The sequence below is a fragment of the Nannobrachium achirus genome (assembly GCF_963921795.1).
Source record: "Nannobrachium achirus genome assembly, chromosome: 15".
In the NCBI taxonomy this organism is placed as follows: Eukaryota; Metazoa; Chordata; class Actinopteri; order Myctophiformes; family Myctophidae; genus Nannobrachium; species Nannobrachium achirus.
This window is the reverse complement of record NC_137822.1, coordinates 53,098,398-53,161,774: the sequence shown is the minus strand read 5'-3', so window position 1 is coordinate 53,161,774 and position 63,377 is coordinate 53,098,398. Positions and strand designations below refer to the sequence as shown.

The 63,377-nt window shown below is 41.0% G+C and overlaps 3 protein-coding genes across 4 annotated transcripts; 2 read left to right on the top strand and 1 right to left on the bottom strand.

Moving 5' to 3' along the window:
* The first annotated feature begins 9,668 nt into the window (after positions 1 to 9,668).
* Positions 9,669 to 14,648, top strand: LOC308299332 (phospholipase A and acyltransferase 3-like). Of its 2 annotated transcripts, none has more exons than XM_080743093.1 (4): positions 9,669 to 9,707; positions 10,642 to 10,747; positions 12,158 to 12,435; positions 14,251 to 14,648. In XM_080743093.1, exons 1-4 carry the CDS (start codon positions 9,693 to 9,695, stop codon positions 14,353 to 14,355), a joined length of 504 nt encoding a protein of 167 aa, XP_080599219.1. In that variant the 5' UTR covers positions 9,669 to 9,692; the 3' UTR covers positions 14,356 to 14,648. The 2 variants fall into 2 exon arrangements, with proteins under 2 accessions (XP_080599219.1, XP_080599218.1); XM_080743092.1 differs by having other exon boundaries at positions 12,149 to 12,435.
* An 8,813-nt stretch (positions 14,649 to 23,461) lies between these two features.
* Positions 23,462 to 26,795, top strand: ufc1 (ubiquitin-fold modifier conjugating enzyme 1). The gene is made up of 3 exons (XM_080743850.1): positions 23,462 to 23,663; positions 24,967 to 25,120; positions 26,218 to 26,795. Exons 1-3 carry the CDS (start codon positions 23,588 to 23,590, stop codon positions 26,483 to 26,485), a joined length of 498 nt encoding a protein of 165 aa, XP_080599976.1. The 5' UTR covers positions 23,462 to 23,587; the 3' UTR covers positions 26,486 to 26,795.
* A 3,142-nt stretch (positions 26,796 to 29,937) lies between these two features.
* On the bottom strand, positions 29,938 to 54,978 carry fktn (fukutin). Its single transcript, XM_080743785.1, has 10 exons — positions 54,779 to 54,978; positions 53,830 to 53,886; positions 52,057 to 52,257; positions 48,923 to 49,069; positions 48,188 to 48,318; positions 47,460 to 47,592; positions 45,773 to 45,902; positions 44,181 to 44,314; positions 31,106 to 31,230; positions 29,938 to 30,521 (listed from the first exon to the last, which is right to left on the bottom strand). Exons 1-10 carry the CDS (start codon positions 54,878 to 54,880, stop codon positions 30,308 to 30,310), a joined length of 1,374 nt encoding a protein of 457 aa, XP_080599911.1. The 5' UTR covers positions 54,881 to 54,978; the 3' UTR covers positions 29,938 to 30,307.
* Between the last annotated feature and the right edge of the window lie 8,399 nt (positions 54,979 to 63,377).

The window sequence follows — 63,377 nt, the reverse complement described above, 5'->3', positions numbered from 1 at the left end:
CCAATAGACCGTTTGTCAGCCTTCTGATTGGTCCCTGAGACTCCCTGACTGGCCAACCAGAAAAAAACATTCACTTTTTGCTATCGGGGGTGGAGTTTGTGCAGTGGAGAATGTTGCTTCAGCCTTTCAAAAACTGTCCGCAGTGCGCGACACGGAGATCGGCCGGTACGGTGATAGCGACGGCAAGCGTCAAGCGATCTCGCTCATCATAACGAATAAGCTTCAGCAAACTAGTTCACATGTACCTTATCAATGGTCTAAGAGTCACGATTGGGTACATATAATTTAAATGGGCAGAATTACGAAAAGCCAGCCTATTATGTGAGGAGAAACATTCTCTCTGTCCTCTTCCTAGTACCCAAGATGCAATGCGCTTCTCTTTCTATCTCTGATCCAGAGGATTAAACTAATTAAAACATTTATTTTTCGGGGGAAAACTACTGTTTTGCTATGTAATTACTGTACCTTTTTCTTCCCTTTTTATTAATATCACGTAGATGTGTTTTTTGTGGTACTTTATATAGCTGTAATGAGGCTATGAAGGGAAAAAAAATCGCATCCACTACCACTATAAAAGAATCTGCAAAGAGGATTCTGTCCCACTGGGATTAAACAAATTAAAACATATATTTTCGGGTAAATCCCCTGTTTTGCAATGTAACTACTGTACCTTTGTCTTCCCTTTTTATTAATATCACCTAGGTGTTTTTCCTTTGGTACTTTATATAGCTGTAATGAGGCTTTGAAGGGAAAAAGAAATCCCATCCACCTCCACTATAAAAACAATCTGCCCAGGGTTAATGTCCCATCATAGTAACAGGGCAGAATGGGGCGGGATTTGCAAAAGGGTTTATTCCTATTACACTTATTGTGCTATTACACTATTACACTTATTGCACCATTACACTATTACACTTTTAGACCTATTATTACACTATTACACGTATTGCCCTATTACACTTATTGCGCTAACACAGTATTACACTTTTACCTATTTTACCTTTTACCTATTACACTATTAGACTATTACACTTATTACACTTATTACACTATTACACATTTACCCCTATTACACAATAACACCAGGGGGCCAGTTGTCTGGATTTAAAATGAAGCAAACATGGAACTAAAAGTTCCTATGATTGGCTGCTAGTTGCGCTGTTCTGGTACCATAGGATTCCATTCATTTCCCTTGAACTTTTACATTAATATACATTGTCATAAATACTTAATGGTTCTTGTTGCTAGTTAAAAAGCCTTGTTTCAATCATCATGGTATGCGTTTGGTGAAAATACGGTCAAATTTATATTATCATTGATGATAAAGCAGGGTATGCTGTAGGAGGGGCTTGTGATCATACAGTAGGCTTGTGATGATTCTTCTTCGGGTGCTTTATTTTCGGCAGGCTCAACACATTTACCCAAGTATCCCTGCGGTTGCACGTGACCATTGGCAGCCAATAGCATTTAATTGTACCCACATTAAAACAATGATGGCAACACCCATACAAGGTTAAAAAAAGCGTCATTTTCGCAGCATAGAAACCAATGGGTAAAATGAGAATATACATTAGCAGAATATCTGAGCACAGTAAACGACCCAAAACTTAGGAAAGCCTTGACTAGGTAACCTGACACCGCCAGATGGTGGCAGCAGTGCGTATACCATCATGAACTCATTCATTAAAAGGGTTAACAGACTCCTCTCTATTACATTATTGCCAATCTGGCAAGCTGTCGTCAAAGAAAGGATGACACCCACTCGGTCTGTCTGGCGTAGCCAACATGACTCTTGTCTCGAGAGAATGCATTATTGCCCACACACAGGCACACAGCCTCTCTCACGTAGCATGGCGTTGCTCATACTAATTCCTCACTGCGTGCACTACCAACAGGGGGTGGTGTTGTGCAGTCTGGTTTATTTACCAGGCTATCTCTCACGCTCTGCCTCTGGGTGAGAGTTCTACCATTTAGCAAGGGATGAGTTCATATAGTCCCTCTAGACCACTACTGTACCTTCCTGGCCACAAATACCTGAGTGTTTGTTTTTCTATGGTACTGGGCCATGATTACTGAAATCTTTATACCTGGGGCTGTTTGAACATGTTGTGTGATGAACATACTGTGTAGCTACATTCCTCTCCACATCACATGACCCAGCCTGGTTGTTTGTTTGTGTTTTATCAGTATTACATGTAAGTTATGAACATTAATTTCGGAATATGTCCTATATCATATGAAGAATATGAAAAAGGAAGCTCCTGAATGCAGAAACAAATCATTGCTATAAAGCAGTGCACAGTTCGACAAGCACAAAATAATACTATGTAGTCTATATACAGTGATGGAAAAAGTACTCAAATGTCACTGGAGTGAACCTGGAATTCAGTGGTGTCATCAATGTGGAAAACACAAACACAACACAGGCCCTGACAGGCCAGGACAAGGTGTTGTGAGAACAGGTTGCAAAGACCGTTGGTGTTAATTTGCGATAGAGTCAAACGTGAGCCAAACAGGACAACTTCAAACTTGCCTTCATTCAGCTGTATAAAGTGTTTGTGCATTCCATAACATGATGAGGCCCTCAAGATGTTTCATGAGCCTGACTGCTCGACACACAGAACAGTTTGTTTGATTTCAGGGTTCATCGTCTAATCGCTCATCGGGTGTCTGTTTTGATTATTGTTATGTTTTTATTGTTCCATTTCCACATGCTGACATAACTTGATCTCATCCTGTCCTCAAGTAACACTGTTACTCTGCAAGGCCAGCAATAGATACTTATGGCAGATGAATACATTTTCTGTTTGAAACAAACTTGCGTAGGTTGAATGTTATGTGAAGCATTGATCAGTTTGAATAAAATGACCTTTCCGCTGACATGGAACTTGCTCACACATGATTCTTTGTATTTGGAACATATTCCGAACCTTTTAAGAACAAAATAAAAGATAACTAGAAGCAGTGCTCTTCCGAGCACAGGTCTCCACCAGGCCAGGCGTCCTGGTGGTGCTACTGTATAATAGGCCAATGTAAAAAGGGTGGCATATGTTCTTCACCTTAGACCTTTCATGGCAATCGGACGCTGCATGCATGATTTGAGGCATTGTGTTCCAAAAATGTGTTTTGCTAAAGTCTACCTTCTGGTGGCGCTATAACAGGCCAATGTGAAAAGGGTAGCATTTGTTCCTTGACATAGTGGGAATATGTGTGGCAAATTTCACAGTAATCGCAAGCTGCGTTGATGATTTGAGGCATTTTGTTCAAAAACGGAGCAATCCTGCAAACTTTGGAAGCTAATATTAGCCAATCAGGATGGAATATGAAATATCAGACTGATCAGACTTGATCACATGACTATAGAGATACTGTGTACTGATTTGTGTTATTTTTTGAGAAAATCTGAAGGAGTAATATCCAAAAGTGTGTTTTACATAAGTCGGCCCAAAGGTGGTGCTATAAAAGGCTGATGTGAAAAATGCAGGGAAAGAGTTTTTCCTTGGCCTCTAGGGAGTGCGCTTACAAAGTTTGAAACTGATCGGTGGAGTTATAGGTAAAACCACAAATTGGCCTGTTATAGCGCCACCATGAGGCTGATTTCAAATATGTGAAGTGGCATTTCTTCCTCGACCTAGTGGGAACGTGTGTGCGCTATTTCATGATCATTTTTCATGATAAAGTTTGGAAGCAAATGTTAGCCAATCAGGATGGAATATGCAAAATTGGACAGATCCGTGTCGATCACATACGCACGCACATGGACACGCATGCACTCATGCACACACACACACACACACACACACACACACACACACACACACACACACACACACACACACACACACACACACACACACACATAAATATAATTTTTTTCTTCTTCTTTTGAAATGTTTTCTTTCATATCAGGACATTGTAATGATCATTAGCAACAATCTTATCTCCCAGACTCCCTCCCCAGTCGGAGTTCAGAGTTCGCAAATTACATCCTGAGCGTTCATTCTTCATTCATTCACTCACACACACACACAGATATCATGTGAGGGGACGTAATTTAATTGGCTATTTTATTTTTTATGTCAACCATCCTCTCTCACACTTATGCCATTGTGCCAGTCATCACTGTGCCTAAGGTCCCCACCTATATCTGTGGTATGCGCCTTAACCACTTATGCCAGCAATGCCCTACTCGGAGGCAAATATTGTACTTTTTTTTTAACAATTATTTTAAAACTAGTCACTTTGTAGATTTTGATTATTACAAAACACATATTAACCAACCACTAAAGGTGTGTGTACTTTGGCTATTTGCGGTTTGACACATTTTGAAGCATTTTTAAAAACAAAAGTTGCGAAATGGGCCATTGTTAATGATTCCTTTTACTGTTATATACAGGGCTTTTACCTAGAGTAGTCTATTTTATCTTGTGGTATTACTACTTTTTCTTAGGTAAAAAAAAAAACTTCTCCACTATTTCTCCAGTTTCCATATTAAAGGAGAATTCCATGCAGCCTAGAAGGTAATCCTACCTTTAGAAGCTTATTCTCTCCCCAAAAAGTGATCCAGGTGTTTTTTTAACAGACAATAACAGACAATCTTGTCCATTCTCCCTACCCGACCACGGCTCCAAACAGGTATGATGGGGCCGGGGGTTGCTTATTTCTCTTGTTCGGTACATGTCTGCCATATACTGATGGCATCCCATTTACACTCTAATATTAACAGGGAGCAGCCATTGTTATTGTTAAAAAGCAGATCTTTGAACTCAAGATTGAAATCTTGTCTTGCAAGAAGTCTGAATCTGATTGGAGTCATGGGGCATGATGCTTGCACCCATCTGTACAGCTTCTCTTGTAAACAAATAATGTCAATAATGGTGGCACCCAGTGTGAGACAAGACTCATTCAAGAGTCATTGTGTATGGCAGGCATGTAGCCTATACCGAAGAAAATTGATTTTCAAGCGAGAGAGATAAGCAGATTAACAATATAACCAATCGCTCCGGTTTGGAGTCTGGTCGGGTAGGGCGAAATGCTGTGAAAGATTGCCAGTGAAAATAAAATAAAACATCTGGACTACTTTTTGGGGGAGAGAAGAAAACAGAATAAAGGTAAAATAACATAGGCCAAAATTCTCCAAGAAAGCCTTCATTTTCAAAGATCCTTGCGTGGAACAAAATATTTCATCCTTGTCCCATTTTAATCTATTCAAAAACTTCCTGTGTTTAGAGATTAGGGCTACATGTAGATGTTTATACTTGTTGCACCATTATTGATGATTAAGTAGGCCTATAACTTGCTGTATCTCTTATCATCACTTACACTGACAGTGGTATCTCTGATTATGAATGAATTAACCATTTTGTGCCTGGCTTATGCTTGTATGTGCCTCTGATTTTCTGTGTGTTTGTCTTTTCTGTTATTGTCTGGTTGTTATTGTCAACATTTTTTGTTTGTTAAAGTTACAAGTTCTATAATGTGATTAGTATCCCGACCTGAGAATGCATTTGCTGTTTATTAAAGAGCTGGAGAGACCGGACAGGGAGGTAACAGGAAAACTCACTCTAGAACAATCTCACCCTCAGTCACGGAAAACTCACCTTGGAAATCTCACCCTCCAGCCTAGGAAATCTCTCCCTCGAAATGTGGAAATCTCACCCCCAGTCGTGGAAATCTCACCCTCGAAATTTGGAAATCTCACCCCTCCCCCCTTCAACCCCCCTCACCTCACCCTCACCCCCTCCCCTCCAAACCCCCCCAACAGTACTGCATGTTAGTACAAACAACTCTGTCTGCTGTGTTGTAGCGAACATCCTGAGAGGAGAGGATGTGGTCACAAGAAGGCTGATGATGCACTGGGAGATGAAAAGATGTGAAACCTTCAACCTAACCGTCTATATGCCTTGCAAACACCCCCGGCCTCTCTGCAACCACCACCTCTGCAGGCATGGATGCCAATTTATGTTTTACCCTGTGGGTACTCAACAACTCACACGCACATCAACCAAGTTCTGACCCCTTAAAGGGCAAGACCACTTTGGTAGAGGTTTGGGATGTGTAGTTATCTTGCCATGTTTTAACTCCAAAGTTGGGCAAGAAATAAAAACATATTTCTCCATTGACTAGAGATTGATCATTTAAAATATGCTCCTCATTGACCTCATTGACATTGTAGCTTCAGGAGGCCCTGGAGAGGATCGTTTAGCCTGCAAACAAACACAAACAAAGCTGATGCAGACTACTGTATAGAACATGACCAAACCCACAACCCAGTACTGTTTTATTTATTATTATATAAAAATGTCTACTTCCTAATTGATTTTACTATTTGAAGATCCGGATCCAGTCTGGGGTTTCTTCCTAATAAAAATAGCTAAATCTATCCACCTGTTTCTGCAGGAATTTACTGTATAATTGTCTCCACCAGCCGAAAGGCATGGGAGAGACTATGTTTTCGCCTCCGTCCGTCCGTCCGTCCGTGCGTCCGTCCGTGCGTGCGTCCGTGCGTCCATTTGTCCGTCTGTTAACAGCTAATCTCCGGCGCCATTGGCCTGGTCGCTGCCAAACTGTGCAAACACACTCCCTGGATACCAATTCAGAACCTCTGCCCCAAATTTTTCACATGGGCCAGTTATAGCGCCACCAGGAGGCCGATTTTTGCTAAACTAACTTTTGCCAGTACCCCTACAGATTTTGTCCAAAAATCACACAAATCGGTAGACAGTATCTCTACAGTCATGTGATCGATATGGATCTGTCCGATTTTCCGTATTCCATCCTGATTGTCTAAAACTGGCTTCCAAAGTTTGCAGGATTGGTCCATTTTGAATAAAATGCCTGAAATCATGAACGCAGTGTGCGATTTTGGTGAAATTGTGCATGCAAATTCCCAATAGGCAGAGGAATACATGGCACTGAAACAATTTCAAATCAGCCTCATGGTGGCGCTATAACAGGCAGATTCGTGTTTTTACCTAACTCAACTGATCAGTGTACAACTTTGTATGTGCACTCCCTAGAGGCCAAGGAAAAACCTTTGCCCTGCATTTTTCATATGTGCCATTTATAGCGCCACCAGGAGGCTGACTTAAGTAAAACAAAATTTCTTCCTATTATTCCTTGAGATTTTATCCAAAAATCAAGCAAATCAGTACACAGTATCTCTATAGTCAAGTGATCAAGACGGATCATATTCCATCCTAATTGGCTAACATTGGCTTCCAAAGTTTGCAGGATTGGTCCTTTTTGAACAAAGAAATCTTGAACGCAGCTTGTGATTCTTTAGATATTGTCATTATTAGTGTGGTTGCCCTAACAGGGCAACGCACTATAGTTATGGGGAGACTTTATTTATTCTTCTAGATAAGACTTTTTTCGCCGCGTTTCACTGCCCACAGTTTTTGCGCTACACACTCGTGCCATATGTCAAATCGACCAGCTTCATCGGGAATTGTGTGCTTGTATTTTGCTAAGAGAAAAGTTGTATAGTTTAATTGATATTAATTTATTAGTGAATACATTTTCCCCATTGACTTATAATGGGAATCACAAAAACTCACATTCAATAATTTTTCTCTCGCAAACCATAGGGGCTACAGTTTCAAAACTTGGAGAGGAGATTCATAATGATTTCAAGGATTAAATGTCAGTCGGCCTCATGGTGGCGCTATAACAGCCCACTTTACATTTCGGCCTGTAACTATTGAACCGTAGGTCGGAAAATTATTTTTTCCCTGGATTCCTTGGGTCATAACAGAAATTGGTACACAAGGTCTCTGCACCCACGCGATAAACATATTCAAGCGTTATTTTGATATTCCATACCGTTCGCCCGTAACAGGCTTCCAAAGTTAGCGGGAGGGGCCGTTTCGCAAAAAATAGCCATAAATCAAAAAAGAAACATCCAGTCAACACCAAATTTTAACCCCAAGTCGCGGGTGGTATAATCAACGAATACCACTTCCACTTTGACCCATAGGGGGCGCCACAAACGCACAAAACGTAACCGTTTCCTGCCAAAACTTGTTTTTCAGGAGGAACTACCCTCTCAAAACAAAACACAAACATCTCGGGAGCGACGTGACAACGTAAAATCGCCATGCTAAATTTGTGTGAGGAGCCTATTTCTTAAAAACGAGAAACCATATCCTTACATCAAGAACGCAGGATCCCAACGGCACCTTTTCCGATATCGGACTCTCTTACTGAGCTTCTTACCGTGGCCTGGGAAGCGATGGGTTCCGCTAGATGTGTTTTTAGCCAGCTGGACGATGCAATGTCTCTGTCATCCGAGAGAGTTCCGTGGAGTTCTTGTAGTGGGTTAAATCTGTTCCACAGCTCCACAGACAGCGTTTGGGGGGTCTGGACTGCATTTCTCTTTTTTGCAGCATTTTTCCCATTAACAGTTGACCAGCCATTTAGGGGGGTCGAAGAACCGTTGTTTCGGCATAGTGCTGGCCAGTCATTCACATCTAAGATAGGGCTCTGGGTCCTCCCGCTTATTCGGGCTTTCATCTCCTTTTGCTTTTCAATGAGAGTGTTCCAAGCGGGTGGCTTATCAAATCTCCGGCTCTGTTTTAATTGGAATAGTTCAGTTTCCATTACTGCTATCTTCTGAAGCAGTTTTTGATAGTCCTCTGTGGAAATAACAGGGGGCATCTTGGTGCTAGTTAGCTTTAGCTAAATGCCACACGTAACCAGTCACTGGAAACACAAAATACAAAAATAGTATTTTGAAACGGCAGAGCAGTCAGAGAAGTATAGCGATCCACTTGTAGTTTCCCAGAATGAAAAAATAAAATAAAACATGGATATCAGCAGAAGAAATGTAAGCATAGGCATGCATAAGCTGGAGCAAGCAAGGACACGTCCGCACACGACCAAAGCAGCAGAGACTTTTTTCTGCTGAAATTAAATGATTTGTAAGCCGGAGCTTAAGTGACTTCAATGTATCTTACCATGTGCACCAATACGCACAATCATCAACTTTACCCTGTCAAAACAAGATGGTGGTGTTTGTTCCCACAGTCCAAGAAAAGCCAATGTAGAATTGTTGTTGTCTCTGACTATGTTTTCGATTCGATGGTGGTTGCAGAGAAGCAGGTGTTCTTTGCAAGGCATAGGGATTGTGGTTAGGTTGAAGGTTTCACATCTGTCATTTCTCAGTGCTAAACTTCCTGTCAATGTACTGTATTCCTCTGACAAGAACTGTAGCCTGCTTTATTTGCACAGCACTGACTGTTAACCTCATCCTCTCCTCTAGTGCTATTCTCTACAACACACCAGATAGAGCCGTTTGCTGCATTTTCATATTTACCACCATCATCAACTTTCATCAACACCAAAAGTGTCAGCTGGTTTCTAACACAATGCATATAATACTGCCAATTAAAACAATGCAAACATAGAATAAGTCAATAATTTAGTTAAAAGAAAACTAACAAAATGTGTCAGGCCGTGTGTGTGTGTGTGTGTGTGTGTGTGTGTGTGTGTGTGTGTGTGTGTGTGTGTGTGTGTGCGTGCGTGCGTGTGTGTGCGTGCGTGCGTGCGTGTGTGTGCGCACATGCGTGCGTGCATGCCTGTAAAACTGGATGGGTGTGGACTTCAAATCGAAAGTATGAAGGACTATAAAAGAAGAGCTGAGAGTGAATCATCTTAAAGACACATCATTTGTCTGAAAGAAGAGAGCAACCATGGCTACGAGAAAGGTTAGTGAACTGATGCTCTGGAATTTGTCCATTTGCGGTAACACTTTACAATAATGACCTGTTATAAATCATTTATAAACATTTATAAGCAGTTTGTAGATGAGTAATAAACATGAACAAACTGTTTATTGACATTTGTAAATGTTTACCTAAACATTTATAACTGTTTTAAACATCATTTACATGTTATTAGTAAGGTATTAGTAAGTAGTAAACTAATCATGAATAAACCATTTATATACATTTGTAAATGTTTACTAAATCATTTATAACCAATGCTAAAAATCACCAATCATCATGTGTAGGAATGCATTTACGAATGTCTGTTAAGGTGACCTCCACGTTTGTTCATGTTTAGCAGTTTGGCAAGTTTGGCATGGATAGGGGAAACGGTGCCGGAGATAAGAGTAGGGCCAAAAGTGTGACGTGACGTGACGTGACGTGACGTGACATGACATGACATGACATGACATGACATGACATGACATGACGGACAGACTGGCGGAGGGACTGACAGACAGCCGGTTGAGGTTTTCATAGAAACTTGCGACCGTGAGTCTTCACTTTACATTAGGGCTCTTGATAACATCTACAAAGTGTATATTAAACATGAACAAACATGGAGGTCACCTCACCATTCCTACACATATATGTGATTTTTAGCATTGGTTATAAATCATTTAATAAACATTTACAAATGTATATAAATGGTTTATTCATGATTAGTTTACTACTTACTAATACCTTACTAATAACATGTAAATGATGTTTAAAACAGTTATAAATGTTTAGGTAAACATTTACAAATGTCAATAAACAGTTTGTTCATGTTTATTACTCATCTACAAACTGCTTATAAATGTTTATAAATGATTTATAACAGGTCATTATTGTAAAGTGCTACCATATTGTTCTGCTTCTGTTTTCCAACCAGCAGCGAGATCCAAAGGAGGGAGACATGATTGAGTTCTTCAGAGGAAACTACCAGCACTGGGCTGTTTACGTTGGGAATGGTGAAGTTGTCCATCTCGCCAACCCCCGTGAGTCCATTATGTACATCCATCAATTAATCAATCCATGGGTCATCACCATGCCAGCTTGTGATAGACATTTTGACATTATGTTAAATTTGTCATGATATACAAAATAACTGGTTAATAATTTTTACCAGAAACCCAAATGACTATCCCAAAATGTAAATGGATTCATAATGTGCCATTGTGTCTATCTATGCCAAATGTGCTACACATTTCAAAACTATTAGATGGTATTTCTGCATAACTAATGCCATGAAAAGAAAAACGATCTACAAGCTCACAACAAAACACATTTGCGACGTACTTTAGGGCTTATTGTTTGTTCATATACATTTTGTGTGTGGTTTTGATGCCAGCCTTGATGCCTGTCATAATATACGGGTACCAACACAACAGATCTCAAGCTACATTTTAATGAGCATGTCATCCAGACAGGCACCAAAATCAAAAAATTATTTAAAAAAAGTTATTAAATAATATCTTTTGTCCTGAATATTTAGGATACACATGATAAATGATAAATGAAATACAAAATTTGCCACAGACATGGACAAGTCTTGCCACAGACACGTTTTTGATGGTTAGGGGCCTTGTTGTTCTGCAGGAATATATATTGAATAAATATTAATGTTTATAGCCGGGGACCCAGTCACCAAAATGGGAGGGGACATGTGATTTTCTGCCGTACTTTTTATTTCTGTTTTATCTATTAGTTTGGTCATTAAGGTCCTCAGAATGAGAGGCCTGCTCTGCTGGAAACATCGCGAAAAAAAGTTATGGCCATTTGTATATTCACTGTCCCATTGACTCCACTAGAAATATTAAAAAAAGGAAAAAAAGTCTGCTTTAATTAGCATGTGAGGGATAAAACTGGGGGTTTTCATGATCCTGAATCCATTGCAAGCATTTGTTTTGCATGAAAAACAATCCTTGGGCTAGATTTCGGCCCCCCAAATACTGTGAAAAGTGACGAGTCGTCACCTTTTTTCCACTTTTCACAGTTTTGGGCTGCTGAAAGTTAACCCAAGGAATGTTTTTCATGCAAAACAAATGCTTGAAATGGATTCAGAATCATGAAGAACCCCTAGTTTGACCCCTCACATGCTACTTAAAGCACATGTATTTTATTTTTTAAATATTTCTAGTGGAGTCAATGGGACAGTGAATATACAAATGGCCATAACTTTTTTCGCGATGTTTCCGGCAGAGCAGGCCTCTCATTCTGTGGACCTTAATGACCAAACTAATAGATAAAACAGAAATAAAAAGTACGGCAGAAAATCACATGTCCTACCCTATTCCTTGAGCTTTTGGGCTTGTGGGTCCCCGGCTATTATTTTATTTTATTTTATTTTTTGAGGACACAAACGTCTTTGTATAACCCCTCGTTTCCTTATCTGTTAGCTGATGCAGGACCAGTTTTTGGCAACGTAATCTCATGTGTCACCAACAAAGCTGTGGTGTTGAGAGAGACACTGGAGGAAGTGGCTACAAGCGTGCCTGGGAAGAGGAGCAAGTGGCGAATCAGCAATTATCTGGACGATACCACTGATGCACGACCAGCAGATGAAATCGTCAAAGATGCCCTTGAACGGGTGAACATGCAGGTTGATTACAGCATCGCAAACTATAATTGTGAACACTTTGCCACTGAGCTGCGCTATGGCAAAGAAAAGAAAAACTGTGGACAGGTAGATGGCATTTCATTTTCTTACATAAAATCTCAGTGAACTTTGCATTAGACCTACATTACAGTATTATATGCATACTACTAGCCTGCACTGGTGTTCACACAATAGGCTACAAACAAGAATTCAGAATATACTGAATATACAGTAGGCATATGCATGCTTCATTATTGTACTAACAGGGAGAAATACTGCACACTATATGGAGCTCAGCTGTTCCATGATTTTGTTTATGTTGTTGATATCAAGACCTCTTTCACACCCTACACTCTTAAAAATGTTGGGTCAAATGTTCAACCCTTTTGCTGGGTTGACACTGTTGGGTCAAAGGTTGGGTCAGTTTGACCAAACATTGGATTAAAAATACTTAAAATTAGTAAACCATCTGTTGGGCTATGGATGGCCCGCCCACATCATCAGATAAAATGCATTGAGTTCATAACCCAAGTGTTGGTATAGGCTTTTGAATTCGAGTTTACCCAACACATGGTTCACTGCATTGCACCAACTTGGGTTAAAATAGACCCGCCCTCTCTGTCTATCAACACATTGGTTTGTGAATTGCACCACTATTGGGTTAAACTAAGTGGGTGGGCAGTTACCCAGCATGCAACTGTGCTCCCATACAGATATCTTTTACAAACTTTTCCATTATTTTATGGTTTTAGATAGAAAACAACATTGTATTGTAGATGATTGCTGGGCTACATCCACGATGTAGCCCAGTCATAATCCCTAATTAAAAAATATATAAAAAAACATAGTTGCTTACAGAAACAGAAACCATGACTAAGATGGTCCAGACTGACACATACAAACAGGTTTGCTGTTCTTTTAATGTGAAGCACCACATAATCTGTTGTGTTCAAAATTGTGATATATTGCCACGACTAAATGCATAATTTACTCCGCATGCATTCTTCCTTGAGTAGATTAAGCATGAAAAATGTCTTTGAAGAAAATGTTGTAAAAAAAATGAATAGATTTAATGTGAATGAGCGTACAATCCCAACAACAAGGTCACTTTTAAGCCATTTTTGGGTGTTAGATTCCAACCCGTCAGCAGTATCACATTAACCCAACAGCAAAGTCACTTTAAACCCATTACTTGGTTGTACAATCCCAACCCAACATGCTGGGTCACAGCCTTAACCCAACCCTGTTGGTCTGCAATAACCCATGTTGGGCTGGTCCAAAACAGTGTTACGTGTTGGGTTACATAAATAACCAACTTGGGTTGTTTTTGACCCAACAATTTTAAGAGTGTAGTAAGAAGTTTATTTTCGGTTCAGGAGGGCTCCCGTGCTCATGTGCAAAAAATAAATAAGAATAATCACATAGCCTCGTAAACCTTACCGGACTCTCCTTAAGGCACTCAAGGCAGTAGGAGTCTACTAGGCAAATAATCACCTGCTCTTATTTGCCTTTTATTCTTAATAAGAATAAGAACTCAACGGTTTGAATACACTTAACCGTGATCAGGATTTCACTTAAATGTCTGTCATCCACAGTCCACACTGTTCAGAAATACTTTGTGTCAGTTAAGTTATATATCACCAGCCAGCCAGACAAAGATACAAACTTTCGCAAGTGCGACAGATTTTGACTGAATGAACCACACTCACCTCGAGTCGTCCTCTCTTGAATCCCCCCCCCCCCCGATTAGAGTTTGAATCGACCCTAAAAGTGTAGGCTGTTAGTTTTTTCCCTTTGTTTTAATTTAATTGTGCAGCTTAGCAGCTATTACAAATTACAATACATTTCTACTCACTACATAAAAATGTCTTGCTCTGTCTTTGTTTGTGTGTCTTCCTGCAGGTGAAAGAGGTGAAAGAAAAAGCCACTATTGGGGGTTATGTTTTAGCAGCCTTGTCTGGAGTAGTATCCAGCGCTGCCGCCATTGCCAACGTTGCCAAACAATGAAAAGCTCCTGAAAAGCTAAAAATCACACTGGTGTGGAGTGAGAGGTGCTTTGATTGATTGATTGATTGATTGATTGATTATTTTATTTGACAAAAATGGAGAACAGTACTAGTATAGTCAATACAATTGAAATGTAGTACAGTACAAGTACAGTTAAACACCCTGCCTAAAAGGAACATCCCAAATAATACATTTTATTGTATTTATTTTACGTTGGAAGCCCTCTGTATTTAATTCATGGACATAATAAATAGCAAGCAATGAAAACATTCAATAATATTACAGTTATAAAATCACTATTTGTACAGGATAGGGGAAACAAGGGGGGGCTAAGGTAAGGGGGTGCTCACTTCTCGACTGTCTATGGAAGAAGTAATAACTACCACCTTCTCTGGCCTCCTGAAAGGTGAGTTTTTTTTCCAGGGCAGTTTTGAAGGAGCTACATGTTTTAAAGGGATCCCTGGCTAATATGACACATGCCTTAATACATTATAATTGTCCTCTATAAATACAATGTAAAATTAAAAACACCTTAATTGTTTTATTTCTTCTAGAAATAGCTAATCTTTCACTCAACAGGGGAAATGCCCGTCGCAAGTTGATGATGTCATAAATGTCATTTGTGATCTATCCCTATGGAATTTATGGTATGCATGTGCAAATAAAAACAAACTTAATACTTCCTATGGTTAATATGAGCATCAAATCAATATTTCAAATGTGTTTGTGTTTTTTTTTTTTTGCACATGCATGCCATAAAAATGACACATGACATTTATGACATCATCAACTTGTGACAGGCATTTCCCCTATTGAGTGAAAGATCAGCTATTTCTAGAAGAAATAAAATGTTTAAGGTGTTTTTAATTTTACATTGTAGTTATAGAGGACAATTATAATGTATTAAGGCATATTTGTGTATAGCCAGGGATCCCTTTAAGGGAGGTAGTCAAGGAAGTCCACACCTGGGTGGCAGTGTTGTACCAATATTTGTCTTATGGGTTTGTGTTGTCAGATCAATGTGTGCTGCTGCTGCTGCTGCCGCTGCTACTGATGATAGACCCACATGATGTGGCTTTATGTGTTGTTTACCCCCTCCCCCCAGAGGTAAATAAAATAAATCCAGTATAGCCTAATAAACAATCTACATACTACATTCTGTCTTACTGTTTGTCAGTATTTGCAGCTTAATTCCATACATTGCATTTTATTCCACACAGAGCAATAGAAAACAATGCATTTTCTTGATGCTAGGATAGCCTACTCATCCAACAATTTGGATGACTTTACTGTTTGCCAGTAACCTGTCTGCGCCAGATAATGGCAGCAGCGCATATGCCTGGCTGCATACCGCTCTGCTTACCATCATCTGGGATCTCTCGGGCAGACCCGATGTAAGGGGCGGGCCATTTTTTCAAATTCTTTAGCAGGTGATTGGATGGGGCCGTCTCTCTATCACAGTCTGGGAGTGCCAACTCCAACCACTCATCCGCCTCCTGGGTTTCCACGTGGTCTGCAATCAGACTCTATTGGTTCAGAGCCGCTCAGAGCCCGCCTGTAGCTGCCGCTGATTCGTCCGGCCCGGGGCTTTACGAGTGTGATCAACTCTCCCAGAGAGATCTCAGATGGTAAAGTAGGGCGGTACGCAATACTGCCACCACCTGGGCGCAAGTCAGGTTAGTTTGCCAGTTCTGGCTAAAAACATGTTAATAGTCAAATGTCTCCACTTTCCCATGAGATTCACTCGGGAGTTGGACAACATTACATGTACATTACATCTACATGAAGGGATGACATAGTAGCAGCAAATCAGTGTTGTAAAGTAACTAAGTACTGTACTTAGGAGTAGTTCACCCCCCAAATGACTTTTTTTTTCTATTGATTACTCACACCATGGAGACTTGAGTTCCATAATTTTTTTTTTTTTGCATTTGTCACATTCCTAATACAAAAATGTGATTATAGTAAATTTACCCCCATTGATTTCGGATGGGTTCCAGAATGCATTTGTGTCCCCATCCGGAATCAATGGGGGTAAATTCATTGTACTCACATTTTTGTATTAGGAATGCGACAAAAACTAAAAATAACTCAAGTCTCCATGGCTTGAGTAATCAATAGGAAAAAAATGTTGTTTTGGGGGTGAACTACTCCTTTAAGTTAAAAAGGTCTTATGACATCAAATGTATACAATAAAAAACAGAACTCTCAACATTCAGTTGTTTTTCTGTAATCTGTAGTTTTTTTGAATTACTAGGCTCAGGGTAAGGGTTAGGTTTGGGTGTCGAAAAGATGACACATAGATAGAAACAGGGAAGCGCTCTCACATTTCTGTGCCCTGGCTGGGTGAGATTTCTTATTTCTAGAACGGGTTTAGTTTAGTTTATTTGATCAACTCACATACATTTATACAAGTCATAGGCTACATTCACATAATCATTGTTTCAGGTGATCAAAAGGAATAGGCTGAAGCTAAATAGCGTATGGATGCCTATCCTATACATATTCATGGATTAAAATACATTGATATGTTTTAAAAGTGTTCAAATCTACCATATAAAGAGAATGTAAATAGAAAGAAACTGTGATTACATGCCCAAAATACATTGGCATAATAACAGATCAAAGAGTTGCCAAGGAGGCTCATACAGGAGCGGAGCGATCACCGAGCTCCAGAACCCTGACTTCGGTGCCACCAGCACCATCTTCAACCCGTACCTCCTGACCCTCTCGAGGGTCGGGAGAATCAGGTCCAGAGGAGGAAAGGCATACAACAGGCCCCGAGGCCACTCGTGCGCCAGCGCGTCCAGTCCCAGGGGAGGGTGTCCCCTTAACGCAAAGAACCGAGGGCACTTGCGTTCTCCTGGGACGCAAAAAGGTCAGCCACAGGGCGACCGTACTTGGACCAAATCTGTAGAGCCACCGACGGTCGGAGAGACCAGTCTTTGTAACGGGGCTCCCCTCTGGACAGCAGATCCGCCCCCTGTTCAACAGACCTGGAACATGAGAGGCCCTGATCGACCGAAGTCGCTCCGAGCACCAGAGAGTCAGCTCTCGAGCCAGGTTGTCCAGTGCACAAGAGCGCAGCCCCCCTGTTTGTTGATATAGCACATCGTGGTGGTGTTGTCCGTTCTGATTAAGACGTGCCACCCCAGGATGAGAGGCTCGAAGTGCTTGAGGGCCAGAAACACCGCCATCAACTCCAAGTAGTTGATGTGGCGTTTTCTCATGTCGGGGTCCCACAGACCCCTGGCCGAGCGACCCTCAAGGGTTGCCCCCCAACCCGAGAGACTGGCGTCCGTGGTGATCACCTTTCGATGAATCACCTCCCCCATCCTGACTCCGCTTGCGAGGAAGGCAGAGTTCAGCCAGGCATGGTCGGATTAACCCCCGTGAGGGCCCCTGGCCGATAATTTTTTAGGGGCCCCCCACCCCCCACCATAACCCCTCCTCCCTCCTGACGCGCACTATCCAGCTTGAATTTTAAGCCATGATGATCATCCGTGGACAAAGAAAGCACCTGTAGACAACAGAGAAGGGGCCCACACATTTGTTTTTTGATTAAAATATACATTTAATTTTTGTAAATTGTCATTGACCACGCGGGCCAGTTCCCCCAAGGGCCCCTGAGAGCCAAGGGTCCCTGGCAACGGCCCCACCGGCCCAATGGTTAATCCAGCCCTGCAGCCAGGGACGAAGAGTCTCCAGGCAACACCTGGAGACTCAGACTTTCAAACGGCCCTGAGTAGCCGGGACGGGACGCCCAGCGAGAGCATCCAATGCTGGAAGGGCCTCATGTGAAACCTTCCCGTGAGCCTAAGAAAACGTGAGTGACGTTCTGTCATATTTTCCTCAGTCTGTTCGTTTGTCTTTTTTCTTCTTACGTGTGTGTCTGTTTTTTGCTTCTTTCGGAATGAAAGAGAGTGTGAGTTTCGGTTGCAATTCGGCGAGTCGTTAAACATTCACACTCCACAGAGAGAGACAGTGAAAGCAACGAAAAGCAACAAAGTTTAAAATTGAACAATTTCAATTCTAGTTTATACTAAAGTGATTAAACACCAATGAATAATTTTGCAAAAGAAAATTATAACATGATTATACTTGTAAATCAATGATTCAAAATTATAAGGCTTGATTAATTATGATTACACGCTTATATAACCCCTGATTATCCCCTCTAACTGCTGTCTCCTGAATGACCAAGTTACTTTTGAATTTGTTGTTTTCCATTTCAACCAAAACTCCCCCTGTGTTTCTTCATGAAAGGATGCAAGTGTATAACCTGTTTAGTCTGCACGTTTCTATTCACTTTTAGAATAAAACAACCCACAAATAATACTGCGCATCCATCATTTAGTGAAAAGATGATTATCTTCAGCTTGATCTAAAATTAGGGAAAACAGGGCTGAAAGGCTGACTTGAAAGCAATATCTTTCCTGGGAAAGTATACATTTGGTCCCGGACAAATAGTAAATCAGACTTTATGGGGATTTCTGCCTTGTATAACTCACTCCCAGGCCCAGAATGAGTTACGAAGTTTCCAGAAAAAAAGTGAATTGAGAAAAGAAAAAAAAAGTCAGATGATTTGTGGGTTGTCTGGGTGTATTTGCAAGTTCCTTGTCTTTAACAAAAAAAGTGCAGTTTTTGCTAAAGGGACAAATACACAGACAAAATATTGCTGACAGCACTTGATCATCTGGTCAGATGATTTGTGGTTTGTCTGAACGCGTATTTGCAAGTTCAAATATAAAGAAGGGAAACCACGTGATCGCCGGGACCAGCCATGACGCTCCCTGACGCTCTCCATGGGTGCCAGAACTCGCACCGAAAGTGCAATGAAATTTGTGTGAAATACATGCTGTATGATTTCTGTTCCTTTTTTTCCTTTCCTCAGTTCACCTCTTTTCTGGAAACTTTCGGGTCAGATGATTGGTGGTTGTCTGGGTGGTTGTCTGGGTGGCCTTTTGTCTAGGCCACCCAGACAACCACAAATCATCGTTTTTGCTGAAGGGACAGATACATAGTTAAAATATTGCTGACAGCGGTTTCAATTCCTTCTTTCTTTGTTTCAGCAGGAGAAATTCTTCATTGTAGCCTACTTGCCTATTTGGGGAATTCCGCCTCAAATAACCAATTACCATTTTGGTTTAAATTAATATCAGATATCTAAATATTGACTCAAGAAACGTATATTACTGTCTTAGGTTTAAAGACCCAATGAAATGACTATTTTGGGTATTTTATTTTGAAGTTTCAGTCTGAAAAGGAAGCCTGTGTGTTTCTGAACCAATGAGAAGGGACCAGCCCTTCAGGCGATGGGATGTAAAATCTGAGTAATGGGAGTAATGAGAGCCAGCAATGGGAAACAAACAGGTGAATGCAATCAAAGGTTCATTTATATTCAAAAAGTCTATCTATGTCATCACACAGCACATTTCTGTTCACAGGAAATAATTAAGAATGGCCTATTTAGGGACCTTTGATATTAAAATACACAAAAAGTGTTTCTTTTCTAGTGTTAGGAATGCCCATATGATTACCACGGATAAGCTCTAAATGTGTGAAAAAGGTATTTTTCATTTCACTGGGTCTTTAAATGACATGTAGGCCTAAAGTAAGATTTTTAGGGGACTTCCGCCTCCTATAACCTGGCCCAGTTAGTTACCAATAATTACCACCTTGGTTGTTATATCCCCATGTGTAACGCCCAGGATTCGAACGCGGGTTTCCCATGTGAAAGTCTAACATCTTAACCATCAGACCAAAGGGATATCCCTTTGTACCAGGGGAGATACTAGACTTTTGAGGCCATCAGGCTGAGTCACTCTGCTACACGTGTTCAAAAGCACAAGACCCAGGGCTTTATTAATGCCGGAGCTTGGCTCCGCCACCTGCCTCTTGCGCTCTGGTACCTGAAAGTGCACTCCGCCACCTGTTTCTTGTGCTCTGGTACATCAAATACGTCTACAGTCTACATACAGGTACAGCTTGTAAGCATCGGTCATCCGAGGCATGAGCTACACAGCCAAACGTGTGGGTAGCGCCGACCAGGATTTTGCAAAAATGGCTTTCAATGCAAAATTTGCCAACATTCGGTCCGTTATATCCCCCCTTTAATTATGCCAAATGGTATTGTGTTTGATACCATTGTTATCGTTGATATATCACCTTTACAACAAGGTACAGCTTGTAAGGATCTGACATTCGTGGAATGAGCAACACAGCCAAACGTGTGCGTAGCGGCCCTCCAAAAATGATCAAAATGGACTGGCAGGCCTGCAATACTGTTCTTTTGGTGTTCACCCTTGTTAATTGGGGCATTGAATGATTGCACTCTCCCACAGTAATAAGGAAAGAAGAAAAAAACAACAACACATATTGGCCATTTTTACACTTTGTTAATGTTAAGCTCAGTGTCATGGAAGTTTATAGAATACAATGTTGCTGTCGGGCTGAAAACTCTTATTTCCATATTTGAACTTTTGGTGTGTGTGCAAACTGGCACTTGAGTCAGTAGAATTATAGATATTATAGAAACAGCAGTGACTACACAGAAATGTGTGTGGGCCTGAGGAGTCCATTGGCATAACGACTAAATTGGGGAGAAAAAAAGGGTACAAAAATAATGTTCATCCCAGAACTAACCAGCGTTGCCAGGCCTGCTCATTATAAAGGGTTTCTAGGTAAAAAAAAAAAAAAACGTGTGTGTGTGTGTGTGTGTGTGTGTGTGTGTGTGTGTGTGTGTGTGTGTGTGTGTGTGTGTGGTGGTTCATTTCAAGGTAAAGAGCAGTTTGCCTGTCCCCCTGATTCACCACAACACTGTGCCCATGCCTGCAACTGTGACACAAATAACATGCAAACTGATAGGAAATAACCAAAGTCTAATGGGCTTTCAATAAAATGTTTGGGGGACATTATATGCGTGCATGATTCTCACATACGTGTACATGACATATATGCATTTCATACATTTGCATTGCAGTCACAGCGTTGCCATGCATGCACTGTGACGCAAACACCAATGCAAACTGACAGGCTTGGCGGACAGGGAAATGACTCAAGTCCTGATGTGTTTTTAATAAAGATGCAGACACATTGGAGGCACATTACCTCACCTGCGTGTGTGATTCTTACAAGCTGTGTATGCAAATATACATAGCCTATAGGTGTTGTCGGCCAGAAACCTCTTATGGGTTTCGAAACATTTGAAAATATTAAAACACCCTAGGGCCGACTATCACACTTGGAATGAAAAATGGGATTGTCAATAATAGTTAAAAAAAATCTTGCTGTGTGCTACTGTCTTCTTAAGCTTAAAGGGGAAGACCACCCATTTTCAATATTGAACTATGTCATTAATATACCTTAGAGAAGTTGTGTGGAAATTAAAAAAAAGTTCCCCCTCTTCTGTGTTGCCTAGAACTGGAGGATTGATTTTGGGGTTTGTTTCTCATATTATCAAATCCACTGATCCAGGACTTTTCACTATTGGTCTCCACAGCGGAGAGAACAGGACACAGAGGGACAGAGAGAAACATCGAAGGAAAGAGACAGAGAATGAATTGTAGCACTATTTTATTTTGTTTTATTTGCAAGGACCCCCATAACTTGGTTCCATCTGGTTCCATTTGTACACTCTCAGAATTACAGATGGGTTATGGTCATTCAGGCCTATCTATTTGTGTTTCTTCTAATATTGTCCAGCCATATTGCAGTCTGTGGCAAAAATGTAATGTCCACCACAAGCCTATACAGGTATATATTGTTGAAAATGTGTTATTTTCAGGGAGCGATGCTGTCCTGTCCCCCAAAATGCAATGTACCAATACCAGTATTTGGCCCCATGGACCACCATCAGAGAATTCTTTTTGCCAGGGACCCACAGAAGAGAAGATTTGTGTTAAGAAATTATATATTTTTCAATATTTTACAAACACTTTCAACATGCTAAAATACACATTATGTTCTGGTTTAGCTCTGAGATCAAACCTTTATGAAATACTGCCCCCTACTGACAAGATGAATTCCAATACCTTAACTTTATACATTGACAGCTTAGGGGTGAGCCATCCAAGCTGTTTGGCGACCTGACTTTGGAGCATTTGGCGAGGCATCCTAACCTATTTGGCGACATGTCCACGCTAGTTGGCGAGCTGTCCCTAGAAAATTGATTTGGCGAGTTGGAAATTTGGCGAGTCGACCTGTATTCATCTCCTGGCATAATGTAGCTACTTTCGGTCGGACCATAGCCTAATAAAGTTCTAACATATGCATGCATCACATTTAACACTTTTATTTGACTATCATCATCAATGCTGTACATATCAATGGTCTTTTCTCTTTTGTCAGGTGTTTGCCTCGAAAACACAAATTAATTTCACATTACCAAAAGTAACCAGACATGCAAGGTAAAAAATACAATAAAATAGCCAGGAAACATTTATCCAGACAAATAATACTCTGGGAAAATATTCTTGTTTGACGGTGCTGGCGGGCCGTTTATAAACGAAACATGTATGTGTAGTACCCCTGCTTTGTCACAAGATGGGGGGCTTTCCCGACATTCCGTGTAGAGGTCGAAATTAAACTCTCATGGGATCCGTTCCTTTCAAAGAGCCGTTCAAAAGATTGGCACATTTTAGTTAGCCTAGTTGTTACATTGTAGATTTTAATTATAATTACAAATCACTTCAACCCTATATACATTTTGGCCATATAGTCTATATATTTCCGCCATAGGCCTATTATGTTTTCTACATTTTCATTGGAAAACGTGTGAAATTGGACATTCTGCATATGAGTACTTTCTTCTATTGGCACTTTAAGTACATTTTGATACCAATATACTTTTGTACTTTTACTCAACGAACATTTTGAATTCCAGACTTTTACTTGTAGGCCTAACATTATTTCTTCATTGCAGTATTGATACTTTTGCTTAAGTAAAGACTTTACTTAGGCAAAACAAGTAAAGTATTCACTCCCCCTCGTCAAAAAAAGGAACGGCTCTCATCGTTCATTTCAAAGAGACGTTCAAAAGACTCGATTCGTTCGCGAACGTCCCACCTCTAGGAGCCACTACTAGTGCTTCCGGGGTCATCTTGCTGGAGCATGATGGAAGTATTAACAACACGTCAGGACTAGAGAAACTGTACAGAGAGAACACTATCATCCCTATCTCCTTTGCTTTATAATATTTATATTGTATACTATTCTAATAGACTCAATAAGGATGGGCGACGAGGCGACGCGGAAGTTGGTGTCGGAGATCCCTCTGCTGAAGACCAACTCTGGTCCCAGAGATAAAGGTGTTGTTATGTTATTATTATAGATAATGGTACACAGCCTACTGTAACAGACTAGGCATGTTTCACACATAAAGGTGTGTGCACTGCATGTCATAAGGGGTTTGCACTGGGTCGGTGTGTGTGTGTGTGTGTGTGTGTGTGTGTGTGTGTGTGTGTGTGTGTGTGTGTGTGTGTGTGTGTGTGTGTGTGTGTGTGTGTGATTGATTGATTGAATAGCTATTAACAGTTTCCAAAATAGTACAGAATCAGATGTATGTATACAATAATGCTAAGGATAATATACAAAGTGAGATAGAGAGAGTGTTTAGAAGTAAAGTCTAGAATCATACACATGTCACAATTCCTCATTATTGGTACTGCTTGTATTCAATAAATATAAGAGGGCTTGACATTAACTTTTTGAGGCACCTGTCCTTTGGACAAGTACATTTCAAGTCACATTCTGTCATTTCTTTCTTAAATGCATGCATAGGAGTCAGACATTGAAATAGAATAAATAACAAAAGGAATAACTGCTAACAACCTCCCTTGCTCTCTCCACCCTCCACTCCATAAGCCCCTTTTCCACTGGCCCAACACCACACCACACCGCCCACTTGTGCCAGGTTTTCCACTACAAGGACCTGGGTAGAGTGGTGTGAAAGTGTTTCTAAACGTGGTAGTAAAAAGTATCCAATCTAGAGTAGGTCTGAACTAGGCCAAACAGGGCCAAACACTTCTGACTGATCACTCACTGACTTTTTATTTAGACTACCATAGTTGTAATACATGATAATAGATTCTATTGTGTTATAACCACTATTATAATCTATTATAGTGTATTATAATTATCATAGTAATAGGCCTACATTAATACTTAATAGTGTATTATAATCACAGTTATAATCCATTATAGTGTATTATAATTTAGGATAGTTGTAATACAAATTTATATTGTATTATTATCACAGTTAAAAGGGTCAATTTGTTTCTTACCGATAGGGGTACTTGTCAACTTGTGTAATGGAAAATGTAGATATTTTATGTGGTGCGGTGTGGTGCTAAAGCTGCAGTCGAAAAGGGGCTATAGTATCACCAGTCCATAGTCTGCAAACAGCACAAAGCTCCTAGGAGTGTCACAGAAATAGTGAAACCAAGAGCCACTTGTCCAACGGACAAGTACAATTTTAATGAGCTTGTCCGGAAGGATTTATTACTTGTCCCGGACAACAGGACAAGCCTTAATGTCAAGCCCTGTAAAGTACATAATCAATCGTGTACCCATGAAAATATGTCTTAGTGAAATACTGACAGTGCTTTGCAGAGCTGTGGGTGCAGAGGCTGAAGGAGGAGTATCTATCGCTCATCAAGTACGTTGAGAACAACAAGGCAGCCGACAACGACTGGTTCCGCCTGGAGTCCAACAAGGAGGGAACGCGCTGGTTCGGAAAGTGCTGGTACATCCACGACCTGCTCAAGTACGTATTCAGCAATGTCCATTTCGTCGACTTTTTATTTATTGTTTTTATTGCAGGGGTCTTCAATGTTTTTAGGCCAAGGAACCTTTAGTTGAGAGAGAGATGTAGCAGGGACCCCTACAACATTTTCATAGATTCCATATTGTTTCATCATTTCATCAGTGTATTTTGGATTTGTGTCAATTAGTGTTTTCAGGTATTTAACCACTTGAACCGTCAAATACTTAATAAACTTGAACTTTCACTCGTAGTCTTCCCTTTTACCCCTCTACACCAGACCTCTTTGCCGAAAATAGCTGATCTACAAGCTCACAACGCCTCGCAGCGTGAGGCGTTGTGAACTTGTAGATCTGTAATTTTTTACTAAAGTTCTCAGGATATGGACACTACGGTTCAAGTGCTTGCATATAAAAAAAGAGAAAAAAGTTTCTATCACACAAAGATTTGGAGGACCCCCTGTAGTAACTCTGAGGACCCCCTAGGGGTCCCGGACCCCCTGTTGAAGATCCCTGATTTATTGTATTGAATAAGGCTGCACGATATTAGGAAAACCTTCGATATCGTTATTGAATACCTCGATAACAATATGACTCACAAAAAAATCAGTGTATAGTTTAATATAATTTTGCAGCAGGTTACGTTTTGCAAACTAAAGACTTATTAATTAAAGAAATTTAAATAAATATCTAGCCTAACAAAGGGCAATATAATGCCTCTGAACTTTGACTTTCAGTTGCTTTATTGCACATGCATACTAGGTATAGCCTTAATGCAATAATAATATTAGGCCTGCTGATACCATTCAGGATGGAAATAGAATTGTCCTTTTGGGGAAAAGTAGTTTCATTAGGAATTACTAAGAAGTACTTGATATCAACAGAAAACGTTCAGTTGGACAATATGCCATTTACTTTGATAAATGCCTCGATATGCATATCCCCCATGATGATACCTCGATAAGGGTACATTTTTGATATATCTTGCAGCCTTAGTATTGAAATATCTCATGTTTATTTAATGCTGTGTTTGTTTTGGCTAAAGCAAATGACTTTGACTGAAATGCGCTATCCCTTGTGCTATGTCTTTTCCCCACGCAGGTATGAGTTCGACATGGAGTTTGAGATACCGGTCACCTACCCCTCGACGGCCCCCGAAATCGCCATCCCAGAACTAGACGGAAAAACAGCCAAGATGTACAGGGGCGGCAAGATCTGCCTGACGGACCACTTCAAGCCACTCTGGGCCCGGAACGTGCCCAAATTCGGACTGGCCCATCTGGTGGCGCTCGGGCTCGGCCCCTGGCTGGCGGTGGAGATCCCGGACCTAATCTCTAAAGGACTGGTGGTCCACAAGGAAGATCAATGAGGGGATTGAACCCCTTTAGCATTAGTTTATTTTTTACAGGTTGTTTTAAACCCATAAATACCTATGGCCGATTCTACAAAACGCGTGCTCCATCAATAGTTCCCACACTTTAAAGATTTTGCCAATATGTTCATGAATTGCAGATGTACAAGCTCACAGTGCGGCAAGATGTGACGCACTGTGAGCTTGTATGTCTGCTATTTCTGAATATCCAACGCAAACATTACTGATGCTTTCCCGGTTATAACGGAATACAAAAATTTCAAAGTTAAAATGTACAAATCCATAACTTGTGAAAATAAATATCCGAATGAGGAAGAGTTGAATTAACTGAATAAATGACAATATACGTTCATTGTGTACATTTGTGGTTTGTAGCAGTCCACGAGCACTGCTCCGAGAATATATAGTTAGATCAAATGGAGAGGACATATTTTCATGGGCGGATAATAAAGTGTAACTTAAACTTAATGGGTGTACTGTACATCAGGGTCTTCAAAGTTTTTCAGGTCAAGGAACCTTTAATCAAGAGGAAGATGAAGCAGGGACCCCCCACACATACTGTTTAAAATAGTTTTGCAGAAATGTTTTTTACAGATTTCAGAGCTGCATAGACTTGTTTAACAGCATGATCACGTGTAAATTATGAATTAACATTTAGTAAACATAACTTTTTGACTTCGGTCAACTGTTCCCTCTACACACCAAACTTCTTTGCCGAAAAATCTGCCATTTGCGGATTTCTCCCAAAACCCGCTCCTTCCCATTGAAATGCATAGAGACACACAGGCTCCTACAAATATGGCCGTCCTATTGTGATAGCGACCCGACTTCGGGTAAGGATGAACGGTGAACTGCAGCTGCCAATGCAATCCCAATGAGAGGCATCGTGAAATATCATAATTTCAGTGGTTGACTACTGAGGCATTAGCGATTTTTTTTGTGTTCTAATAAAGTGTCCCATGAGTTTAATTTTGCCTTTTTAAAGTGGCATATCTGTCATCTTGATACACTACCTACAATATACTTTAATATACTTCATCTGTGAGTCAAAAGTGCTAGCATTGGAAATCTTAAGTTTAGGTGGACGCATGGTACACACGTCATGGACGCATCCCTTGAGGTTTTCTATACCCAGATACGCTCGTCTCTCATGTATAATTAAGCTGTTTATTTTTGGGAAATGATCGCATCTCGCTTTTTCCAAACGGAGTCTTGCAGGTTATTTTTGGATTAATACTAACCTGGAGAATCCACTCTGTAGTTGAAAAGGTCGGGATCTTCAAAGTCGGCGCTCATAAACGCACAGCAGTAAAGACAGTGATGTCACTGAAAAGCGACAGGTTCTGTGTCTGCCGTTTCCCCTCTTCTCTGTTAACATTATGGGTAACCCATTCAAGTGGCAAATTAAATGTGACACACATCATGTATTTAGAAAACAAGAAGATATGTTGTCAGGGTCAGGCCATACATCTGGAAACATATTTTTATTCAAATCAAGATAGTCTGCAGTTCGTGTAGGATTATTTTAATATTAGGCTAACCACAGCTGAATTGCAATGACTTTCTATGGGCTGGCTTGCAGTGCACCGTTCTCCCTTACCCGAAGTGGGGTCGCTATCACAATAGGACGGCCATATTTGTAGGCGCCCGTGTGTCTCTATAGGCAGAATCCAGAAGCTGGCAACCATACTTTGGTGTGACTGTACCTTAAAGGAATAGTTCACCCCCAAAATGCCTTTTTTTCTATGGATTACAGACCCCATGCAGACTTTCTTTTGTTTACATAAGTGGAACCTCTGCTTAATCCATAGAATTATTTAATGCTTTAACTATTGAAAAATAGCAGATATACAAGCTCACAGTGCAGCACCGAGTGCCGCGCTGCGAGTTTGTAGATCTGCTATTTTTGAAAAATCATGAAAATTTGTGCAAACATTTGAATATCACATTTTTTTAAGTGAACATTTCTAACTCAAATACGTATAATTCTAGGGGTCCTTGACATGAAAGAGTTTGAGAACCACTGACGTAGAAACGTGTTTTTCCAAAAACCTTTATAGAAGGATTTAGAAGACACTTATAGAATCGGGCCAAAATTCTAACGTTCACGATTTTTCAAAAATAGATTTACAAGCTCGCAGCGCGGCACTCGTGATCTTGTAGATCTGCTATTTTTTAATAGTTAATGCATAAAATAATACGCAATAATCAGTGATGTCATTACGTGCGCATCCCGCATCAAAAACTCATTCAAGTCGCCCAGGGACTCATTCATGTCATGGTCCTGGGGTCCCGGGGATGCGCCTCCATTGGAGTCCATGTTAAAATAATTTACCGGGTCGCGGTAAAAGAAAAACATTTTAAAATTCCACAGACACCACCATTGTTCATGGGTGAAAGCATCCTACTTTACCCTACGTTAACACAAATAAAATCCACATAGAAAGTCTTAAACAGGCGATAGAAACGTCAATGTTTTGATTCCACCGACGTCCGACGCCATTTTGCGCGCCCGAATTCATTAGGGGCACATGTTTTAGTAGTTTTAGTTCAAACATTAGCCAAATTGTAAAATAAATATAAGAAATAGGCAAACATTTTGAAAATAGACGATCTACAAGCTCACAGCGCTCTAAAACATTGTATTGAGGACTCATAAAACTTTTCTGGGACCCATTTGAATGACCACCTGTGGGTCCCGGGACCCATTACATTGAAAACCTAGTAACATCACTGAATAATGCGTACCCGTTCTGAATGGGTTAAGACTCATGGTGTACATGGAAGTGTTTAGACTGTACATTATTAAAAGTAGTACAACTAGAGTAGTAGTCGTAGTCTGTGTGTACAAATTATATTTACATATAACAGTAAAACTATTATTGGTTTTCAATGCATCATTTTATTACAAAACCACATCATTAACAGCAGCTAAAATGCTAACATGCTTATGTACAAAAAATGCAAACAAAGAAAATTAAATAGAAATAAATTATAGCATCACTATTATTAAAGAAATATTGCACTATTTATTGTATATACAGTCAAGACCATTACTAACTGTAGTAGCCTCCCTCCAGTCAAATCAGTGCTAATGTTAACGTCGCTCCTGACTGGATGGACAGGTTGAAGTTTAGAGGAAAATAATGATGGAAAATACTGATTCTTCCGTTTACCAGTTCCAGAATGTCAGTAGATGACAGTAAGGTACTTGGATCTTGTCACTGTCAGGCAGAAACCTCGTATCTCCAAGTTTCAAATGTGTATGTTTTTTCGTAAAGTAAAGTCCTGCTTCACCATACAAGTCTGTCCCACAAAACTAGTGAGAATAGACGATCTACAAGCACACAACACCTCGCTGTGCAAGACAACGTGTGCTTGTAGATCGTCTATTTTCATCGTTTAAATCATTTTTAAAATCATAAATACAAAATGAACGGTTTTGGACATACAAGGTTTCCAACCGACAACGACGATGTGTTGCATGTCAATAGGACCACTCGGGTGTTGGGATTTGAAGGTACAACCCCATAATTATTTGCAATAAACAATAAAATAAAACAAAAATCTTCAATCTTAGAACCCTTATTGACCCATTTTATACCAACCTCAAACACACACTTCCTTTCTTTAGTTGGCATCCGGTGTTTAAGTGTCCCTCCTCCCTCGCCAATACGACAAAGAGACGATAGGCATCAAAGGTTTCCTTCCCCATTAAAACTGATGGGAATATTATCATTGTTACCATGGGATGTTAACAACCTTAATATGTCCCAGTTCCCGTTTCAAATCAATAGTGACTGTTAGTGGCGGGAACGTTCAGTACACCTGGACAACCTCGGCCCATTCGGCGGGCGGCCAGCGCCCGTTGTCGCGCACGTTGCTGGGAGACGTCTTCCAGTCCCACGTGTGCACGGGCGACTGCCACCCGGGGCCGTAGTTGGCCTCCATGACGGTGTGCGCCTCACACGGCACTCGAACCCGCAGCTCCAGGAGCTCTGTCCAGCACAGCAAGAAGCGAGGGAAGACGTACCTGTGAAGACAGAGAGAGAAAGAAGAAAAGAAAGAAGAAGAGAATTAGAGAAAGAAAGAATGAAAGAGGGACAGTACCCGTATTAGTAGTAGGCAGGCACGTGGACACATATACATCAAAGGGGGCTTGAGCCCCAGCCCTTTTATCCGTCTGTAAAAAGTGCCCTCTCCAGACCATGAATGCAGTTTTTACTATGGTGAAAGAAATGCAAAATGCTCTCTTTCCATGCCATACCTGAAGGCAGCATTCAAGAGAATCGCCTTGTCCAAACTCTCCTGAACTTGAATGCAGCATCTTATGTTGAAAGAATTGCCCTCTCTATGTAGAAATCCATGCCGTTACGCCACATCGCCAGTATTGACATGATTATGTTTAGTTCAGTGTGGTATCGCTCACCGAAAATAGCCAACGTCAAAGCTCAGAGGGAAACGTGAGCTTGGAGGTCTGCTATTTCTGCTATTTTTTAAATTTTAGCCCCTGCCTCTCTAACATTCTCTAAATTTCACGTATGTGCAAATGTGCTGTGACAAACAACTCCCCAAGGCGTGGGGCCTATATTATTATTACAGTATTAGTGTTATTACTTGAACTTCCTGCCGGTTCGAGCCTGAGTTCCTCCGTTCCAGATGACATCACCGTCCTCGTAGTAGAAGAATATATCCAACTTGACCTCCTGTCCCTGGAAGGACAACTCTAGACTGTCCTCTACCTGATGGAGAGAGAGAGAGGGATTTTAAATCTTCCATACAATGTTGTTTTTGACAGCAAATTTTGATTTAGTTTTAGTCATAGTCTTTTGAATAAAATGTCATTTAATTTTAGTCATAATTTAGTCACCTGAAAAGTTTTAGTGTTAGTCTAATTTTAGTCGACTAAATATCATATGTTTTTAGGCGACTAAATCTACTGTTGATTTAGTCAACTAAAATGTATTTTGGCAGGCCTTGATGGCATCGTAATGACTGATTTTACACTTGGTTGCGTGCTGCTGCGACGCGTTGTGAGCTTGTAGATTGGCTATTTTCATTAGGCAACACCTAAGAGCAAACCAAACATAAGTCCCTCCCTAACATTTTAGTCTAGTTTTTATTTTGTTGACGAAATTGTCAATATATTTAGTCTAAGTTTTAGTCATCACAGCTTAGTATTTATTTAGTTTTCGTCAGAGAGAAAAATGCAGTCAACAAACATTTTTCGTCATCTATACTATAATTTTGCGAATGTCTGTCTGGGTGCACCCGATCCACATTGAATCACTGCATTGGATGCAAAGGAATTACTTTAAAATCAGCTCATGTTATGGGGCGGAATTGTACAACTCCAGCAATTCTTGACACCGGAGTTATCGGAATTACCCCAGGATCTCCATTCAACGACAACGCTCCTCCATTCGCTGTTCTCTCGGCCACCACGCCCACCTCTTTCGGGGGCAGAGCCTCCGTGAGCGGTCCTGGAAGGAGGGGGCGAGTTGCTATGGCAACCGTGGGCTAGGTCACATGACCATTTCATATTGTGGTTTTGGCATTTATATGCATTTTGATAACATTTATAGCGTTATTTTTATCATGTATTTTTATTTTATTTTCTCACAGTGAATTCGTGTGCTTTTGTGTGCATTTATTCATGTATTCATTTATTCATTCATGTATTATTTATTTCTTGCCAAAGAAAATGACATGGCCTGATGGCCATGATCGTGTTTAATTACTAATTATTTGATGTTATTTATAATGATGTGGTTTATAAACGTTTATTCATTAATTAGAAAGCCATTATTAAAACACTCCGGTGAGAACGGAAGTTTGTCGCGCAGGCGGAAGTTGCGTCACTGTAACAGGCTTCAATGTTTACAGACGTGACCATGGATGCTGCTCCGCTCTCTTTATATAGTGTAGTGCCGTTTTATTAAGAATTAATACCCATTTGGACTAACGTTAACATTTAGCTACAATATGTGATCATATATGTAATAAAAAAGAACGCCTATTTAATCTTGCAACGTTGTACCATGCACTGGAAACTAGCTTGTTTTTCTTCTGCTGTTCATCACAGCCATTGACAATCAAAACCATGTAAGTATTTGTTCAAAATACGTTTTAATGACTATCTGACTATCCAGCGATTTCGGCTCTATGTACTGTAGCCTGTTACCTTTGTGTGTTTAATGTGCAGCTTTCTGCAAAGTTCTATTTTGTTCACTGGCTTGTGTAGCCTCCGTTAGCATGTTAGCTTCCGTCTATGCTAATAAGCATAGAATTGAGACATTGTTGTTTATTGATCAACATTTCCATCCCCACAATGCCTTGTTTAGACTCATGGATGTTGTAGTAGATCAGGGGTTTTCAACAGGTGGTCCATGGACCACTGGTGGTCCCTGGAAGGGTGCCAGCCAGGTGGTCCCCAGTTATATGTAGAGTTGGTAACCAAATGGACCCTTATAGATATTTAAATCTCAAGAGTTAACGTATTGTTATATATCTGCATTAATGTTGCCTGTTATCTCTCCTATGGTAGCAATATGAATACCGGTAGCATGGAGTTGTCTAATGGTATGGTAGTCCATTGGTTGAGAAACAGTGAGACAGTGAGAGGTGTACTGTATAGACATGGAATGCATATATAAAGCTCATATATCCCTCCTCCCATGGTCCCCATGTTGATTCTTAGTGAGGGTGGTGGTCCTTGGCTCATAATCAGTTGAAAACCTGTTGTATAATGACCAGCAGTGTGATGAGACGTTTTTTTGTCCATTTTGGAGTGATAAAAAAGTCTGGTTGGATGTGAATTTGACTGACCTTTTCCAGAGGCTATTTGCAATGCATACTCTGTTGTGTTGAGCCATGTGACATCACAATGCAACGTTTTTATAGTACCATATCATGTTCTATTAGTCAGCACACTTGATTATTGTTACAATTTGGGGAGTGAGATGTGTGTAATAGTGTGTAAGTCAGTTAAATGCTGCTTAAATTAGAGCTGACACCAGCCAGACCTGTTGAGCTTAAAGATGAGTTGGCATGTACAACTTAGAGCATGATAACATTTTGTTTCTAAACATATTAAGCACAGTTTGGAGCATTCTTGTCTAGATGTAGGCTAGGTCCTAACCAAATGAACCCTGCATGATGCTATTGGCAGAAATATAGCAGCCCAGCTCACAACATGATGCCACTGTTTAATCAAAACTACTTTCCAATGTTTTGTTTGCTCCTCTGATAAAGGCAATAGCTATAGATTGAGTGAATCGGTCAGCCTGGTCAGGTCAAACTAATTCATCACAGAATTCACAGTAAACCGTGTTATTTTGCCATGCATCAATCCTCCAAAATGAGATAATTGTGACGATTAGCTCCAATAGTTGCGATCTGAACTGTACTACCGTGAAGCTGTACCTTTTTCGATGCAAACTTTTAATAGAGTCTTCAATCAATCAATCAATGAGGCGGAGTGGCTAGCTTCTAGATCTGCTCATTTCAAATAGCAAAGAGGTTAAATGCTATAGGGCTAATTCTTTGGTGGAGATGTACATACATACAGCACATAACGCTGCGCGCTAATTCAAACTGTGTTCAGAGCGACCATGTGACATACTGTATAATACATGATCACTTTGGGGTGTGTCAGAGGATCTTTAAAGAAAATGTTCAATCATAAACAGTAATGAATCCTTTGTATTGCAGATGGACAGAAGATTGCCGTCAGACTGTCGCCATGATTGGTCAGAAGATCAAACTGAAGGTGGAAGACTTCAACACCTCCACTACGGCAGCTAACCCAACCCCTGGACTACCATCAAATACTCCAGGTTGAGGATCCCATCTGGTCATCAATGTCAAAAGGGCATCTGAGGAGAAGTGTACTTGTTAGAGGACTGCATGGCAGGAAAGTGGTTCTACGAGAGACAAATTGAAGAAATGGCAAATGCCTCCTGCCAGACTGTCTGCATTCAATGACATGTAGACAGGACAAAGGGTTATGCACAGTCACTCCCTGGTGACTCTGACGCGACCGCAGTTTTCACAGGGACCCTGAGCACAACGCTGGGGGCCGATGGGCAAGGAGGGTCGCCGCAGACGGGCTGTGTTGTTGGAGGCGAACGAACCTTTGCAACGGAAATAGTGTCAATAGTGTAATATGTACACGTTAGGAAGCATATTTGGAAAAGTAAACGTATATTGTGTATTTTAAGAATAGCTTTTTATGCTACTCAGCTTTCCATTTTGCAAAAATGCCTAGATGAGGAACCCGCCCCTGATATAAAATTATGAGAGGCCCTCTTCCGATTTCGTAAGAGACTCGTCGCCAAATGCACGATATTTAAAAGGTATTTGGATGATAGGATGATAACCCCTTCTTCCCACTACTAGACTAATACGGATTAATATTGTCTGTGTTATTGTTTACAACCACAATTATTCACGTGTGGCAAGATTCCACTAGCTTTTTCAGAAGTTAATTTAATGTTTCCCATTTAATGATTTACTTATGCCGTGATGCACGCAACTGTTTCCCCAGGTTTTAAGGACTTTTTTAGTTGTTTCTCATAAGCGCGCATCCGTTGCAGAGGTCCTTTCTCCTCCAACAACACAGCCCAGCCCGTCTGCCGCGACCCTCCTTGCCCATCGTTCCTGGGAAAACCGTGGTCGTCATTCTAGCACCAGTACAGACCATGCGGAGGAGGAGGCAGTGATACCTATGGATTACTCACCACATGGATATAATGTTTTTGTTGTATTCATGACCCAATAATTCAATTTTAACAGAGGGCGAGTCATTTTTGGGGTGAACGACTCCTTTATGAAGCACGGCTAGAGCCAGAGTTCATCAATATATCCGTAAACCGGACACATTTTGTCTGTGAGTACACAGACAAATGTGTCTAGATTTTCTTTTTCACCCACCATTTATAATTTTCTTATTTTGATCATAAGACCCAATTGCAATTACTGAATGTCAAGTCTCCAGGTTTTCTTCAGAAGATGTTTGACACTTATTTACTATGACACTATGGCATATTAGTGCAAGGACCACCATAACACTGAGTGTGTACAAAATGGTGAAATGGTTTTGTTGGGCGTCTATGCGAACCCAATTGGCCTGTGTTCCAGGGAGGGAAACTGGGCGGGGAGGGTGATGTTGGTCATTGCATGTACTCCAGTCCGGACCTACAGGCTTACAAAAGAGCTGGTTTGATGGGCTGAACAAATACTGTAGCATTCGATTACATAAACATATAAATGTATGAATGGGTTTCAAATGTAGCCCCACACCTGCCTGCCCTACAAAGGCAGAGTGCAGTAACTACGTTTTCGGACACACTGACTTATTTGTGTCGCCCAAAGGTCAAATTAGCCTTCATGATATTTGGGGGATGAGCAATTAGCTCAAGAACTTAAATGCCTTTATCTCTTTTGGTGAAATTCAGGAACGTAGTTACTGCACTCTGCCTTTGTAGGGAGACCAGCCATGTTGAGAACCGACATGCGTTTCACAAATTGAAACACCTCTGTAGGTCGTCAACAACTATGTTTGAAAGCCATGAATAAGTTACAACAGTCGAAATGGGTCAAAACAATTGTATATGGCATCTAATGGTTACAACTTGTAAGTGTTTTTGTTTTACCTTAATCCCAGCATACTAGTCTTTGCTGAATTGCTGTACAGTTGCAATGCACATAGCATCTTTTCAAGAAGCATTTGTATGAATGTTATGAGACAGTTAATACTGTATGTGTGTTACTACTCATTTTGGGTTATTGCAATAAACCAAATACCTGTTACCTCTTCTCCTTAATCCTTATTTCCACTTCTTTTATCAATGCTTAACAATGTCCGTTGTTAACTGAAAACATAAAGAAGCTTTAAGCATTATACATTTCAATGCAATATTTTACAGCTGATGAAATTGACTGACTGTTGCTTAGAGGTTCTTTTTAAAGATGCAGTGCTGTACATTTTCCATGTCAATGTCATAAAAGTAGACTACACTGTTGGCACTGGATTTCATCAATAAAATGTTGTCATAAATGTGCCATTTGTAGAATTCCCATGTCGATGCCATGTAATATATAGGTGTACAGTATGTGTAAGTGTAATAGTGTAATAGATGTAATGGTGTATAGTGTAACAGTGTAATAGTGTGTTATGACCCCCCTCTAGGCCAGTGGTTCTCAACCTGTGGGTCAGGACCCCCTGGGGGTCCCCACATTATTTTGGGGGGTCCCCAAATGATTAACTTAATGTGCAACATTGTTTTCTCACTCAACAGTAAACAAACCAACATAAAGATGATGTGAATCGACGGTATCTGTACATTTCTAAAGTGACAATTTAAGGACTTTTTAATTCCTCTAGAATGACAAATTAAACATTGGCCAAATTGTCAAACATTAGAGGCAGAAATTGTGAAAATAGCTGATCTACATGCTCACAAGGCCTTGCGTTGTGAGAAGGTGTGAGCATGTAGATCGGCTATTTTCACAATAGAACCATTTCATACAAAATGTAATGCCTCAACTCCTAGTGCTCGTCAGGATGTGTGTGTGAGTGTGTGTGTGGGGGTGGGGGGGTCCCCGGGGGGTCCCCAGTTAAAATATAATTATTTGGGGGGTCACGGCCTGAAAAGGTTGAGAACCACTGCTCTAGGCCACTAAGGGTGAGCTTCAAGTGGCATTTGAGATGTGCCACAACATGTCATTTCCACTGTTTCACTGTGATTAGAAATGTTAATATGTAATGTTTAATGTAATACTATGCTATAGTACTTGTTGAGGACTCCTAGACCGAAAAGAGATAGAGAGATAGGTTGATGAAAACAAGCCTAATACACATCCTATTACTATTACACACCAAATGAATATGTGTCCCATTTTGAGGAGTGCTTGAGGATCGAGATCTCAAGGCCATAGGTCACAGGTCATATTTGAAAGTGGAGCTCTCTGTGTGACAGCTAACTGTCACTGCTGTGTTTAAATATGGCCCTAGTCGCTGTCCTGATGTCTCAATCCTAGACAGTGTGTCCAGGAATTCAATTGACCAGTGTGGTATGTGTGTGCTGTGCACATCTGTGTGTGGGGAACTCTACTGCAGAGCGTCTCTCCTGTTTGGGGCCTTTTGACGTCTGGGATCACTTGTTCCTTTTCCCGCTTGTCTGCTCCTCCATAATGCCTGTGGAGTTATTTGGGCCATAGTTTTGGATAATCAATCACACACTTGGGCATAATCACAAAACAGTACAGTTCAGTTATACAAGTTCAACTAAAAGGATTTAAAACCAAGAAAGTGCAATGGCTTGTTCTCAACGTCACTGGATTGTGTACTGTAGGTCAGTGAGGTAGTAGATGTGTCAACTAAAACAAATATAATCTTGAGCTATAAAGTATGCCAAATAAGTATTAAGTTGTTTACAATGGATTGTCTTGGTGTACAGTCTATAGGTGTTATAGGTGTATAGGTGTAGGGTGGTGTTATAGAGGTGTTATAGAGGTTATCACCCTATTGACAAAACCAGTGGTTTTCAGAGACAAAGAGACACATGTACAGTATTCCTAGTCGCACATAACATTTCTAACCACAGTGGAACAGTGGAAATGACACATCTCAAATGCCACTTTTGAAGCTCACCCTTAGTGGCCTAGAGGGGGGTCATGACACACTATTACACTGTTACACTATACACCCATTTACACCATTACATCTATTACACTACCCCACCCCCACACACACACTCTCACACACACACCCTGACGAGCACTAGGAGTTGAGGCATTACATTTTGTATGAAATGGTTCTATTGTGAAAATAGCCGATCTACATGCTCACACCGCCTCACAACGCAAGGCCTTGTGAGCATGTAGATCAGCTATTTTCACAATTTCTGCCTCTAATGTTTGACAATTTGGCCAATGTTTAATTTGTCATTCTAGAGGAATTAAAAAGTCCTTAAATTGTCACTTTAGAAATGTACAGATACCGTCGATTCACATCATCTTTATGTTGGTTTGTTTACTGTTGAGTGAGAAAACAATGTTGCACATTAAGTTAATCATTTGGGGACCCCCTAAAATAATGTGGGGACCCCCAGGGGGTCCTGACCCACAGGTTGAGAACCACTGGCCTAGAGGGGGGTCATAACACACTATTACACTGTTACACTATACACCATTACATCTATTACACTATTACACTTACACATACTGTACACCTATATATTACATGGCATCTACATGGGAATTCTACAAATGGCACATTTATGACAACATTTTATTGATGAAATCCAGTGCCAACAGTGTAGTCTACTTTTATGACATTGACATGGAAAATGTACAGCACTGCATCTTTAAAAAGAACCTCTAAGCAACAGTCAGTCAATTTCATCAGCTGTAAAATATTGCATTGAAATGTATAATGCTTAAAGCTTCTTTATGTTTTCAGTTAACAACGGACATTGTTAAGCATTGATAAAAGAAGTGGAAATAAGGATTAAGGAGAAGAGGTAACAGGTATTTGGTTTATTGCAATAACCCAAAATGAGTAGTAACACACATACAGTATTAACTGTCTCATAACATTCATACAAATGCTTCTTGAAAAGATGCTATGTGCATTGCAACTGTACAGCAATTCAGCAAAGACTAGTATGCTGGGATTAAGGTAAAACAAAAACACTTACAAGTTGTAACCATTAGATGCCATATACAATTGTTTTGACCCATTTCGACTGTTGTAACTTATTCATGGCTTTCAAACATAGTTGTTGACGACCTACAGAGGTGTTTCAATTTGTGAAACGCATGTCGGTTCTCAACATGGCTGGTCTCCCTACAAAGGCAGAGTGCAGTAACTACGTTCCTGAATTTCACCAAAAGAGATAAAGGCATTTAAGTTCTTGAGCTAATTGCTCATCCCCCAAATATCATGAAGGCTAATTTGACCTTTGGGCGACACAAATAAGTCAGTGTGTCCGAAAACGTAGTTACTGCACTCTGCCTTTGTAGGGCAGGCAGGTGTGGGGCTACATTTGAAACCCATTCATACATTTATATGTTTATGTAATCGAATGCTACAGTATTTGTTCAGCCCATCAAACCAGCTCTTTTGTAAGCCTGTAGGTCCGGACTGGAGTACATGCAATGACCAACATCACCCTCCCCGCCCAGTTTCCCTCCCTGGAACACAGGCCAATTGGGTTCGCATAGACGCCCAACAAAACCATTTCACCATTTTGTACACACTCAGTGTTATGGTGGTCCTTGCACTAATATGCCATAGTGTCATAGTAAATAAGTGTCAAACATCTTCTGAAGAAAACCTGGAGACTTGACATTCAGTAATTGCAATTGGGTCTTATGATCAAAATAAGAAAATTATAAATGGTGGGTGAAAAAGAAAATCTAGACACATTTGTCTGTGTACTCACAGACAAAATGTGTCCGGTTTACGGATATATTGATGAACTCTGGCTCTAGCCGTGCTTCATAAAGGAGTCGTTCACCCCAAAAATGACTCGCCCTCTGTTAAAATTGAATTATTGGGTCATGAATACAACAAAAACATTATATCCATGTGGTGAGTAATCCATAGGTATCACTGCCTCCTCCTCCGCATGGTCTGTACTGGTGCTAGAATGACGACCACGGTTTTCCCAGGAACGATGGGCAAGGAGGGTCGCGGCAGACGGGCTGGGCTGTGTTGTTGGAGGAGAAAGGACCTCTGCAACGGATGCGCGCTTATGAGAAACAACTAAAATAAGTCCTTAAAACCTGGGGAAACAGTTGCGTGCATCACGGCATAAGTAAATCATTAAATGGGAAACATTAAATTAACTTCTGAAAAAGCTAGTGGAATCTTGCCACACGTGAATAATTGTGGTTGTAAACAATAACACAGACAATATTAATCCGTATTAGTCTAGTAGTGGGAAGAAGGGGTTATCATCCTATCATCCAAATACCTTTTAAATATCGTGCATTTGGCGACGAGTCTCTTACGAAATCGGAAGAGGGCCTCTCATAATTTTATATCAGGGGCGGGTTCCTCATCTAGGCATTTTTGCAAAATGGAAAGCTGAGTAGCATAAAAAGCTATTCTTAAAATACACAATATACGTTTACTTTTCCAAATATGCTTCCTAACGTGTACATATTACACTATTGACACTATTTCCGTTGCAAAGGTTCGTTCGCCTCCAACAACACAGCCCGTCTGCGGCGACCCTCCTTGCCCATCGGCCCCCAGCGTTGTGCTCAGGGTCCCTGTGAAAACTGCGGTCGCGTCAGAGTCACCAGGGAGTGACTGTGCATAACCCTTTGTCCTGTCTACATGTCATTGAATGCAGACAGTCTGGCAGGAGGCATTTGCCATTTCTTCAATTTGTCTCTCGTAGAACCACTTTCCTGCCATGCAGTCCTCTAACAAGTACACTTCTCCTCAGATGCCCTTTTGACATTGATGACCAGATGGGATCCTCAACCTGGAGTATTTGATGGTAGTCCAGGGGTTGGGTTAGCTGCCGTAGTGGAGGTGTTGAAGTCTTCCACCTTCAGTTTGATCTTCTGACCAATCATGGCGACAGTCTGACGGCAATCTTCTGTCCATCTGCAATACAAAGGATTCATTACTGTTTATGATTGAACATTTTCTTTAAAGATCCTCTGACACACCCCAAAGTGATCATGTATTATACAGTATGTCACATGGTCGCTCTGAACACAGTTTGAATTAGCGCGCAGCGTTATGTGCTGTATGTATGTACATCTCCACCAAAGAATTAGCCCTATAGCATTTAACCTCTTTGCTATTTGAAATGAGCAGATCTAGAAGCTAGCCACTCCGCCTCATTGATTGATTGATTGAAGACTCTATTAAAAGTTTGCATCGAAAAAGGTACAGCTTCACGGTAGTACAGTTCAGATCGCAACTATTGGAGCTAATCGTCACAATTATCTCATTTTGGAGGATTGATGCATGGCAAAATAACACGGTTTACTGTGAATTCTGTGATGAATTAGTTTGACCTGACCAGACTGACCGATTCACTCAATCTATAGCTATTGCCTTTATCAGAGGAGCAAACAAAACATTGGAAAGTAGTTTTGATTAAACAGTGGCATCATGTTGTGAGCTGGGCTGCTATATTTCTGCCAATAGCATCATGCAGGGTTCATTTGGTTAGGACCTAGCCTACATCTAGACAAGAATGCTCCAAACTGTGCTTAATATGTTTAGAAACAAAATGTTATCATGCTCTAAGTTGTACATGCCAACTCATCTTTAAGCTCAACAGGTCTGGCTGGTGTCAGCTCTAATTTAAGCAGCATTTAACTGACTTACACACTATTACACACATCTCACTCCCCAAATTGTAACAATAATCAAGTGTGCTGACTAATAGAACATGATATGGTACTATAAAAACGTTGCATTGTGATGTCACATGGCTCAACACAACAGAGTATGCATTGCAAATAGCCTCTGGAAAAGGTCAGTCAAATTCACATCCAACCAGACTTTTTTATCACTCCAAAATGGACAAAAAAACGTCTCATCACACTGCTGGTCATTATACAACAGGTTTTCAACTGATTATGAGCCAAGGACCACCACCCTCACTAAGAATCAACATGGGGACCATGGGAGGAGGGATATATGAGCTTTATATATGCATTCCATGTCTATACAGTACACCTCTCACTGTCTCACTGTTTCTCAACCAATGGACTACCATACCATTAGACAACTCCATGCTACCGGTATTCATATTGCTACCATAGGAGAGATAACAGGCAACATTAATGCAGATATATAACAATACGTTAACTCTTGAGATTTAAATATCTATAAGGGTCCATTTGGTTACCAACTCTACATATAACTGGGGACCACCTGGCTGGCACCCTTCCAGGGACCACCAGTGGTCCATGGACCACCTGTTGAAAACCCCTGATCTACTACAACATCCATGAGTCTAAACAAGGCATTGTGGGGATGGAAATGTTGATCAATAAACAACAATGTCTCAATTCTATGCTTATTAGCATAGACGGAAGCTAAAATGCTAACGGAGGCTACACAAGCCAGTGAACAAAATAGAACTTTGCAGAAAGCTGCACATTAAACACACAAAGGTAACAGGCTACAGTACATACAGAGCCGAAATCGCTGGATAGTCAGATAGTCATTAAAACGTATTTTGAACAAATACTTACATGGTTTTGATTGTCAATGGCTGTGATGAACAGCAGAAGAAAAACAAGCTAGTTTCCAGTGCATGGTACAACGTTGCAAGATTAAATAGGCGTTCTTTTTTATTACATATATGATCACATATTGTAGCTAAATGTTAACGTTAGTCCAAATGGGTATTAATTCTTAATAAAACGGCACTACACTATATAAAGAGAGCGGAGCAGCATCCATGGTCACGTCTGTAAACATTGAAGCCTGTTACAGTGACGCAACTTCCGCCTGCGCGACAAACTTCCGTTCTCACCGGAGTGTTTTAATAATGGCTTTCTAATTAATGAATAAACGTTTATAAACCACATCATTATAAATAACATCAAATAATTAGTAATTAAACACGATCATGGCCATCAGGCCATGTCATTTTCTTTGGCAAGAAATAAATAATACATGAATGAATAAATGAATACATGAATAAATGCACACAAAAGCACACGAATTCACTGTGAGAAAATAAAATAAAAATACATGATAAAAATAACGCTATAAATGTTATCAAAATGCATATAAATGCCAAAACCACAATATGAAATGGTCATGTGACCTAGCCCACGGTTGCCATAGCAACTCGCCCCCTCCTTCCAGGACCGCTCACGGAGGCTCTGCCCCCGAAAGAGGTGGGCGTGGTGGCCGAGAGAACAGCGAATGGAGGAGCGTTGTCGTTGAATGGAGATCCTGGGGTAATTCCGATAACTCCGGTGTCAAGAATTGCTGGAGTTGTACAATTCCGCCCCATAACATGAGCTGATTTTAAAGTAATTCCTTTGCATCCAATGCAGTGATTCAATGTGGATCGGGTGCTGAGTGAGTGTCTGTCTGTCTGAGTGTTTCTCCTCAGTGGCTGGAGCAATTGATCTGAAATCGCATCACCATTAGCATATGAACACACCTGACATAACTGTGAAGCCCGTTTGTCACTTTCACAAATCATATGCTGTATATTAGCATTTTTATGGTGTAACTACTATCTATTCTGCATCTAGCATGAGGCATGTCTATTCTGCATCTAGCATGGGGCAACATGTTTAACCAGCTCTGTGTGTGTGTGTGTGCGTGTGTGTGTGTGTGTGTGTGTGTGTGTGTGGGGGGGGGGGGGGGGGGTGTTGGCTGGCCCTCTTTCAGATGTTGTCATGTAGATCGGAACACAGTATCTCTGTAGCCTTTAAACGAAACGGGTATTTCTTACATTGATGCTCCTACATATTATCATGCAAGCACCAGAAAGTTACTTTCCATCCCTCATATACTGTGTGCACAGTGCACACCCCATAACCCACACACTGCACATCATTTCGGAGCTCATATCTTTGAACGGGTAAGGACTAGTAGTTTTAGTCGACGAAATGAACAGTGCTTCCATAAAAAGCAATGCTACAATAAGAGTCGCTTTCAAATGCTCAGAGTCGGCGTGAGCACCTTGCCAAACTTGTGCTTGAGCGGCAGCCCGGCGCGTGCCATCGCTGTGATGATCTCAGGTCGGTAGTCGCGGGCCAACACCCCCAGGTCCACGTCCCGGCTCCACGTGATGATGTCACACTGCCGGAGCCACCCTGATTGGACGAGAGCAGAGCAGAGGGAGAGAGCAGCTAGCATCACTAGCATTCTGCCTCCCATTTCACTCTTGGAGATTCTAGGAAACACAAGAGTAGGGGTGGGCGATATGGAAAAATACAATATCACAATATTTTTCCAAGCTGTATCACGATACACGATTTTATCACGATTCTTCTTCAAGTTACTTGATAAAAACAAGACTCTCTGGGTTCCTTTTGGGAGGTCTAAATTGAACTTAACAAGTATGTAACTCTAACAGTATACAAATGAAACCAAATGGAGAGGGGAGACCTTGACATTTTAAAGTTTGAGAACCAATTTTGGTTTTAGACCAAAATGCAGGTTTAAATTAAATTCTGCTATGAATCTCTGTATAAAAGATTAAACAGGATTTTTTACAAGGCTCCATCAATTATTGTATCACGATATATATAATACGATACCTCTGAAAAGGCATATCGTGGAGACATTGTATCGTCTCAGCGATAATTATCACCATATCGCCCACCCCTACACAAGAGAGCCTGCATACTGGGAGTGCAGAGGTGTTCTAGTGGGGTTATATAACGTATAAGGCACATTGAGCTCTTTAAAGCCTGTAACACTGGCTGCAAACGGCACGCATCAACACTAATAGCTAACAATGGAAGAAGAAATATGCGCTACACTCCCTCTGCCAACCTGGGGAGACAGCGGACTGACCTCATGCTTCCTTCTCTGCATGAGGAGTCCACGTTGCTTCTTTTCACCTAACAGGGTGGAGTTTCCCGGGTTGGAAGTAGCGTGTGGAAGGAACACGTTATTCCAACAGTTCCTTTCCCCTCTATCAGGGGTCATCAGTAATTGTTGTATATACCAGGGGTTCCTAAACCTTTTTGTCCCAGGGCACCCCATAAATATTGTTTTAATCCGAGGCACCCCTACATTATAATTTTCACTCCCAGCACCTTATATTTATAGCATATCGTCGTTGTCGGGTGGAAACCTTGTATGTCCAAAACCGTTCGTTTTGTATTTATCATGTATAAAATGTACTAAACTAGTGAAAACAGCAGATCTAGATTGGCTGTTTTCACTAGTTTTGTGTATGATGAAGCAGGGCTTTGCTTTACCAAAAGACGTACACATTTAAAACTTGGAGATACAAGGTTTCTGCCCGACAGTGACGATATTTTAGTGATTATGTTGCGAGGAAAACATTGAGATAATAGCCATTTTGGTTAGAACTGACTGAAAATAACTTTGTACTTCAAGTTTAAAATGATACTAAATATTTTTTCAAGTGTCCAAATAAATTCCAAATATTATCAAATGATCTCGCGGCACCCCTGGACTGCCGTCGCGGCACCCCAGGGTGCCCCGTCACCCACTTTGAAAACCCCTGGTATATACAGTACATGCAACTCTGTGTACTACCGGTATATGTTTATACTTTTAGCAGTACTAGTACTCACCCAGGCAAGTACCGCTGCTCAGCCAGAAGGGAATGGAGAGATCGTTCAGCGTCTTGGCAGAAAGGTGGAGGAGCGATTTTGCTCGTCTGCGAAACTCAATGGCTTCCTGCCCACCATCGTCTGGGTAGAGCTGGGGAAGGAGAGGAAGGGATGGATAAAACCCAACAGTTGAGTTGAGACTTTATGAGCGATCTGATCATAGGCTCTTGCTCACGCATTCGAAATACGCTCAGTTTTATCAGTTTCATACGGGCAATCTCCCTCTCCAATAGAGATGGAGGTAGCATAGAGCTTAGCATAGAGCGCCATACACAATGACTGAACAGAGAATAAGCAGAGACCTACATACACAATGAATAAAGATATAATTAGAATAGCCAGGGTATCTCTAAAGCCTGACATATGATCTTCAATACCATCGCTCCTATTTCTACTAAATCAGGGGTCTTCAACATGGGGTCCAGGACCCCTAGGGGGTCCTCAGAGTTACTACAGGGGGTCCTCCAAATCTTTGTGTGATAGAAACCGTTTTTCCCCTTTTTTTAAATTAACCACTTGAACCCTAATGTCCATATTCTGAGAACTTTAGGAAAAAATTGCAGCGCTCACAACGCCTCGCAGCGCGAGGCGTTGTGAGCGCTGTGAGCTTGTAGATCGGCTATTTTCGGCAAAGAGGTTTGGTGTAGAGGGGAAAAAAGAGCAGACTAAGTACAGAGTGAAAGGTCAAGTTTATTAAGTATTGAAGGTTCAAGTGGTTACATATCTGATAACACAAATTGACATGAATCCAAAATACACTGATGATTGTGCTGTCAAACGATGAAACTATATGGAATCTGGGGGTCCCTGCTTCATCTCTCTCTCAGCTAAGAGGTCCTTGGCCTGAAAACGTTGAAGACCCCTGTACTAAACAAACAGAGATTCTGCATTGATGCGATGTATTGTAGTGCACGGCATGCGCCACAAGAGGGCAGGTGGTGTCTGAGTGGTGGGGATACACCAGGGGATAAATGCTTTAGCCACTGTTTGAGAGTATTTTGAGTTTATGGCCGATTGATACTTCACCATAGGATCATGTCGCTGGACAAAAACAGACAATCTACAAGCTCACATGTCGCGTTCATCTCTATGACACGTTCTGAGCTTGGAAATAGGCTATTTTCAGCAATGCAAGGGAGTAGAAATGTAGCATTAGTAGGGCTATCACAATTATGACATTTTACATGACGAATGATTGTCACTCAAATAATTGCAATTAATGATTTAATTGTGTTTTTGTCGTTGGCAATTACATTTCTGTTTGGCTTGTAGGCTTTGAAGTTGCACATGGCAGTTATGACTGATAACCTAAACATATAAAGAAATGACTGACGTATGTGACAACTTTGTACTTTAAAAAGAACATTAATAGTGGAAATAACCGATCTACATGCGACGCGTTGTGAGCTTGTAGATCTGCTATTTCCACTATTTTTTTGAAATACTTGAAAACACATGAACATTTTACAACATGGAAACGATTATGACAGACGATTATGACAAAATAATTGCGATTATGTCAAATAAGTGCGATTAGACGATTACGTCATAATTGTGACAGGCCTAAGTGTTAGTCCTGATGATAAAAGGTAACCAGCTGACACAGTTCGCCTGTGTTCACGTAAAATGAAGCCTACCCTATACTCACCCGGTAGAAGTCGCGCGCCTCCCGGTGTCGACATTCCACGTAGCGGGCGCTGCGCCGCTCCGACAGAAAGCGCGAGACGTTGCGCGGAATTCGGACATCGAGGCCGTCCAATGTGGTCAACACCAGCGCCGGTCTGAAAGTGGCGCGCGCACACACACACACACACACACACACACACACACACACACACACACACACACACACACACACACACACACACACACACACAATTTCTTAACACTAAATAATACACCTGCTTATTCACATACTTTATACAATAATATTTTAAAACATGACAGACCTGGAATTATTTTATACTTTTGCTATTGAAAATTGCAGATCTACAAGCTCACTGAGAGCTTGTAGATCTGCTATTTTTCAAGTTTTAAAAAGTCATGAAAATGAGTGCAAATCTTTGAATCTTTGAATTTGATACATATATTTTGAGATGGGGGTCGGCGGACAAATAAATACGATTTTGTGTGTCCTTCACATGAAAAGGTTTGAGAACCACTGATATAGAAACATAGGTTTAGGATTTAGGAGACATCTATAGAATGAATCAGGTCAAACATATTCAAAGACAGGCACAAAAATAGCAGATATACAAGCTCAATGTGAGCTTGTATATCTGCTGTTTTTCAATAGTTAAAGCATAAAACAATGGTTAAAGTAATAACGCATTCCCGGCCTTAATTTTTTAACCTGGGTGGCTAGCACTAACTGACCTGTCGTAGGCGCCGGGGTGGCGCCCATAGTCCAGCATCTTGAACGGAGCGAACGTGCGGTCGGCGGACGCCTTGAGCCGCAGCGCACCGTGCCAGAGGTAGTTCCCGCTCCGCTCATACAGGAGGGTCACCTGGTGGCACAGAATGATGACAATACTGCTAGAATTCCATGAATTATAATAATGACAATTAGCTCACAATGATTACATAATCGCAATTATTTCATCATAATCATCATAATAGTATCCATGTTGAAAGATATATTGATACATTTTCAAACATTTTCAAAAATAGTGAAAATAAACGATCCACAAGCTCACAGCGCGTTGCCATGCAACGCGTTGTAATCTTGTAGTACGGCTATTTCCACTATCAATGTTTTTTATAAAAGTCGTCGAACATCTCAGTCATTTCTTTGTATATTTAGGTTATGTGTCATATCTGCCATGTGCAACTTCAAAGCCTAAAAGTCCTAAAATAAATGTAATTGTTAACAATGACAAAGACACAATTAAATTGTTAATCGCAATTATTTGAGTGACAATTAATCGTCACGTAAAATGTCATAATCGTCACAGCCCTAATGACAATACTAGCTAACAGGACTAATAGCTCCAGGGGTTCTAATAATAATATATAAAATAACAATAAATAATGGTTGGAATATCAAATCGATTAATCTACTGGAATTACCATCACAATTCAGCCTATATAAACTAAGCAAGATGAGCATACCTGGACAACATAGCCACGGTGGCGGAAGAGGAAGTGCAGTGGAATCTGGTTGGCTGAGAGGTCGTCCATGCTGGCCAATCGCGGGTCTTCGCCTCGCACCTCCAGCACATCGAAGCCTCTCTCCTCCGCCAGCGCTAGCAGAGAAGGCTAAACCAAACCATGACAAAGTATTATACTCTGTTAGTGAAATAGATGTTCTTTTCCTCTTCAAGACCGTGGAGCTACTCAAATTAAGCCATGAGAAACTGACCCAGAATATGATGGAAACGGGAATGCCATTGTGGCAAAAAAGTATTGCAATTAACAATATTACCGCGATAATCAAAATATGCTTGAAGTTTTCAAATGGCACTTTTCTTAACCATCCATCTGGGAGGAATTAAATAGCAGATCTACAAGTTTGTAGATCTGCTATTTTTTCGGCAAGGTTTTATCAAGTATAGAGGGTTTAAGTCTAAGTGGTAATTCATCCCAGTGCATGACAGTTTTCACAATGAATCAGAATCTCTGCAATACGATTATCGTGAGTGTTTGTTTTTTTATTTTTTATCATCACACTAAACAATAATAACGATCATTGTCCCATCCCTATAGTAAGGGAAAGTTAGCCGAGTATTAAACCAATCTGTGAACTAAATCTAAATCAATATCTTTCTTCACAAATGTGTTCATAAAGGTGTCTACTTAGCCTCGCAAGCCATCCAGAGTTACGTCATCACCAATGTGCTTCCTTTCTCGGTCTGGTGTCCCTCCCATCGAGTCTCTTTATGAGAAATAGGTTCTTCAATTTCCAATCAAAAGGCTGCATTTCGAGCGAACCCGCCTCACACCGCTCCTGATTGGTCGAGCGGCTGCTACAGCTCTCGCATTTTGACAACAAACATGGCGGACCCCATGTCCGATGCGAGTTCACAAATCGCAAATAAAAGCTGCATTAAGCGAAGTTTTATCTGAAATCAACGGCATCTCATAACTTAAAAACGAACAACAGTTTGCACCTTTGGAATTTCTGTCTGGAAAAGACGTATTTGATGTTCTCCCGACGATGTTTTGATGCGCTGATGACTACTGACTAGACCTGTCAGTCAAAGTGAGTAACTACGTCATTGCGTAATGCATTGTCTACGGAGGACTCCCAGACAGTCTGGCTGTTGCGAGGCTAGTGTCTACTATCACCTCTGAACTTTCTCAATCACAACTCCCTTCGGAAACTTTGTGGGAGCCAATCAAAGTTGGGGGTATCCCGAGGGCCTGGGATTAAAGGGGGAAAAATAAAAAATGGCCAATATGAGTGTATGAGGTGTGTAATTAGGGTATTTTGTGGCTGCTGAATCCATTCCATTCCAACTCCCTGGCCATAAAATAGGCCACACCTACCTTTGTGTGTCCACGAGACATATAATATTGGCAAATAAAAAAATGGTTTGAGTAGGGTTTGAATTCATGAAAACTATTCAACATCAGGTGGGTAAGCGCACATCATGAAACACAGGATAACATGATACAATCTGACAAGGAACACTCAAACAGGGTTTAAAACATAGGGACTAACAGGACACAGGTGAACTCGAATGACATTATTGGCTAGGCCTTAGCCAATTAGGCCTATTTCATGGCCAAGGAGTCATTTTAACTGAAAACGAATGGTTGGAATGGATTCAGCAGCCCAAAAATACCCTAATTACACACCCCATATGCTCATATTGGCCATTTTTTCATTTTATCTCCTTTAATCCCAGGCATCCCGATACCCCCAACTTTGATTGGCTCCCACAAAGTTCCCCAAGGGAGTTGTGTTTGAGAAAGTTCAGAGGTGATAGTAGACACCTTTATGAACATTATTTGTGAAGAAAGATATTGATTTAGATTTAGTTCTCAGATTGGTTTAATACTCGGCTAACTTTCCCTTACTAGTAGGACAGAACCTATTCCACTAAGTGGGAGAGTGTTTTTTGCAGGTCTTTCAGTCCGAGTGTATCAAAAAATCAAACCTTGGTTCGAAGTGGAGCGGTGAATTTGAGCAGTTCCAGGTCTATGTTTTTGATTCTATGTGTTCTAAATCTATGAACTCTGTCCTAGATCTATAATGCAGTGATGTTGCTAGCTTTTTAATGTGTCATGCTGTTGTGTGTGTGTGGGGGGGGGGGGGGGGGGGGGGGGGGGGGGGTTAGTGTTGGTGCGTGCGTGTGTGTGTGTGTGTGTGTGTGTGCGTTTGTGTAGTGAGTGTGGGTGGGGGGGGGGGGTGTGTGTGTGTGTCATGCTGTTGTGTGTGTGTGGGGGGGGGGTGAGTGTTGCTGCGTGAGTGTGGGTGGGGGGGGGGGGTGTCATGATGTTGTGTGTGTGTGTGTGGGGGGGGGGGGGGGGGGTGAGTGTTGCTGCGTGCGCGTGTGTGTGTGTGTGTGTGCGTGCGTGCGTGCGTGCGTGTGTGTGCGTGGGGGGGGGGGGGGGGGGTGAGTGTTGCTGCATGTGTGTGTGTGTGTGTGTGTGTGTGTGTATGTGTGCCTGCACAACAGCGCCCCTCCTTTAACTTGTGTGGCCACTCAAGGTATTGCCAGGCTACAGACATAGCCACCCAGAGACATAGCCACCCACGGACATACCTGTCTATTGGGAGCGCTTTCACCGCTCCAAAAAGCAACTGGGTTAAGCACCGTTGGTCCGACCAGTTTAACATTCACCAGCATTGGCAGGTTAGCATTTCACCAGATTAGCATTGACCAGCGTTGGCAGGTTAGCATTCACCAGCGTTAGTTTTACTGAGGTTAGGGTTACGGTTAAGGTTTGGTCTATCTCCGTACCCCTGACTTTCGTTTTCTCTCCCTACAGTAAATAAACCAACATAAAGTTTAAGTGTATAGAGGGTATCTGCACATTTATAAAGTGACAATTTAAGGACTTTTTAATACCTCTAAAATGAAACATTAAACATTGGAGGCAGAAATTGTGAAAATAGCAGATCTACATGCTCACAACGCCTCACAACAGAACCTTATTATACAAAATGTAATGCCTCAACTCTTACAGTAGTGCTCGTCAGAGTAGGAGGGGCTCCCCTGTTGAAATATGATTATTTTGGGGGTCGCGGCCTGAAAAGGTTGAGGACCACTGCTGTGTGTTAAGTAGAATCTACTCACGTCGTACTTCCATAGGTTGGCCAGCAGGCCGAAGGAGGTGACCGGCCGTCCGGTGCACAGGAAGCTGCAGTGTGGCTCCCTCAGACGGCCCTCCTGCTGCAGCAGCTCGTCCTGGGAGAGCAGAGCCAGGCTGGCCACGTCCGCCAGGAACACTGGCAGGTTGAAGTGCTGCGCCAGGCTGAGGAACTTCTTCACTGTGTTCTAGCAACGTGAAAGAGCGAGGCGTTGTGAGCTTGTAGATCTGCTATTTTTGGCTAAAGTTCTCAGAATATGGACATTAGGGTTCAAGTGGTTAAAGGACAACTCTGCCCTAAATCACTTCTAGGCTAATGTTTCTACTTATATTTATCCCGAAAGACTGTCCATGGGGTCTATTAGGCAGAAATGCCCCTGTTGTCCAGTTTCCCCAGCACAATGCAGCAGCTGTCATAGCATAGAGTGGAGGCTATAAGCCTATCACTTTTACACTATTTGTTGTGTTCAAACGCAGTGATGTTACTAGGTTTTCAATGTAATGGGTCCCGGGACCCACAGGTGGTCATTCAAATGGGTCCCAGAAAAGTTTTACGAGTCCTCAATACAATGTTTTCGAGCGTTGTGAGCTTGTAGATCGGCTATTTTCAAAATGTTTGCCTATTTCTTATATTTATTTTACAATTTGGCTAATGTTTGAACTTAGAACTAGGATTTCTAAATACACTAGGCTACAGACACCCATTTAATTATATCTATATCACTGGGACCCCAATTTATATTAAATGTTAAAATACTAGAGTACAAATGGAACAGGTCCATTTGGTTCCATTTGTTCACCGAGTTACAGACCCATAAAGTTCTATTTGGTTCCTAACTATCATTTATCTGGGGACCCCCTGGAACTACCTCAAGGACCCAGGACCCCACTTTGAGAACCACTAGTGAAAATAGTTTTTAGCTGTTCCAGGTTTAACTGATAATAAATCTTGCAGTGTTTATCTTACACAATACATTAAAAAACGAATTAAACTATCTAAACTAATATAGCAACTTAAGTAGAAGAAGTAAATTATTTTAACATGGACTCCAATGGAGGCGCGTCCCCGGGACCCCAGGACCATGACATGAATGAGTCCCTGGGTGACTTGAATGAGTTTTTGATGCGGGATGCGCACGTAATGACATCACTGCAAACGTGATTTTCATTTTCATGAATGTGTTCCTAGTTGTCATTACAAACACATCCATGCCTTGGTTGTCCCACAAAAGCCACCACAATCTCATAAATAATGTTTTGGGGTGAGCATTCGGCACAAGTGCCAATCAAAGTGACTGTACTGGCCAATCACAGGGCATCTTTTCCGGGACTTGGCAAAACACATAAAAGCCTAACATCTGTTTAGCAGAGTGTGATGGCTTGTGTGGGACAACGATGACATGGATGTGTTTGTAATGACAACTAGTACCACATTCATGAAAAATAAAAACACTCTTGACCACAACAAATAGTGTAAAAGCGATAGGCTTATGGGTTCCACTCTATGCTATGAGAGCTGCTGGGTTCTGGTGGGGGAAACCTAATAGACCCCATGCCCATGGACAGTCTTTTTGGATCCATATAAGTAGGAAATGAGCCTAGAAGTGATTTAGGGCGGAGTTGTCCTTTAATATAAAAAAGGAGAAAAAAAGCTTCTATCACACAAAGATTTGGAGGACCCCCTGTAGTAACTCTGAGGACCCCCTAGGGGTCCCGGACCCCCTGTTGAAGGGAGATACGTGAGAGAGCTCTGAACTTACCCACGCCACATCATTGGACGACAAGTGCCCTGTTCTGCCCAGGAAGTGAGAACCAGGCTGAGAGAGAGAGAGAGAGAGAGGAGAGAGATTAGTGTTGTACTACTGTCTATTATACTACTACTCCTAGAACTGCTACTAATAATACAAATTCTATAGCCTAATACTACAATATATACAGTATGAGATGTATCATTCTAGTCACTGACTGGACTGTGTATGAAATGCTGGAGGGCCCATTAGTCTTTCAGATTTGGTTAAAAAACTAAAATTGCGCTCTCTCTCACACACACACACACACACACACACACACACACACACACACACACACACACACACACACTTCCTTTCTCCCTTCCAGGCACAGGTACAACAATCCATAAGCTTGTTGTTTGTTTACATAAAGCTAAATGATGGAGAATTGGTAACCAAATGGACCCTTATGGATCTTTAACAGAGTGTAAAATGAAACTAAATGGACCTGGTTTCATGTTACGCTCAATCATAGTTAAACATCTGAATTACTTAATTTACAAGAAGTCTGCACAATTAGCGAATGTAGAAGAAGTGTTATTTTGATCAACGTGTGCTTGTTATCTCTCCTAACACACCAATACAGTATGGAATTAAATCCTATCTAACAATATTGGGTCTGAGAGTCTGAATCTCATCAAATGGAGGTCCGTGGCTCAAATGCTTTATATACAATAGACCTTGACATGAAAAGGGTTGAAAACGACTGAGGTGTATGCACAAATAGATTATTACTAGCCTATTACTATTGCTGCTGCACCACCTCGGTTCACTTTCTCCAACGAATCAAAATGATTGTTTCCTGGGCTTGGCGAATGGCAAATGTAAATGAATGTCAACCCCCGATTAAATTACTACAACACCACTAATAGTTCTCATAATGAATGAGATCGTAGCGTGCTACTTTAAAACGTCTCACCTTGTATGAGTACTGTCTGTAGTAGTACAGCTGGAAGAGTAGAAACACAGTGCTCGTAGCGACTAGTAATCCCAGTATGACTGATTTATTCATTCGAGGCATTTTCCCTGTTTCCAGGCCCAATCAGGTGGTGAGAGGGAGGTGAAGATAATGCATTATTAGAGAATAAAAAGAATGTTGTTGCGCGCATGTTGTTGTTGCCAAGCTGTGTGTCGGAAAACAAAACCGCGGGGACACTTCCGGTTCACGGTGGATGGGGTAAAGCACTTCCGGGTGACAAATACCACTGGATTGATTGAAGTTTTCTTTTTCTTTTTAAGACACACACACACTTTATTTAAGTATGCAATAGAAAATAGTACAGTTTCATGACAGCACAAATCACTGGTACAAGGTCAACTAAAACTAGAAATACTGTTCCTACGAAACAGTGTGGGCTCGCTCGTGACTATATTCTGCAGCGTGCTAACTGTCATGTGAAGCTCAAACCTCTGTGAAGTTGGCACCCCATATGATGAAAAGGTGTCAGGCATATTCGCCTATAACATATTCGCCTACATGCATTTGGTCGTTTCGCCTGGCATTTTCGCCTTGGAGGAGAGTCATTTCACCTACCTATCTGAGCCATTTCGCCTATCCTCTATCCTATGCACTCCATAGTAGCCTAATCCATAGTAATCACATAAATACAGAGCTATTGGAATCAGGTGCGCCCAAATAATTAATTAATCCATGTCCCGATACTATACATTCTTTGGTGCAGTATTGAACAGTATTGTAAAATGAACAGTATTGTTGGCCTATATTGTTTTAACATTAGGCTATACAAAATATATATGTAGGCTATTAGCCTATATAGGTCTATATAAGATATATGCTACACCGACCTAAATAGCCTATAGAATGAACCTTGCCTGTCAACAGGCATGAAAAACTATTTTGCCATTTTTTAGGAATAAAATGTGATGTAAATAATAAATGTCAAATAAACTGTTAGCTTCACTTGACACCACTGTCACAGTCACTATAATATTTAAATGACAAAGAGATAATTTGCAAACATGGTCAGTCTGACGGACACACAGACATGGGCGAAAACATTATCTCCGTCTCCCGACCTGGCTAGATAATAAATAAATAGAATACATTTGAACACCCTTAGGGCTTTATATCTGTGTCATGACTCACTTCTAATTTGATTTTCTGCATGACGGGACAGATTATTATATCTGATATGGATATAATTAGAATAAATGAAAAGAGGAGAGGAGAGGAGAGGAGAGGAGGAGGAGAGGAGAGGACGCAAACAAACTAATGGTCAGCAATGAATCATTGGTCATTTGGGTCAAATTAGCCTACTTCTACTAATAATATTTATTTTCAAGCATTTAGCAGAGGCTCATATCAGAGTGGCTTACAAGTGGGAGAGTAAATGACACTAACCCTGCTCAGTAAACGACGGTCACGTCGCGTTTGTTACGCAAAGACAACAATTTAAAGAGGTGGTGCCATAGTTTTGTACTTTTTCTGTTTTTCATTTGTCTAGGAGGTTGAAAGTACTTCATCATGGCAATCATGGCACCACCTCTTTAATGCGTCAAAGAAACTAATACTGGGAGAAAATAAAACCTAGCATCTATCTGAGCAACATGCTACTAAGAAAAAGATACATGGGCAACTGGCGGCCCGGGGGCCACATGCGGGCCCCACCTTCACTTAATGCGGCCCGCAGGTTAATACTGAAATACTGATATATTACTGATTTCAGCTGTTACAATTCCAAACATGACCTGCTTTAATTCCGTCAGTCAATTTTAGTAGCTTAATGACTAGTATGGTAGTATTAAAATGTATTTTTTTTTTATGTCCAATGTATTTGTATTTAGGTTCATAAAGTTAACATGACTATATAACTAAATGCATTTGAAATTAGAATAACATGTTACATTTCAGGATTCATATTCAAAAACGACAAAAAATAATTCAGGATTCCAATTCAAAAGAAGCAAAAATAGACGATCTACAAGCTCAAACCGCATCGCAGCGCGATGCGTTTTGAGCTTGTAGATCGGCTATTTTTGCTTCTTTTGTATGAGATACTAGAATGACAAAGTAGGACGTAACAATATGCAATGTGGCCCTCTGGAGTGAAGGTGGAAATATAGTGGCCCTCACCATCATCAAAGTTGCCCATCCCTGGCCTAGAGTATATATATTCTAATGTAATAGACTGTATTAATCATGAATAATGTAAAACATTAAATACCTAATATATCAAATACATACAATGAAGAAAGTGATGTCTCAATTATATATAAAGTAATATGATCTGAAAGTTGTGTAAATGTAATGAAATGTTTAACTACATAACTATTTAAAAAGGTATTCAGATTACAAATGTTTACAAAACTATTTCTGGTCATTTCCATTTTCATATTCATCTAAAAAAGCTGATTTAGGCCTAGAATTATTCAATGCTTTAACTATTGAAAAATAGCAGATATGCCAGCTCTCAGCGAGCTTGTAGATCTGCTATTTTTGAAAAAGCATGAATATTTTGGCAAATCTTTGAATATATCTTTTTTTACTGGCTTACGGATTCGACAAAAACAAAAGAATATCCACAAATTCAAATCTCCATGGGGTGAGAAGGCCATAGAAAAAAAAAAAATACATCGTGACTTGAGGCGTAGCCATTAGTGCCAGTGTAACGGAGGTGATCCGAACCTCCCCACCCGATTTCGAACCCGGGTCTCCCGCGTGAAAGTCCAATATTTTAACCATCACTCCAAAGGTACATCCCTATGGAACGAGAGCAGATACTAGACTTTTGAGGCTTCAGGCTGGGGCTGCGACCCATCACACTGTATAGCAGTCTACGACCCACCACACTCACCCCCCCCGGGGAAGCTGGATCCGGGTCACGGCACCAATGTAACGGAGGTGATCCAAACCTCCCCACCCGGTTTCGAACCCGGGTCTCCCGCATGAAAGTCCAATATCTTAACCATCACTCCAAAGGGACATCCCTATGGAACGAGAGCAGATACTAGACTTTTGAGGCTTCAGGCTGGGGCTGGGACTATCACACTGTATGGCGGTCTACGACCCACCACACCAGTCGTACGCAAAAGCAACGTCAATGGACTTTGTAAAAGTTGTTAAAAACACTGGTAAGTGTCGCAAACTGTAGGCCTATATGACTTATGAAAATGACTAGCCATGCATCATGCAAAGAGGTTTATATCCTATTTGCAGTCCTTCACACGTTTCAAAAACTCATCCATTTTCAGATCAAATCAAACAAATATTATAGTGTCAGCTTTTTATGTATTTATTTTCTTCTTCTTTTTATATAGCTTTAGTGTCCCTTAAAAACAATACATAGGAAAATGTCTAGTCTTCCAAAGGTTCCTGTCTGGTGTTCCAAAAATAGTCATTCTTAAAGGAGCCACCACTTTTCAACCTGTCTTCATATAATAGGTCCTCACTAATGAGCATGATAAAATATCACAATTTTTTCCTACTCAGTCCAAGTCTCCTAGGAGAGCTGTGGGAAGTTCAGAATCCATCGTCTTGTGACATCATCATTTTCCCCCAAAAAATTGTAATCAATATTTTTGGAAAAAATATTTTGATTTTTATTATCGCGAGAACAGTGGCTTCCACTTTAAAATTGCAACTTTTCAGGAATAGAAAGCCTGCAGTTTCTATAAGCTGGATTGGCAATCGATGATGTCACAAGACGATGGGTTTCTGACCTGCCCACAGCCCTCCTCTGAGAAAAAAAAAAAAAGCTATTTTTGAGTGAGGACCAATTATATGAACATAGGTTGAAAAGTGGTGGAGTTCCCCTTTAAGTATCATTCATTTACGTTGTGAAATTGACAGCATCTAAAATGATCCATTTACAATTGAAAACACACATAGCTTTTCATTATGAATGTTTACAATAGATCATCATTTCAAAAATAGAGAAACCCACAAGAGTCACCTTTATTATCTCACTAGGAAGAACAATGTTGCACAAAAATGTTGCAAATAGATTACGTATTCTAAACGTCTACCCTTCCCTCCTCCTCATAGACCCTCCCACTTGATGCTGGGGTGGATGGATGGGGTGTGAGTGGCAGAATCAAAGCGTGCGTTGGGAGTAAACAAGTCTCTTGTCATAAGTTTAATTCTCCTTATTTTGTACAGAACTGAGAGGTGTGTCTTTCAGCTCACTTTAATAAGTGATATTCTGTGCACTAGAGTTACATGTGCGTAAAGGGTGAAAATGCAGAGCAGGATCAGTTGGCAGATTTATGATCAGCGTGCTGCGTGTTTCTCTCATACTATGTTCCTTTTAAAGGACAACTTTTGTTTTTTACAACAAGGGTTCATATTTTAGATTGTAATTAAAGAATATAAAAGATGAGTGTTAAAATTATTTCATTTACTTCTCTCTATTGTTTTAGAGATTCTTATTTCAGTGGCTGGGGGCATGCGTACAAGTGGCTAAATATGTAATTTTACACAGAATAAGCCCATTCCCAAGATACAACGCAACCTTTCATGGTTGGATGTAACTTATGGGGGCTAGAAGTGTTACTGGAAATAGCAACAAAGAAACTGCTGGCTTATTGTGTATAGAACGAAGCAAATTAAAACATTTTAACACTCACTTTTTCTTTTCTCTAATTACAATCTAAAATATGAACCCTTGTTGTAAAAAACTAAAGTTGTCCTTTAAAGAAAACATCAGAAAGCCACAATTTGACAACTTGACAGAAACGTGTGTCCAATAAAACTTAAAAGAAGTAGTTCACCCCCAAAAATGAGAGCCATGGAGACTTGAGTTCAATAATATTTTTGGGGTTGAACTACTCCTTTAAAACTTCCAATTCATCATATACTGAAGCTTGGGCAACTACCTTTCGTGTCCATACCATACGCCAGGGGTGGGCAATTATTTTTTCCATGGGGCCACATGAACAACAGAAAATATTGTGGAGGGCCAGGCAGTGCTCCTCGCAAGCTTTACCTCCGACTTTATAGTAAATAAATACTTAGCAGTCAAAGTTTTGTTGAAAACCCGGCATTCGGCATCAACATTTCTTTTTTTAGCCTCTTTAGACATTTTTGATGGGTAAGGTAATTAAGGCAGGTCGTCTTGACTTGTGACCAGTCTGACAAACTGCTTGTTATTGAGACAACATCCAATGATCACGCACACGTGCTGATGTACGCATTGCGTCCATATGTACGTGAATAAAAAACTTCAAAATTAAAGCAATGCAGCTTTAGTCCATGCATGAGGTAAAATTAGAAAATGTGTTTATTTTGTAATTTGCCATTAACCCTACAAGGGCCGTTCAGAGTGAACCAAAGGGCCCCCGGGCCGTAAAATGTCCAGGTCTGCCATACGTCACATGATGCATCCCATATTACTATCCTCTTCTGCCTATCGGTCTCACTCAGCTGCAAAAGAGAACCCAGTGTGTTGACCCGTGATGAAAGGGACTCGTGACCAAGCGTCTGAATGTGACGATAGAGTTGGGAATGAGAATACATTACAGCTTTTATGGGATTTTAACAATAAATAAATAAATAAATAACGCTTAAATCCTCAAGGCATTAAAACAAATATACTTATAAAAGATGATAATGATAATAATGTTTTGTTTAATGGTTAATAATAAATAGAATAAAAACAACATTGTATAATACTACAGCAAGTCTCCTTGAAATGATGGTACATTATGTCCGATGCATCAACGCGGTATGAAATAAATAAATACTGTACATCAATCATCAGAAATACAAAATAAAACAAATAATGAAGCCATTTGGAATCTCCACGGAAGTTGATTCGTGAGCAGCAACTGCCCCCCCCTTCCTGAATGAGTTTCGTCACTGTCGGGCTAGTCTCGCGTAGCCAGACAACTATTCCACAATCTCCGAATGCTATATAGAGTCTGGAACGGCAGCTCCCGAACGGCGAGTATCGGAAGTAGCCGCTGCTGTACGGAACTGTAGTCCCATTGGAAACATAACAGAAACACAATAGCTCAGACAAAGTCATTCGAGCGGCATATTCTTGTTATGGGTGTATAGTTTAAGAAAACGTTTGAAAACATCATGGAAGTAACACCAATAACACCAGAGAAAGACGAAATAACGCCCCCAAAAATATTGAAAGGAGACATAACGCTTCCAGTAGGATGTTATTGCTACTGCACCAAGGGAGCGGTTGCGTCACATCTCGCACTCATCGTTTCTATTTCCGTGCCCCAGACTGTATGCCTTTGCATACAGTCTGGGGCACATACAGCATTTGCAACAGTCTGGCCACGCGAGACTACTGTCGGGCAGAAACCTCCATCTCCAGGTTTAGATGTGTACGTTTTTAGGTAAAGCAAAGCCCTGCTTCATCATACAAGGCCGTAGCACAAAACTAGTGAAAACTGACGATCTACAGCCGCGAGGCGTTGTGTGCTTGCAGATCGGCTATTTTCACTAGTTTAGATAATTTTTAAAACTAGTAAGACGCCGTCGCGCCATCTGTCTTGGCCATATATGGATTCTGTTAGTGTGGTTCTCCTAAAGGGACCATATATGGAGATCCCTGCTCTGAGGATCTGACATCACTGTGATGTCACGGTTCCTTTGACATCACAGTGACAGCAGAGCATGATGTCAGAGCGACAAAACCCATAGACCGTAAAAGTGTACACATCCAGACAGACGGACACGGACAAGCTGTGACGGTTCTCATAGTAAAACTGCGACCTATGGTCGCGATGATAAATACAAAACGAACAGTTTTGGACATACAAGGTCTCCACCCGACAACAACGATTTTTATTATTTTGTCTTTTTTCCCCACGAAGGATTCCCCTCCTCCTTTTCTAAATTCTCCCCCCCTCTCCTTCCTCCTCCTCCTCCTCCTCCTCCTGTGATGATGATCTGACAGCCGCGGGTCATGTGACTCCGCACCTTCTCCCTGAGATGCTCCACTTCCTGTTTCAAGATGGCCGCCGTGGCCGCCAGGTCGCCGTTGAAGCCCTTGAGAAGCGACACCTTGTCCTCCAGGCGGGCGATTCGCTCCAGTTTGCGCTTGCGACACTTTGAGGCCGCGATGCGATTACGAAGTTTCTTCCTCTCTGACTGGAGGGAGAGAGAGAGAGAGAGAGAGAGAGAGAGAGAGAGAGAGAGAGAGAGAGAGAGAGAGAGAGACAAGCAAGTATTTATTACAAGTAATAGTACTAGCAGCAGTAGTAATAATACTAATAGTAGTAGGAGTAGGAGTAGAGTTTTATTATTACTTGCGCCAGCAGAGCGCACAAGTACTGCGTTCGGCTGCGTTAGCCTGCGTATGTAGGTATAGGTTGGTGTCTGTGTGTGTTTAAGCCCGTACCCCAATCAAGGACCAGAAATTCCGGCAACGTCATCATTAACAGCCAATGAGGGACCAGCATTCCTGGCGTGATGTCACTGTGAGCGCACCTCATGGCGCACTCTGCTGGCGCACAAGTAGGCCATACATGGCTGTGCACTGGCCTACTTGTGCACAACATGCAAGTTGGCACCCCGACTGAGTAGTTTTTATCTGGGTTGTTTTATTGGGAACAACTAAAAAACGATGACCAATAAAGTAAATATGTAGTCTTCCAGTAGAATACTGTAAGACTCAGAACCTCTCTATATGGAGGATGAGGTTCCAAATGGGGCTATAATAGTAGCGGTCATAGCATTAGTATTATTTATCAGTAGTAGTAATACCTTGATCCTCTCCTGGGTCTCCAGGTCAATCGGTGACAGGGTTGGAGATGAAGAAGAGTTGTGGAGAGGAAGAGCAGGAAGAGGAGCATGAGGCACCACCTGCAGGTGTCCGTCACGTCCCCCCGGCCCTCCGGCGGCTCCCTGGTATCCCACCTGGTGGTGGTACCCCATCTGGTTCTGAGCGCCGTAGCTACTCAGGTTGGTGTAGACCGGCGCGTCGGCGCCCCCCGCTGCTAGGCCTGTCACATACATAAACAGACAAATGCTATCATTTGAGATAATCGCAATTATTTTCGCATAATCGTCATAATCGTTTCTGTGTTGAAAAATGTTCATACATTTTCTAATACTCGTACAACATTATTAAATATTAAATATATATTGCGACTGTAGGTCCCAAGTATACTATGAAAACCTGCACATCTTGTCTACGTATCTCTATCACGCCTGACACTGTGGTTCTATGGGTTAGTCTGTGGTTCTATGGGTTTGTCGCTCTGACATCATGCTCTGATGTCACTGTGATGTCAGGGAAACAACTCTTAACAGAATGGGTTTGCCGCTCTGACATCACACTCTGGCTTGATATCCCTTTTATGCCCCTATGTTTTATGCCCATATATAGACGACAATGTGATTTCAGAACATGCCCATATATGGGCATTCCCAGATCACACTTGCAAATTAATTACGTCCTTGTCTGTTTTATGCCCATATATGGAGATCCCTGTCCTGATGTCATCAACTCATTTCGTGCTCCTGAAATTAACGGATTAAAATGTCCAGCGTGCCTCCCGCAGGCTGCATCCACGACCGTTGTCTTATTTTAAAG

Excerpts from the sequence above, each read along its gene's own strand:
- fktn (XM_080743785.1), bottom strand. The coding sequence starts at position 54,880 with ATGCCTCGAATGAATAAATCAGTCATACTGGGATTACTAGTCGCTACG. Across the intron at positions 52,258-53,829 it reads CGTCCAATGATGTGGCGTGG|AACACAGTGAAGAAGTTCCT; the intron begins GTAAGTTCAGAG and ends TCACGTTGCTAG. Across the intron at positions 44,315-45,772 it reads GAGCAGCGGTACTTGCCTGG|GGTGGCTCCGGCAGTGTGAC; the intron begins GTGAGTACTAGT and ends TCGTCCAATCAG.
- ufc1 (XM_080743850.1), top strand. The coding sequence starts at position 23,588 with ATGGGCGACGAGGCGACGCGGAAGTTGGTGTCGGAGATCCCTCTGCTG. Across the intron at positions 23,664-24,966 it reads CTCTGGTCCCAGAGATAAAG|AGCTGTGGGTGCAGAGGCTG; the intron begins GTGTTGTTATGT and ends AGTGCTTTGCAG. Across the intron at positions 25,121-26,217 it reads TACATCCACGACCTGCTCAA|GTATGAGTTCGACATGGAGT; the intron begins GTACGTATTCAG and ends TTCCCCACGCAG.
- LOC308299332 (XM_080743092.1), top strand. Across the intron at positions 10,748-12,148 it reads TGTCCATCTCGCCAACCCCC|CTGATGCAGGACCAGTTTTT; the intron begins GTGAGTCCATTA and ends CTTATCTGTTAG. Across the intron at positions 12,436-14,250 it reads AAAAGAAAAACTGTGGACAG|GTGAAAGAGGTGAAAGAAAA; the intron begins GTAGATGGCATT and ends GTCTTCCTGCAG.